Source organism: Xenopus laevis, chromosome 3L, assembly GCF_017654675.1.
Source record: "Xenopus laevis strain J_2021 chromosome 3L, Xenopus_laevis_v10.1, whole genome shotgun sequence".
NCBI classification, from domain to species: domain Eukaryota; kingdom Metazoa; phylum Chordata; class Amphibia; order Anura; family Pipidae; genus Xenopus; species Xenopus laevis.
Window position 1 is genome coordinate 115,494,956 of NC_054375.1, and position 67,180 is coordinate 115,562,135.

The window sequence follows — 67,180 nt, forward strand, 5'->3', positions numbered from 1 at the left end:
TCTATGCGAGACAATAGGAGGCTTCAGTTCAGACAAGTCCAGCCTTCAAGTTGATGTGCCACTAGTGAGATGTGCCACAGATGCCTCTGCCAAGCTCTGCACTTCTGCTAGTTCACCACAGATTGGTTGCACACTCACTGACCCCACCTGGACCCTGCAGCCTTACACTAAGAAAGCTGCACCTCTAGAAGTGCGCATGCGGGGCTGCAGCCTGCTTGAAAATGTAGGATTTACATGCAGACCAACTGCTAGCTGCAAAGGGTGAGGGCCCATTGGTCACAAGAGCAGGGTCCTTGGCTCCAACTGGGTGACATGACCTAAGGGTGGAAGCGGAGTAATGTGCACTGCAGACCCGGACTAGCAATCTGTGAGTTCTGGCAAATGCCAGAGGGGCTGCTATAAGGTGCCATAGAAAGTCATTATTTAGTGGGCTGGTGGGGGTTGTTTGGGCCTCTGTGTGGGCTAATTGGGCCTCTATGTACCTGAAATGCCAGGGCCTATTTTAATTCTCAGTCCGGACCTGGTGGGCTGTCCACTGCCTAATCACTTACTGGTGCTCTTCTGATTTTATTGGGTTCCACTGCCTGACCCTATCCAATACAATAGGGGGGTACTTTATTTAAATAAATAATTGTGTTTATATATATATATATATATATATATATATATATAATATATATATATATATATATATATATATATCTGTGGGTAGATCTTAAAGGAAAATTCAACCTGTGGGGAACCCCTCCCCCCCACACCAGGTAGACCTCCCTCTTCCCCCCAGGCTAACTACATCTGGTGAAATGCCCCATACTCCATACTTACCCCTCGCCGCAGATTCTTCCAGCGGAGTTGCACGCATCCATCGTCCGGTTCCTCTGTAAGCTGATTGAGAGATCGGTATTCCTGCGCATGCGCAGTTGGAGCAGTTTGCCGGTCTGCGACAACTGCGCATGTGTGGAATTACACGGAAATTGACGATCTCTCAATCAGCTCACCGAGGAGCCGGAAGATGAATGCGTGAAACTCCGCTGGAAGAATCTGCGCAAACAAAGTATGGGGCATTTCCCCGGGGGGGGGGGGGTCGTTAGCCTGTATTTGAAAGTTGGTGAAATACGTTTGCATTAAAATTTACAAAGACTACGTTTAACACACTGATACCTGCAGTAGTCAGTTGCTACTTTTCACTTTCAAAATTAAATAACTGTCATTTGGTAAGGGGTGCCCAAACTTTTGCTTTCAACATTTGGATTTCAGGTTCTCTGGTGGGCCTTTGGTGGTCAAGTGTGACACTGACGAAGGAGTGTTATGGGGAATGTTTTGCTACATTATGACTACACGCCGGACTCAGCACAAGAAAGTGTATATATTATATATATATATATATATATATATATATATATATATATATATATATATATATATATAATATATATATATATATATATATATATATATATATATATATATATATATATATATATATACACACACACACAAATACAAGAGGTCCTCTGCACTCCAGTAAGTTCCAAACAGGTCCGGACTGAGAATTAAAATAGGCCCTGGCATTTCAGGTATACAGAGGCCCAATCAGCCCACACAGAGGCCCAAACAGTCCCACCAGACCACTAAATACTGACTTTCTATGGCACCTTATAGCAGCCCCTCTGGCATTTGCCAGAACCCACAGATTGCCAGTCCGGGCCTGGTTCCAAATTAGAGGAACGTCATCTCCGATAGACTTAATTTTAATCAAATAATTACAATTTTTTAAAAAGTATTTCCTCTCTATCTGCAGTAAAACAGTAAACTTGTACACAATCCCGACTAAGATATAAATAATACTTATTGGAGGCAAAACATTCCTATTATGATTATTTAATGTTTAAATTGTTTTTTAATAGGCTTAAGATCTGGAGATGCAAATTACGGAAATTCCAAGTCCCAAGCATTCTGGACAACAGTTTTTCTACCTCAAAACAACCAACCAGCACTGGGATCGCTCAGCCTATGCCATACCTCCCAACATTTTGGAAGTAAAAAGAGGGACAAAAATTTTTTTTCCGCATGTAGTGCAGCAATTTTTTGACCACGCCCCTTTCTGTGGCCACACCCCCTAATTACCATGTTTGTTTTACAAAATTTGGCAGGTTATGAAATTTTGAAAATATTTCTCCTTATCTAAACTGTGTTTTTGTGTTTCAAAATTGTTACAAAGTATCTTATTTGCACCTGTTAGCTGTTCTGGGCTCTCTGCTAAAAGCCAATTAAGTGAGAAACTTTGTTTCTTTTTCTGGCTGTTCAGTGCAGAGAAAAGAGGGACTTTCCAGTACAAATGAGGGACTGTGGGTTGAGCTGTCAAAAGAGGGACTGTCCCTAAGAAAAAGGGACAGTTGGGAGGTATGCCTATGCTTTGTTTTTGGCTCTAACTGGCTTTTTAGGAAAGTTTGTCAATCTCACTATAAATCATATTTATTGCGTGTCCTTGTGTGTCAGGCTGCCACCAATCGAGACATACCCAATAGAGCAACTCCAATATACCGCGATACTTCCTCTAGTTGTACCATTTAAACGTTTAAATAGAACTAGCGGCCAATAGAGCTGTCAGCATTTAGATTGTCATCTATGTTCACCAATCAGCGTCTCGAGCGTTGAACTCTCCGTGTTTTCCTCTGCGACTGAGAGTGCGTAAGTCTTCCCCACCAGATGACCAATTAGAAGCTAGAAGTCTTCGCGCTTGGCCAATCACCGCTCCCCTTGCCACAGTGCGCGGCTGGTTTGATCGCTGTGCCTGAGAAGGAAGATGGCGGACAGTTGTATGATGGCGCTGTGACTGAATCGTATGGGCCATTACCGTCACACGCAGTTGACATGGCTCCTTCGCACAATGTTGTGCTGTTGGTGGACACTGCGGAGTCTTCTGATAAGAGCCGGCTCAGGCGGGTGTCCCTCAGGCTACTCAATTTCCTAGCTTGTCGTGCGGGCCTGGGCCAGGTCAGGTGGAGTTACCGCTTTTTAAACTCTTCGGGTGGTCGCTGTCGGCCTCCACGTCGCTCCGACTTGCGAGAACTTGGTCCCCGAGGTTGGGAAGAGTTTGAAGATGAGCTGGAGGCATGTTGGGAGCGGGCACGGAATTGCCGGCCCTCCAGTACCCAGAGCTCTAGGGCGCAGCTGCTCCAGACTGCCCTGATGGAGACATTAGCAGATTTCCAGTGGGACAGGCCCGACATTACTTCTCCTACTAAACCCACTCTACTGAGAAGTCGCAGGGGGCGAATTGTCGCGGCGGACGAACCCCTGAAAGCTGATTCTCCTGATAATCTTATTAATCCCCACAGCAGAAACAGCATATTCCTTCTGTCGTCCTGTCCTCACTCCGGCACCGAGCTTGGACAATTTGCAGCGACAAGTGGCGACTTTAGCACTCAGAAAGTAATGGACAAACTCCTTCCCAAGAGCCTGCAGAAGATTGTCAGCAGCAAGAGAGTCCGTGTGTACTGGCTGGACACCTCGGATTGGACACAGGTGATGAGTCTCATAACATTATGCCTGTAACTGTGGGCAGAGTATAAATTAGATTATCTAGGATTGATAAGTGAGCATTCCAGCACATTTTCCATGGATGTTAGTACTCTGAACTTCTCACCAGCAGCACTGAGCACTAACACTTGTCCAAAGCTTTGCTCTGCATTACAAACCTAATTGTTTGGGTTGATGCAGATCTAAAGGGCAGAGAGTGTCAGTTCCACTACTCTCAGCCTGTGTATTGTTTTTTCAGACTGAGAGAAGTGGATCTGCTCTGTGGCCCAGCTGCATTCATTTGTATAAGATCTGTTTGTGTGCAGTCACATGCAGCAAAGCAGAGGTCGGCCCCAATAAGTGAAAGTAGGCGTTTTCTGGTAGATCTCTGCTCTGCTGCATGCGATTGTACGGAAGCGGTTCAAATGAATGGAGATGGGGCACATAGTGGATCTGCTTCTCTGAGCCTTAAAAAAATACACAGGCTAAAAGTACCTGAGCCAATGCTCTGTTTGCCTGGTGCAAGTGAGGGGTACCTTGCACCAAAGTTGATCATTCCCACTTTTCAGTTGGCCATAGATGCAGAGATACGCTTGTTTGGCGATGTCGCCAAACGAGCGGATCTCTTCCCGATGTGCCCACATTGAAGTGGGCCCTAGGGCCAAACAATCGAATCATGATGCATCCGAAAAGGGCGGATTGCGGGACCACATACACGCACAGATGCCGCCGACGAGATTTATTAATCTGCACAATCGAGATCTGGCTGACTTGGCCAGATATTGATCAGGCAATCCCGACTCGGTCTGTCTGCAGCTTTTATCAGCCCGTGTATGGGGGCCTTTACACGTGTAAGTGTTCAGTTGACACTACAAGAACTGTGAATTGCGTTTTGTATCCAAGCAGTTGTATTGACAACAATAGCAGATAAACTATACACCTAAAATATACACTGGACAGGAACAGATAGTTCTGATTAGGTACTTATAATCCCTCTGAAAGGGGCACACAGAATAATTTGACATAGTAGTAACTAGAGCCCCCGTGTGGCACTAGCCTAAAGGGGTCTTGAACCCACAAACTTTTTTTTTTTTTGTATATATGTTCTTCTAACTAACTCTCCACTATGTATTAAACATTGTCATTGCTTTAAATTTAAATGCAAAAGGAAGGCAAAAGGAAGAAAAAAAATTAAGTGTTAAGAACATACCAAAAAGCAAAAAAAAATGCCCAAGGACAGGCTTCAAACAGAATCTAGATGCAATTCAATCATTGGCAAAAGAGTTTTGCTCCCCACTAAATTTAATACCATTATGCGCAGTGAGGGTGTGACCACAACATTTATACAGACCTCTGCACCCATTATCAACATATATAGGACGTTAAGATGTTTTGTGGAAACTAGGAAATGCCCTCCCCTTTAAACAAAACAGGGATTGTTTATCCATATATTGCAATTTATTTAAGCTGGCCAACTACATCAGCCATCCCTGGTCTGGCCAGTCTGTGGACTTTAGCCTGATTCATCAAGTATTGCTTCATTGTACATTTTACACAGGGACAAAGTTTAACCTGCAACTTGCTTGCTCCCAAAAGGTGGCCAAACATGGGCAGATTTAAGCTGTTGATTCTACCCCTAAAGATCGATACATCAAATAATCTTCCCGTGTATGGGGCCCTCCCAACCAGTACTGTGCCAAAAATCAGCTAGATAGTGTTTTATATGCAGAGATCTGCATTGTTTGGGTTTTAAAGGTATTTTTTGAGACTGGTGAGGCAATCTCCCATGGGTAACAAAGCTCTATGCGTGACATTACTCTTATACACAACGTCTAAAGTCACTTGTTAAAATGTATTGAAACATTGTAAGCAAATGCAAACTCTTTCTGTTTCAGTTTGGGAGTTCCTCTGATCATTCTGGTTATTGGACAATAGTGGAGTTGATGCATCTAGTGGAAGGAAGAATTTTGCCATCAGAATCTATACTAGGCTTTTCCTGTCAAAAAGCAAAGACACTTCCTTCATTCTCTGTACCACCAATCAATATCCCTTTCGAGTCTGTTTTGAATTACTTGATCTTCAGTGAACCAGATTACCAGCTATGGTTTCCTCGGCGAGATGGCATATTATTCCTCACTGGAAAGGGTAATTCTATATATTTTTATTTTTTTGACCGGCAGTTAAAATAATTATACATTTTTTTTAATCAGGTGCTAAATTGGTTTTATGAGATGTTCTTATTGTGCTTTGGTGTTAGAATAGTAATATACAGGTATGAAATCTCTTATCCGGAAACACGATATCCAGAAAGATCGAAATTATGGAAAGACTGCCATAGACTCCATTTTATCCAAATAATCCACAAATATTAAAAATGATTTCCTTTTTCTCTGTAATAATAAAACAGTACCTTGTACTTGATCCAAACTTAAGATATAATTAATCCTTAAAGAAACAGTAATATCAAAAATGAAAGTGTTTTAAAGTAATACAAATATAATAGTTTTGCCCTGCACTGGTAAAACTACTGTGTTTGCTTAAGAAACACTATTATTGTTTATATAAATAAGCGGCAGTGTAGCAATGGCAGCCATTCAAAGGAGAAAATGCTCAGTTTACACCACAGATAGCAGATAAGCTCCGAAGAACATAATGGTATTCTCTATTATCCACTATTTAACCTGTGCCATATAGCCTTTATTCAGTTTCCACCATTGCTACACAAGCAGCTTGTTTATATGAACTATAGTAGTGTTTCTTAAGCAAACACATCAGTTTTACCAGTGCAGGGCAACAGTACATAATATTTTCATTACTTAAACACTTTTTGATGTTACTGTTCCATTAACGGAAGCAAAACCAGCCAATTGGGTTTTTGTTATGTTTACATGACTTTCTAGTGGACTTAAGGTATGAAGATCGAATTTACTGAAATTATCCGGAAAACCCCAGGTGCCCAGCATTCTGGTTAACAGGTCCCATACTTGTAAAACTAAAACAGTTTTTTCAATTTTAAACAAGAAAGGTGGTCTATCCAGTTAGTTTTATTTTGCAACATTTTACAAATGAGCTGTTCCAAATAAGTAACTGGGAATTTAGTTTTTTATTCTTTCGTTTCTACAGCAAAATTAGAGTTCGGCTGAATCAAATCCGGAACCCTACAAAGTGTTTAAAACGTGCCCAGTGCACTTCTCAGCAATTTTTATGCCTCTGTTGGGGCAGGCGCATATTAATTGTTTGCTGCAGAACACCGTTTTGCAACCCTGGGTGTAAGGGGTTCTGCAGTTGAACGACTGTTGTGTGAAGTATCTGGGTTAGGCTGAATCTTAAAGTAGGGTTCTGGGCATCCCAGCTATCAGGAGTGGTTACAGGCAGACTGGGACATTTTGACCACTGCTGTTCTCTGTTGGAGGTTATCATTGGAAAGATTGTGTTAATAGTGAAATTAAAGAATTGCTTGAATTGACATATACTTTTACCATGTTATGGCTCCTTCCATTTAATACCCTGTATTATAAAATACTTGTAAAATGTGCTCAGGACACTGACAGAAAACATTTTACAGAGCTTGTTGTCTGACCTTGCACTAAATACAGAGAATAAGAAATATATACAGTAGCATCCCTATTTTATGTTTTTCAAGGGACCAGAATAAAATCAGGGAAAATGTAAAACGTTAAATCAGGGAAATGGATTATGTATAGTTGGGACCACAAAAAAACAATGCTGGAGGGAAAACTTAAAATCAGGGGATGTAAAATTGAGGTTTCACTGTATTTTCCTTATTTTCATCTTAAAGGGGTTGTTCACCTTCAAAACACTTTTTTTCAGTTGTTTTCAGCTAGTTCACCAGAAATAGACTTTTTTTAATTGCTTTCCATTTTTTTATTTTTTACATTTTTTCCAAAATCTAAGTTTATAAACGTTCCTGTCTGGTGTTTGAGTCTGGCAGCTCAGTAATTCAGGTGCAGAATCTGAGCTGTTACACTTTGCTAAATTAGTTGATACATTTCTCAGCAGCATCTGTGAAGTATTGGCAACTATTGTATCAATTCTGCCCAGCAGATACAAATATAAGAAATGTATCAACTGTATGTATATCAATGTATATAACTAAATGTATCAATTTACAACAGTTTAGAAAGTCGGCAGCCCCCCCCCCCCGAACTTGAAGGTGAAAAATGAAACTTTACACTTCAATATTAGAAAAACTGTCACACATAGAAAATAAAAAGTAATTGGAAAAATTATTTCTTTCTGTGAACTATCTGAAACCAACTGAACTGAAAAAAAGTGTTGGAAGGTGAGAACCCCCTTTAGGAATATGCAGAACCATTTTTTTAGTGGACAACCTTTGTGTATGTGTTTATGTATCTTTATATAACATAATAACAGAAGGCTGTTGCCACTTTGTATTGTTCTTGATTTGTTTTTAATTTATTGCAGATGGGACAAAACAGTTGGACTGCGCTGTTTCTTTAGAGCCTGTTTCAATGATTCAAAAACTGTCAACCAGTTTAATGACCATTGAATTAAAAGGAACGATGCAAAACTGCAACCTGCCCCTAGCAGGTTTAAGAGTGGAGACCTGGCTGCTTCATAATTCAGATTGTGTTCAGCTTCAGAAATTGACAAAGGAGCTAATGTTCAAAGAGCTACATATGGTAAAAAGTGTCTTATTGAATTGTCTTAAATAATCCAAAACTTAATTTTTATCCCACGCAAAGTTAAATTGTTGGCCTAATGTACTTTACTTACAACTGCTTTGTATGCCTCCATAAGCATTAGGATAATTTCAGTTCTTATTTCCCCACCCCTTTTAAGTACAAAGTGAGCGAATTTTTTTTTAGCAGAATTTTGTTTGGTGTATATTATGTAGATTTCATGATTTCATCCTTCTGTTAACTTTATGGCATCATCCAGTAACTGTAATATGTCATCTCATCATCAAGTATGCGTGCATCTTTATCCTAGATATCATGGTTATGCAGATGTCCGTTTATCTGGCTGAGAACAATGTTGTTTACGGTTTCCCTATTTTCCCTTAACAGATTGCAACTGTAACCTTGGAGGATGATGTGTTACCCAGGACTGGCATACTGTCTCCGCTTTCAGAAACTGCTGCAGTGCTTAATGTGATATGTAGTGAAAGAACTCTGGGACTAGATAATCTGCATGTACAAGGCTCAGTTCATGAAACTGATAAGGAAACTTTCTCTGACCTGCCAGATATTGTAATGAGTGTACTAAATCATGTATACAGCTCTGAAGATAACACATTGGCACCTGGTAAGCACCTTTATGAAAATTGTTCTTAGTTTAAAGATCCTTATTATAGTTACACGTTTTAAAAAGCAGAACCTCTTGTTTGTGATGAATATTTTTGGTTTACTATATTTTGTCTTTGTTATGCTTTGTAGGTTATATTAATGACGTGTGTATGTATACACACACGCACGTGTGTGTATGTGTATGTATGTGTGTTCTGAAAGTACCCCCACTCTTCCTCCAACAGTTTACAGTGGGTGCTCTGGTCAAATATAATGTATAGCCTTGAAAGTGGACCAGGACTCCAAAAGTTCATTTAATCAAATGATTTTATTGAAACCTCACTCGTGCATCCAACATCTCAGCCCACATTAGAGCCTTTATCAAGTTCAAGTAAATGTAAATCAACAGAGCCAGCTCAGCCCTTCCAAGGAGTCTTTTTAGGGCTTATCTTGAAAAAAGCAAGCTGTTTTTTGGGCGAACTAACTATTGTACATATTGGGATGCAATCGTGTCCTTAGTCTCCTTTGTGCCATGCTGTTTTTGTTCACCTGCTCTGTTGCTGCAACCAAAAGGGTTAATAGAACACTTGTGTGGGAACTACAGTCTATTGCTTGTGAGATCTAGGCCAGTAGTTGCAATTGGGCTAGTAGAGCATGGCTGCATTAGGACTGCATTGTACTTTCATTCTGTGCCTTGCCAAGATGACTTCCTGGGGATTGTGTCCCAGCATGCAGCCAAATGCAGCAAATGATTTGCACCTTGGTCCTACAGTCTCCGCTCAGTCTTCATAAAACAGAACTGTGCCTACTTGTGTGATTTGGCCTGATTTCAAAGCTTTCTTAATAGATCATTTATGCTTTACTCTGTACTGTTATAGCTATATAAAATGCATTTCTCTTGCCTAATTGGGGGACACAGGCACCATGGGGATGAAGATCCTGCAGCAGGAGATTGGACACTAAGTTGTTAAAAGTTGACTCCTCCTCCTGCTCTGGGTTTCATCCCCTGTCTCCTCCTAACAACCCCAGTTTCATTTAGTGTCCTCAGAAGGAGAAGACATATACCTTGTGGCTGGAGCAACTGATCAGGACTACGTGTTACGATCTTGCCACACTAAGGGGCCATTGATCCGTTCAAGAGCCCCTCCAGCTATTGACTTAGATGCCCTACAGCCTTCCCGCTCTACGGAGGTCTGCAGGCTTGCTCCTATCTCCCTGCGCTGCTTCCCGCTCTTCGGAGGACTGCAGCAGCGCTGTGCACTCCCTCTGGGTGTTGCACTGTATGCTACAAATACAGATATATGTGTTTTTCATATATATTTTTATTTGTCATCTCTTTAGGGAGATCTTACTACAGGGCATGGACCAGCTGGCATACTGCGTGAGTATGATTTTATTTACCCCCACATCTCTCTTTCTACATGGCAGCAATGTGGCCTATCTCGCGATGCAGGCTCCCCAGGCTCTCCTTACCCTTCCCTCTCTTCCGTTTAGGGCCTACTCCCTCTCCTCCGGCTCCTTCCGTCTTCTGGTTCTGGAGCGTCTTCTTGCATTCCAAGCTGGAACGCACTTCCGCTTCCGCCCAACGCTGCCTGTGTATCGCGCCTTTTCACTGCGCCGCACCTGTTCCCTTACCGGCGCCCATCTTATTCTCTCCTGCGCAACACGCCTCAGGCTCCCTACAGCAGGCACTCTAGACTCTGCCTGGTACATTCTGTGTCCTACTCAGGGTCAGCAACGGAGTTACAGCTACTCCTTTTCCCTAAGGCAAGTACCTTTTTGTTTCTGATCTTAGGCATTAGCTCTCAAGGTCTCTTACCCCATGTGCCTTTGATCTGTCTCCGCAGGTCATCCACGCCAAAGAACCCTCTCTGCCATCCACCCCACACTAGGCTGGGGGCCCCTGTCTCATAAAAAAAAAAAAAAAAAAAAAAAAAAAAAAAGATCTTTTATTTACCTTACAAGGAGCATCATGGCAGACAAAACAGAAGAGCCCAGGACCTCCAAGTCCTCAGCTCTTACTCGCTCCCATACTCAAATTTCATTTTTGGCCTGCACACAATGCAAAGCTAAATTTTCCACCGCTTCGGCTGATTCAGTGTGTTTAGCATGCAGACCACCAGACTCAGTGCCACCTCCAATGGCCAGCACTTCTGATTCTGAGTTAGTTAGGGCTTTATCTCTCTCACTTGCAGGCATCCAAAACCTGGCCCGCATTCCAGAGACCCTAGACAAGGTCCTTGAGCGCCTTTCTCACCCTCCCAGGTTCGATGAACGTCCTACTGGTGCTAAAAGGCATGCTCTTTCCCCTCCAGATTCCCCAGGTGAAAATTTCACTCCCTCCAATGAGGAAGGCCAAGTTTTATCAGAGGATGACTCTGACCAGGAGCATCTGGATCCAGACTTAGACTCTCCGAGAACACAAAAGGAGGTCGAAGGTCTCATACAAGCAGTACTTAACACACTTAACATTGAAGACTCAGTCATACTCTTTGGAGCCGAGCTTGACAAAATTATATCCCAGGCAACGGGTGGCAAGAGCACCCTACTCCCTCAGACTAGGACCAAGAGACCTCCTTTCAAACGAAGCCCCTTTTTTCGTCCCTTCAGGCAAGGCCAACGTTCCAAGACACAGACGGATAAATCCAGCTCGAATTTCCGATCACGCTATCAGGGCAAACAAAGACCCAGCTGGTCTTCCAACAAGACTACAATTAAGCCCCCCCAGGACAAGTCCAGCTCAGCATGAAGGGGTGTCCACCCCCGAAAGGATCCCACTAGGAGGCAGACTCAAATTCTTTCGGGAGGTGTGGCAAAATCATGTACGGGACCTCTGGGTCCTTCGGGTGGTTTCACAAGGACTATTGATAGACTTTACGCAATGACCACCCCGCAGATTCTTTATTTCAAGGTTGCCCAGTCTCAGACTCAACAAAGCCAGGTTTCTCTCGGTCATACACGACCTTGCCAAGGCCGGGACCATACAGCCAGTTCCAACTTCAGACAAGGGCAGAGGGTACTACTCCAACCTATTCATGGTACCCAAAAAAGATGGGTCTCTACGTCCAGTGTTAGACCTCAAAGACCTCAACCCCTTTGTTCGAAAATGTCACTTCAAGATGGAGTCAATCCAGTCAGTTTTGGCAGCTATGGAAGACGGCGAATTCATGTCAGTAATAGACATCAAGGAAGCCTACCTCCACATACCCATCCACCCGGCTCACCACCAGTTTCTCAGATTCTTCGTCGACGGTCAACACTGGCAATTTGTAGCCCTTCCCTTCGGTCTCTCATCGGCTCCTCGCACCTTCACCAAGGTCATGGCGGCAGCACTAGAGGGGTTGAGACTCAAAGGAATACCGGTCGTTCCCTATTTGGACGATCTTCTCGTAAAGGGCCCATCAGCATCCGCAGCTCATCGCCACACTACCCAGGTCCTACACACCCTGACCAACCTAGGGTGGATGATCAACTTCAACAAATCCATTCTAACTCCGACACAGACAATAGACTACTTGGGTCTGATCTTGGACTCCAGGCAGGGGAGAGCCTTCCTCCCACGGGACAAGACCTCCACCCTGCAGGACAGGATTCAGACCCATTCGGACGGCTCCCACGGTCTCCCTGCGGGTGGCCATGATGGCTCTCGGGACGATGGTAGCGTCCTTCCCAACGATTCCATACGCTCAATTCCATACCAGACCCCTTCAACATACCATTCTACTTCAACAAAGGAGGGATCGGAAGGATCTCGATCGCCGAATAGTCCTGCCGCACAATGTAAAACTCTCCCTCGACTGGTGGCTCCAACCACATCGCACAGCAGGCGGAAAACCATTTCCCCCACACCACTGGACAATTCTCACGACGGACGCCAGCCTACGGGGTTGGGGAGGCGTACTAGAGCAAACGACGGTCCAGGGCCTTTGGGATCGAGAAGAGAAAAAACTTTCCATCAATCTCCTGGAATTGAGGGCGATTCGATACTCCCTAGAGAACCTGACCCACCTACTCCGGGGTCGAGCAGTGCGGATACAATCCGACAATGTAACAGCCGTTGCATATATAAACCATCAGGGCGGCACGAGAAGCCAAGCAGCCCTCCGGGAAGCAAGCAGCATCCTGGAATGGGCGGAACACAACGTTCCTGCCCTATCGGCGGTCCACATACCGGGGGTCGACAATTGGATAGCGGACTATCTGAGCAGAGAAACGATAGATCACGGAGAGTGGTGCCTTCATCAGGAAGTTTTCCAACTCTTGGTGGAGAGATGGGGACTTCCAGACATCGACCTGATGGCGTCCCGAAGCAATCGAAAGGTTCAACGCTTCGTGGGCAAGAAGCCTGGATCCTCTGGCTTACGCAGTAGACGCTCTTGTGATCCCTTGGCAATTCTCCCTAGCGTACATTTTCCCACCCCTGGCGCTGCTACCAAAGGTCATCAAGAAGATAAAAAGAGATGGAACTCAAACGATTCTGGTGGCACCGTTCTGGCCAAGAAGAGCGTGGTTCGCAGACTTGGTACAGCTGGCGTCGGGCGAACCATTTCATCTGCCTCAGAGGGAAGATCTCCTGACTCAGGGTCCCATCGTTCACCCGAGTTCTCATCAGTGGGCTTTAACGGCGTTCTTGAGGCCCTAGTTCTCAGAAGAGCTGGAGCTCCTGCCGAGGCCCTACCCACCATGCTTCGGGCCCGAAAGCCTGTTTCAGCAAAAGCCTACCACAGAGTGTGGAAGACATTCATCATGTGGTGTGAGGACAGAGAGTTGGATCCTCAGAAGGCTAAAGAAGCGGACGTCCTCTCTTTCCTGCAGGAAGGCTTAACGAAAGGTCTGGCGGTTAGTTCACTGAAGGTTCAAGTTTCAGCACTGTCTGTCCTGCTCCAGAAGCGATTAGCACTCAGGAGTCATATCAAAACTTTCCTTCAAGGCGCTACGAGGTTGGTGCCTCCATATCGTTATCCTGTACCTCCCTGGGATCTTAACCTAGTTCTCTCTGTTCTTCAGGAGGATCCTTACGAACCCATTGACTCTTTGCCTCTCTCTACTCTGACTGAAAAGGTAGTTTTCCTCTTGGCCGTCACATCGGCTAGAAGGGTGTCGGATCTGGCGGCGCTTTCCTGCAAGCAACCATTCACCATCATACACAAGGACAAGGTAGTGCTCAGGCCTACTCCGGACTTTCTACCTAAAGTAGTTTCGGAATTCCACCTGAACCAAGATATCATTGTACCATCCTTGTGTCCGGATCCCAAGCATCCTCTTGAGTGTAAACTGCACAATTTGGACGTTGTTCGCGCTATCACTTCATACTTGCAGGCCACCAAGAGTGTTAGGAAGACTGATGCTCTCTTTATCATTCCTACGGGGACACAGGCCTTCCCTCCCTGTTCTGACACTGTTACTGACTAAAGTTATATACTTGTTATTACAGTTCGTATTTTAGTGGATGTTTTCCGATATTTTACTAAGTTTTCGGTTTTAAGGGGGTTTCCAACTTCCTCTTCTGTTTTGGGTCATTATGCTCCTTCGGTCGAAACTGAGGTTGTTAGGAGGAGACAGGGGATGAAACCCAGAGCAGGAGGAGGAGTCAACTTTTAACAACTTAGTGTCCAATCTCCTGCTGCAGGATCTTCATCCCCATGGTGCCTGTGTCCCCCAATATAGGACAAGAGAAAAAGATTTAACGGTAAGTACAAAAATCTCTCTTTTAATCATAATCTTTTTATAGTTCTGAAATTATAAATACCTGATGTGGTTCCTGTATGATCAAAAACAAATCCAAATATGACTATTAGACTGAAATAATATTTCAATAATTATATGAAGGTTGGTTTGTGTGGGTTGATTTTTAAGAAATTATGATGTGGTTTAAAGGAGAACTAAACCCTAAAAATGAAGATGGGGGAGCTACTGGGGCATCTTTGGAGACACAGATCTTTACTGCTAAAGGGCTGTGGTTACCTTGGGCTGGTACAGAAGCACAAAACATAATGTAAAAACAGTTCTAGACTATAGATACGTTTTAGTTCTCCTTTAAGGCACCACTTAACCCTTACTTGGTAGACTGCTCCTATATAAAAAGTTGTTTTAGTGGATTTTAAAGATGTTTTTTCATAAGAAGAAACTTTAATAAACTCTGAACCTTTAGATTTTCCAGTTCCAGAGTGGATTAAACAAGAACTGTCCCAAAGCAGTAGGTGGACGTCCTCTGTCACTGCAAGATGGTACCCTTTGTCTGGAGTCTCGGGTGCTAGCTGCAACCTAATGGAATCCTTCAGGTAAACTGCATTCTAACAAGCTTTTTTCCAGACTTATATCTATTCTAAAGCAAATTTGCCCAGAACCTCAAGATACTGTTGGAAATTTAAGTGAACACTTAGTGATAGAAAGAAATATTAATCTTGGGTTAAATTGTAAATAATAAGGTTTTTGGAGTGTGTAAATGTGTTAGTGCAGTGAAACCTAAGTAATAGTTAAATTCTGGATATAAAAACTATGGATGCACCGAATGCACTATTTTGGATTTGGCCGAACACCTGAATTCTTCGTAAAAGATTCGGCCTAATCCTAATTTGCATATGCAAATTAGGGGTGTTAAGGGGAAAACATTTTTTTTACTTCCTTGTTTTGTGACAAAAAGTCACACAATTTCCCTCCCCACCCCAAACTTGCAAATTCGGATTCGGCCCGGCCGGGCAGAAGGATTCAGCCGAATCTGAATCCTGCTGAAAAAGGCAGAATCCCAAACCGAATCCTGGATTCGGTGCATCCCTAATTTAAACATATACACTCATATATACTCAAGTCTAATCCGACCCGAGTATAAGCCAAGGTAATTTATTTTACCTACGAAAACTGGGAAACTTGTTGACTCGAGTATAAGCCTAGGGTGAGAAATGCAGCAGTTTTTAGCTGAAAGAGCAAGTAAATGCTCAAAAACATGGTAAAAATGTGCATTGTTTTGTGCCAAAAAGCTAAGGTAAGCACTGTGGGATATAGTTGATATAGCAGGGAAAGTTGTCAGCAGTTCAATTAAAGGTATTATATCAATGTTTCACAAGTAGAATCCTTGAACCCAGCGACAGGATGCTGGGAGTTTTGTTTCAGCAACTGTTGACATGCAGTAGGTTGGCTGTTGTATAAGTCTGTTGTGTGAGAGCAGGACTTACCTAGGAGTGCGTGCGGGGGTAAACGAGTGGAAACAAGCATGCGCTGTTCAGTGATGTCACACGTAATGTGCAGCCGGTGATATCACTCGCAATGTGCCATGGAGAACCCGGCAATCGGGGGCATGCAGCCATTCACGTTGATTAGCTAGGTATATATTTATACTGACTCGAGTATAAGCTGAGGTAGACTTTTTCAGCTCATTTTGGGTGCTGAAAAACTCGGCTTATACTCGAGTATATACGGTATAGACCTATGTTGAGTATTATAATATGCCAGAAATCCCATACACTGAAGTATGGGCTCTATTACTGTTTTTATTTGTACCCAAACAATCCTCTGCATAGTCAAATTTATCATATGAAAGGCAACTGATATTTTATTTGCATTAGCTGCAGGGTTTTATTTTTTTGCTAATGTTTTACCCCTGCACATGAATCATGTCTTTTACATATGTACATCACATACACAGATGTCACCACATTTTATTTCTTTTGTCAAAATTATCGTATCCACTAGGTTTAGTTAAAGGGGTGGTTCATCTTTAAAGGGCTCCTGTCATCGGAAAACATGTTTTTTTTTTCAAAATGCATCAGTTAATAGTGCTACTCCAGCAGAATTCTGCGCTGAAATCCATTTCTCAAAAGAGCAAACAGATTTTTTTATATTCAATTTTGAAATCTGACATGGGGCTAGACATTTCGTCAATTTCCCAGTGTTACATGGGTTTTTACTATTGAGTGTTGTTCTTAGATCTACCAGGCAGCTGTTATCTTGTGTTAGGGAGCTGTTATCTGGTTACCTTCCCATTGTTCTTTTGTTTGGCTGCTGGGGGGGGGTTATTTCGCTCCAACTTGCAGTACAGCAGTAAAGAGTGACGTTTATCAGAGCACAAGTCACATGACTTGGGGCAGCTGGGAAATTAACAAAATGTCTAGCCCCATGTCAGATTTCAAAATTGAATATAAAAGAAATCTGTTTGCTCTTTTGATAAATGGATTTCAGTGCAGAATTCTGCTGGAGCAGCACTAAAAAAAAAATTTCCCATGACAGTATCCCTTTAAGTTAACTTTTAGTATGTTATACAATGGCTAATTCTAAGCAATTTTTTTTTTTTTTTAGTTTTTGAATAATGTACCCTTCTGATGATTTCCAGCTTTCAAATGGGCGTCACTGACCCCATCTAAAAAAACAAATGCTCTGTAAGGTTACACATGAATTGTTGTTGCTACTTTTTAGTACTCATTTTCAGGCCTCTCCTATTTATATTACAGTCTCTTTTTCAAATCAATGCATGTTTGCTAGGGTAATTTGATCCCTGGCAAACAGATTACTGAAATGACAAACTGGAGAACTCCTGAATAACAAGCTTAACTCAAACCACAAATAAGAAATAATGGAAACCAATTGCAAATTGTGTCAGAATATCACTCTCTACATCATACTTAAATGTGAACAACCACTTACAATTCCTGATTTCTTAAAAGGCTGATTTATCATAGAACATCTATCTGTTCAATGGCAAGATTTTTTATATAGTCTTAATATTTTTTCTCTAATCACGCCATCGTGACTGCATGAGTATAAACTCTACCATTTTTAGTCTGTTCACAATGTGAAATTTTCAGACATTTTAACAATTGAGAAGCTATGTTCCTAACATGCAAGATGTCTTGAGAACAACAGAAAAACATTCAAATACAATTCTGAGAATTATCTGCCCTTTGTGAATACTTTAGTCTTGCATTTGTGGATGCAGCAACTAACTGTGTTCATAGACAATGGCTTTTGGAAGCATTCCTGAGCCCATGCGGTAAATTCCACTACATTTTTAATGCCCAGCCACCCAGTATTTGCTGTCAGCCTTGTCCCTTCTATACAGAGATTTCTCTGAATCTGATATTTGATATGTTATCACAGTGTAATATATTATAATATTACATACTGTAGATGATGATTGGTGTACCCCTCCCAATGTCCCTTTAAAGGAGAACTAAAGCTTAACTAAATAAGTAGGTTATATGTCTTGTACATTATATTTTTGCCTTCTGTACCAGCCCAATGGAACTAAGGCCTTTTACTAGTGAAGATCTGTGTCTCCAAAGATGCCCCGGTAGCTCCCCATCTTCTTTTCTGCTGATTCACTGCACATGCTCTGTGCTGCTGTCACTTACTGAGCTTAGGGATCCACTCACACTGTACACATATAATATCAATGTCACAATTTAAGGCTTAGTAATTAATACAGATAAATATCTCATTGCAGCACAGAAGTCAGTGCGACTAGCATGAGAATTTGTTAATCAGCCCTGTAGCATCAGGTTATATTATAGGCCAACCTTATTTTCTGCTTGATAATTTGCGACAACCCCTAAGTTTAGCTTCTCAACAGCTGCTCAGAGCATGGTGAAATGGGGACCCCCTGTGACAAATTTGAAGTTCAGGATCATTGCTGCTATTGAGAAGCTGAAACTTTAGTCTGGCGCAGTAAGTTTGGTATATAAAATATTAATGGGTTGTGTGCAGAGGACTCTTGTATTTCCATTCTTTTGTTGCCTGTCCCAACTTTTTTTAAAACATGTTGCTGGCATCAAATTCAAAATATATATTTGTGTTTTATAGAATACAATAACATTTCTACATTTGCTATGGTGTCTTTATACTATATGCTATTCAATATATTGTTTCAATGATTTGTAAATCATCCCTTTCTGCTTCATATTTTTGGAAACTGGTTCTACAAATTAACGCTTGCTTTGGCTTTCCAATATAACTTGCAGTCTGTGTACAAGCAGTTCATCCTATTTCCAGCTTTTTTTTGTACTCCCAATATTTATTTATATTTATTGCAGGTTAATAAATGCTGCATCTTCTAACTGTGATGAACATCTAAAGTTTGATCAAGAGTTGACAAATCATTTATCTGAGTTTTATCAGAAAAAGTCTGTTGATGATGCAGGACTTGGAGTACATAGAGAAAACCAAAAGAAAAGTAAGTTACCTACAGCCGTCTCCCTTGGGATTTGTACATGATTATATGGTAGACAGCATGTTGTGTTTTAGATGCCCATGAAGCATCTGACTTGTTTATATATAGTGCCTCTTTAATGTGTAAGTGATTTCTTGTTTAGCGAGAGCAGTTTTTCTTGCCAAAATGCAAGTGCAGTCCATTGCCCCAACATATGATCATTTGAGCCATCAGGTGAAATAGAAAATATGGCTTGCCACTGCCCTTTGGCAGAAATGTTTGACCTACACCTGTTTCTTCAGGCACTGTCATAGTTTGGCACCAGTTGGACAAACATTCTTGGCAGGGTCCTTTGACTATAACTTTCTGGAGGCACTCATTGATCTTTAGCGGAGTCATTCTTGGGAAGTTCCTTTGCTTGCTGGCTTGAGGCCACAGCTAGGTTGCACCTGAATTAAACATGTATTTTGAGCCTTCTAAACCTCTTTTAGTATTTGAATAATGCAACAAAAATGTTATTTTAAAAAAAACTTTCAAATCTTTATTAATTAAAAATGAACATTGGTTGTAAAGTAATTTGTAAACATAATTGCAACTAAAAGCAGCATTTGTTTCTATAATCTGAATGCCTGCTTCTGGCTCCAACTGACCAACCTGGAGGAGAATATATTTCTACTTCATTGTTTCAGAACCAAAGAACAGAAAGGGATGAAGTGGAGATTATAATTCTTGTACATTAAAAACTTGCTTAGAATCATTTTCATCTTTTTGAAGAAAAAATGTTTTTGAGTGCACCTCAAACACTGCGTAATGTTTTTGCAATAAGTAATCAAATATGTATTTTTATATGAAGGTGGTCTTCCTCGTACTCCAGTGAGACAAAAGATGAAAACCTTGCCTCGGGCCCTACAGATGCTAAATGCTGCCAGGTTAAATGTAAAGGCTCAGAAGGCAGATAGTAATTTGCCAGTACCTAATGAGAAGAATTCACAGATGAAGAGATGCTCATCAGGAAAGCAGGACAACAAACCAAAGCAGTTGAAGCCTACTGGTAGGGGTCTGTTATGCATTGCTTTTTAGTATTGAGCTAGTTACTGTTACATTTCTTTAAAGAATAACAAAACTGACAGTTTAATGCCCTCTTCCATCAAATATTTTATAGAGTTGCTAGTGTGTCTTGCTATATATGAGTAGTGCTGCCTATTTAGTCTGACTGCTGTTCAATAGATTAGGTTTGGGCAAATTGGCTAGTACAGGTCCAGTTTTGATTGTACATCAGTTATACAAATTAAATGGATCTGGCAGATGACCTTAATTTTCTGTTCCACCTGTCTGCATATATACGATGCAATGTATTTTTTGCCCAAATGAATTTATCCAGTTGCATCAAACTGGATCAATTTGCCATTTTGTAACCAGCTTGAGACTTGCAGTTGTGGTTATTTGATGTAGAATGATCTTCCTTTTGTAATCTTGCAATGGGTACTCTGTTTTCAGTTACGTGCGGTTTTTATAGGGCACTGTTTTAATATTAGATTTCTTAAATCTATCTGAATTTTTACTTTCAGAGTTTCAGTCGGAAGATGATTTGATTTCCTACATAAAAGAAAACTATGAAAAAGCTGTATCTTTAGTAGACCATTCAACGATGACATGGGCCAGGGATACATTAACAACAATAAAATCCTACTTGAAATCAATTGGCAGTGAACAGATTGAGGTGATGGAATGATTCGTTTATTTATTTTTCTCCAGAATCTGAAAGCCGTGAGTTTGACCCCCCCCACCTTGCAGTCAATAAGTGACACTTTTTTTAATTGCTTTTTTTTTTTTTTATCATGTTTTCCCTACAGACGGAAGCTATAGATAAAGTCAAACTTCTCTTCAAGACCAGCAAAGTTATCAGGCAAAATTATAGAAATAACCAGGACAAAGAAGTTAAACTGAAAGAGTATGTATTCTGCTTTGCTTTATCTTTTTTCCATGTGCACATTTTGAATAATTGCAAACATACAAACATATAACAATTCTAAAAAGTTGACAAAAGAAATGAACTGAAAATTGTAATTGTCCTTCATTGTTTCATTTAGATGCCAGTTGCAAGTATTTTTGAGATTAGAGATGTTTGTGCAGTGTCCAGTAATACAAATGGACTCTGATGAACTGGAGCTGATTGTCGAAGAGGTAAGTTTTAATCAAGAAATATAACAATACAAGTTGAAAATAAAACCCTATTTAGTCTGTACAGTGAAATACCATCAAACTACCTAGAAATAAGTAATCGCACAGCAAAATCAGCAAGAATATTCGTGTTTCGAACCCCATTTAATTCATGATATTTGTAATGATGATATACTTTCCCACCAAAATAAAGTTGCACTGTAGCAAGTACTAATACAATTTAAATGGACCTTTAGAAATAATTACCCGCAGCACAGTTTTGTATAAAAGGGAAAAAATAACGTGGGAGTAACAAATAATGCGGGCGTAACAAATAATGCCTAAATGCAAAGTTAACCGGGGAAGGAAAATCACTTTCCTAGCTGGAAACATGCCTTTGACCCATATCTGCATATGCTTTTTTTAACCCTTTTTGGAAGGCATAAAGAATAGTTCTTTACAGAGGATATTACTCAAATATATAATTACAGTTTTCCTTATACCAACAGAATTTCAAAAGCTTTTATAATTATCCATGTGCTTAGTATAGGGTTGCACGTATGCTGCCCTGGGTTTATATGAGCTTGCAGGTAGAAATCACGTCAAGTCATACACTCGAATACTGTATGTAAGTCAAATGTAGCAAAGCATATGACAAGTTTGGCTGTTCATGTTTAAGAACTAGTTTTCCCATCGGAAATGGTATGAAAGGCATAGTTCACCTTTACTACCAGTCTCTGATGCATCATCATTCAAGGAATCCATGGACGAGAAATTAGAACGTTTTCTCTGCAACGGGTGAATCCCATCACCCTATGCTGGCATTGGCGTGGGCCAGTTCAATCATGGCCCGACACACTCGTTGAGGTCATGTTCAAACTGAAGCTCCTTCAGATTGCCTTTCAAATCCAAGAAGCCAACAATTGCATCTGTGAGGCATCTCTTGATGCTGCTCAGGTTGTTAGCAGATCTTCGTCACTCTCTGTGGTGGCTCGCAGAACACTCTGGCTGAAATTATGGTCTGCTGACCTTTCATCCAAGATATACCTAACTACAGGGGTGCCCAAAAGGTAGATCAGGATCTACCAGTAGTCCTTTAGCTGGTGATCACTAGATCTCAACAAACAAAATCACTCTCCTATTTAATTATTTTTATTCAGATATTCATTAGTTACATTAGACATAGGTTTGTTAAATTTAGCTAAATACAGCGGTGTGAAAAACTATGTGCCCCCTTCCGGATTTCTTATTCTTTTGCATGTTTGTCACACAAAATGTTTCTGATCATCAAACACATTTAACTATTAGTCAAAGATAACACAAGTAAACACAAAATGCAGTTTTAAAATGAGGGTTTTTATTATTTAGGGAGAAAAGAAATCCAAACCTGTGTGAAAAAGTAATTGCCCCCTGAACCTAATAACTGGTTGGGCCACCCTTAGCAGCAATAACTGCAATCAAGCGTTTGCGATAACTTGCAACGAGTCTTTTACAGCGCTCTGGAGGAATTTTGGCCCACTCATCTTTGCAGAATTGTTGTAATTCAGCTTTATTTGATGGGTTTCTAGCATGAACCGCCTTTTTAAGGTCATGCCACAACATCTCAATAGGATTCAGGTCAGGACTTTGACTAGGCCACTCCAAAGTCTTCATTTTGTTTTTCTTCAGCCATTCAGAGGTGGATTTGCTGGTGTGTTTTGGGTCATTGTCCTGCTGCAGCACCCAAGATCGCTTCAGCTTGAGTTGACAAACAGATGGCCAGACATTCTCCTTCAGGATTTTTTGGTAGACAGTAGAATTCATGGTTCCATCTATAACAGCAAGTCTTCCAGGTCCTGAAGCAGCAAAACAACCCCAGACCATCACACTACCACCACCATATTTTACTGTTGGTATGATGTTCTTTTTCTGAAATGCTGTGTTACTTTTACGCCAGATGTAACGGGACGCGCACCTTCCAAAAAGTTCAACTTTTGTCTCGTCGGTCCACAAGGTATTTTCCCAAAAGTCTTGGCAATCATTGAGATGTTTTTTAGCAAAATTGAGACGAGCCTTAATGTTCTTTTTGCTTAAAAGTGGTTTGCGCCTTGGAAATCTGCCATGCAGGCCGTTTTTGCCCAGTCTATTTCTTATGGTGGAGTCGTGAACACTGACCTTAATTGAGGCAAGTGAGGCCTGCAGTTCTTTAGATGTTGTCCTGGGGTCTTTTGTGGCCTCTCGGATGAGTTGTCTCTGCGCTCTTGGGGTAATTTTGGTCGGCCGGCCACTCCTGGGAAGGTTCACCACTGTTCCATGTTTTTGCCATTTGTGGATAATGGCTCTCACTGTGGTTCGCTGGAGTCCCAAAGCTTTAGAAATGGCTTTATAACCTTTGAAATTGAACTCAGGTGTGATAAACCACAGTTAAGTTATTTTTTAACAAGGGGGGCAATCACTTTTTCACACAGGCCCATGTAGATTTGGAGTTTTTTTTTCTCCCTTAATAACGTAAACCTTCATTTAAAAACTGCATTTTGTGTTCAATTATGTTAACTTTGACTAATAGTTAACGGTTTTTGATGAGCAGAAACATTTAAGTGTGACAAACATGCAAAAGAATAAGAAATCAGGAAGGGGGCAAATAGTTTTTCACACCACTGTACATGTTCTCATAAATCAACATTTAAAGGACCAGTAACATCAAAACAGGTTTTTTAAAAAAAAATTGTTTGTATACTACGAAAAAAAAAAACACCAACACATATAAAACTTTAAAATCACAAAGTCTTTATTTAGAAATAACTTACTGAATCTCCGCTTGCGCTCCTCTTTAGAAAAGGCGACAGGGCGACGATCCATTGTGCAGCGCTCGATTTCTCCTCGCTGGCTATCTTCTATAAGGAAGGCAGGGAGGAGAAATCGAGTGCCGCACGATGGATCACCCGATCGCCTTTTCTGTGGAGGAACGCAAGTGAAGATTCGGTAAGTTATTTCTAAATAAAGGCTTTGCGATTTTAACGTTTAATATGTGTTGGTGGTTTTTGTTTTCGTATTATACAAATGAATTTTTTTTTTAAAATGTTTTTGATGTTACTGATCCTTTAAGTAATATTTTCCATGGAACAGCATGCAAACACTGCAGATGGGTAATGTAAAACCATTGGGCCAATAATGGCGAAACTCTGACTAGCATGCAAAGAGCATGTTATGATGGATGAAAAAAAAATCACAGGAACATGCCATAAATAAGCCCAAATGTATTTTAACCCCTGCTGAGGGTCTTCTTTGAGGCAAAATCTTGAAAACAATGCAGAAAAAGTGCAAGCAGGAACCAGAATGTATAACTTTTATAGCTACAGACTTTCTTGAAAGCAATCTTGTCGCATCAAAGGAGAAGTTGCATCAAACCAGTATGGCAGAGGACCTCCTTGTACTGAGCTAGCTGTTGTTAACTGTTGTGTTAATAATGTGATTTAATTCAACTACTATTTTTGTGCAGTAATGCTTGTAACTTGCTAAATGTTTTCCAGATTACAGATATACTACGCATTGTATCTTTAACCGAAGATCCATTGTTTCTAACAAAGTTTCTGGAAGTCGATGTCCTTACACAGTATGTTGTGGTGGTTTTGGGAGGGGGATGTAAGCTGAAAATGCTTTGTGCTTTTAAAGAATTCTATAGAATATAGAATTCTAAGCAACTTTTCAGTTGGCCTTTATTTTTTATAATTTTTTTTTTAAATATTTGCCTTCTTCTGACTTTCTAGCTTTCAAATAGGTGTCACTGACCCCATCTAAAAAACAAATGCTCTCTAAGGTTACAAATGTTTTGTTATTGTTACTTTTTATTACTCTGCTTTCTATTCAGGCCTCTCCTATTTACATTCCAGACTCTTATTCAGATCAGTGCAGGGTTGCTAGGGTAACTTGGATCCTAGCAACCAGATTGCTGAAAATGCAAACTGTAGAGCTGGTGAATAAAAAGCTAAATAACTCAAAAACTATATATATATATATATATATATATATATATATATATATATATATATATATATATATATATATATATATATATATATATATATATATATATATATATTATATATATTATATATATTATATATATTATATATATTATATATATATATATATATTATATATATATATATATATATATATATATAATTGGAGTGTTCAACTACATAAGACTTTTTTTTTTTCTTTTGCTGCAACTTGCCTTTTAGCATTTAGAACTCCAAGAAATATTATTACCTTTGAAGGAGTACAATAACAGATATATATATATATATATATATATATATATATATATATATATATATATATATATATATATATATATATATATATATATATATATATATATATATATATATATATATATATATATATATAGCTTTAAAGCGTTAAGAAAAATATAATTGTCTTAAAGACCCTCTAATCTATCAGAATGAAATGATTCCCTGATATTTTCATTTCAAAGCAGTAGTTTATTAATGTGAAATTGTTTTATGAAAATAAAATCTGAAATATGTTTACTGCATATACATAGTTTGCTCCAGATTTTTACTAATCAGATGTTGGCCTCTGAAATAGAATATAGTTCAGTGCTTTGACTGGTCTATATATATATATATATATATATATATATTTATTATTTTTTTTATTAACTGTCCCCCAAAAACTCCTACCAGAAAATCTGTAGGTATTCTCAGTAACAAATACTCATTGCAAGTTGTCATAGAATACTGAAGTGTACCGTACATTAAAAAATGTTTTACTGTTACTGCTTTACAACATAATCGTGCATAATATTAATTTACATTTGCATTTCCAGATTGCTTCTTTATAGACTGTGTAAACGCTTATTTTTAACTTGCTTGTGTCCTTTTAAATTGATAGATACATTGCATCTGTACCAAAAATCCTGGCAGACATCTACTTCAGTCTTGGGACTCAGATTCCTGAAGTACTTGCTCTGGTTCTTCCTTCTGATGGCGATGACTCCATAATGCACGAAGAGAAATCTGTAAAGTCTCAGCCATCTACCTCTAGAGTCCCAAGTGTGGCTCCAATCGGTGCAGAGACAGATCAGCTTGAAGATCTACGTACCAGATCTGCTAAGAAAAGAAGGTATGCTGTTCTTGTTGATTACCAAAACATCTTTATATGCTCTATCCACTGGTTGTCTTCGGAGGGCTACGTGTTTTGCAGCATAAAGACTTAAATAATTCCATTTTTTTTTTTAAAGGTCAACTGCTTTGGCAAGGCACAGGAGTGTAGCAGAAAGCTCTCAAAGTTTCCGGCAGATTGAAGTGCCTAAGAGGCAACCAAATAAAGTAAGTATAGGTGAAGGATCTGCTGGTGATTAAAAGCAAGTCTTATAGCATACAGTATCTTTAATATGTAATTGTGTCCTAGAAAGCTTGCTACTGTTTGGATTCTCAGAGGAAGTTTTTTTTTTTTCAAAACACATTATACCATACCATGCTATTTTTACAAGTTATCAAGGCACAGTATACACCTAAAAACACTGTTGCTAAAAACGAACATATAGCAAATACAACAGTTTTACCAGTGCAGCACAACAGTACATTATATTGTTATTATTTTAAAACACTTTCATATGTGTACTGTTCCTTTAAAGTAGAACTAAACCCCCATATAATAAAACCCACTACCCCCTACCCTACATAGTCCCTGCTCCCGCCCACACAGGTGATAACATATGTGTACAGTTCCTTTAAAGTAGAACTAAACCCCCATATAATAAAACCCACTACCCCCTACCCTACATAGTCCCTGCTCCCGCCCGCACAGGTGATAACTCCAGTAATTGCCCCTAATCCTGTAATTACCCCTCGTTGCAGAGTAAGTGCAGTGGAGCTCACAAAAGCTCACCTTATTCTCTTTGTTAATCTTCGGAAAGTAAGTGCCGTATCGGCACATGCGCAGTTCAAGCAATCTTCCGGTTCCGGACAACTGTGCATGTGCTGAAAGTGATGGAAATAGCCAAAGGGAAGGAAGAAGACCCGAATATTACCAAAGAGAAGAAGATTGAGCCTGTGAGCTCCGCTGCGCTTACTCTGCAGCGAGGGGTAATTACAGGATAGGGGGCAATTACTGGAGTTATCACCTGTGCGGGCGGCAGCATGGAGGGTGACTGTATGGTAGGGAGTAGTGTTATTTATTATATTTTATGGTTTAATTCCAATTTAATGTGTTCCACTGAAACGTCTTTATTTAACACAGTTTTTTTTTAAAATGCATTTAATATTCAATATCACTGTGAAATATAAATGAACTTTAAAACCTTTTCTAATCTTCAGGAAAATGTGCAATCTAATGCTGTCGTAGTGCTTGAGAAACTAAAGTTACCTCTTCCAGCTCAACCACAGAAAGATGCTGAAGGTATTGTTTGTTTTTGTCATACTGTGTAAGTGCGGATCAATATAGAGAAAAAAACTATCTAGAAATACATTTTTCTACATTTATTAGAAAAAAGTACACATTAGAAAATTGAGAACAAATTTGCATACAAAGCTGGAGTAAATTAAAAAAAACTTGCAACTTTGCAATATACATGCATTACACATTCCATACCTCCCAACTGTCCTTTTATTCGTGGGACTGTCCCGATTTTGACAGCTCAACCCGCAGTCCCAAATTGTTGCTGTAATATCCCGACTTTCTCTTTGATCTCCTGCACTGAACAGGCAGAAAACGATACAATGTTTCTGAAATGTAAATAAATAAGCAGAGAGCCCAGAATAGTCGGCAGCTGCACTTAGATTTGTAACAATTTAAAGAGAGAGTGACACCAGAAATTGAACTTTTTTACATCTCTCATAATATTGCCTTTGAAAGCTACTTATAATTTTGCCATAAAGTATTTGCCCAATGCTTTTACATTACCTGTCTGATGCTCCTTGTTCCTGTATGAGGGGGCTGCCATATTTGTGCAGCAGGAGTCCGTTAGCATTAGAATCTCTATCTGACTGGCTGAGATGGGATAGTCAGGTTGGCAAAACAGTCAGGCTTAAAAATTGCTTGCAAAAATAACGATCAACATGCCCCATAGGTAACTTTTAGGGGCAGATTTATCAAAGGTCGAGGTGAATTTTCGAATGAAAAAAATTAGAATTTTAAGCAATTTTTTTGTGTACTTCAACTAGGGAATAGTCCAAATTCAATTCTTATATCAAAATTTATCATGTACTGTCTCTTTAAAAATTCGACCATTTGCCATCTAAAACCTGCCGAATTGCTGTTTTAGCCTATGGGGGACCTCCTAGAACCTACTTGGAGTCAATTGGTGGACTTTGAAAAATCTAAGTTTATTTTTGGGGAAAGACTTCGAATTGAATTTGATCGAATGCGATATTCCTTCGATTCGTACGATTCGAATTCGGCCGAATACGGACCTTTTCAATCGAAAACTGACCTATTCGACCAAAAAAAAAAACGAATTAATTTGGTTGGTTTTTTCAATTCGAAATTCGACCCTTGACAAATATGCCCCTTAATGTACATATGTTCATATTTTAACAAGTAGGTTTTTTTTGTCCCTTTTTCTATTTTTCAAATGTTGGGAGGTATGAAATTCCATGGTTTTTAAGTTATTTGTATATGACATGCAATTGAAAGCAGTTTTGTCTGTCCCTTCTATTCTTCCATGGTGGCTCAGACTGTTGATACAATGTAAGACAAGGCAGCTGATTAACAGACCTGTCGTTGCTGCCAAGATTTTGCAACATTGTTTTAAAAGTAACAACCAGGAGTTAAGCAAATGCTGCTTTCAATATCAATTGTTTTTACAAATAACTAAAAGCACTGACAATTTTTGATAAATGTACATTGGAAAGTTGCATAAAATTGTTTTTTTTTTTTTTTTTTTTTTTCATTAGGCATTTTTTTATTTTTTGGATTTGAAACTAGAGTTTCTGCCAGAGAACTGAATCATTTGCTTTTGATAGAGGCGACAAACTTTTGTTTAAGCAATAACCTTAAACTGTGCAATATAAAGAGCCAAAAGCCCCTAAAAGTAGAAGAGCACCTAGGTCTGTCATAATATTATGTAATTCAGTTTTTTTTTTTTTTTTTTTTTTTAAAGTAATGGCGGAAATTGAAAAAAGGCTATATGGCACAGGTTAAGTAGTGGATAACAGATAACGCCATTATGTTCTACAGAGCTTATCTGCTGTGTAACCGGAGTCTCTTCATCTTTGAATGGCTATCCCCATTGCTACACAGCAACTTATTTATATAAACTATAGTAGTGTTTTTGAAGCAAACACAGCAGTTTTACCAGTGCAGGGCAACACTGCATTACATTTTTATTACTTTAAAACACTTTTTTATTTGATGTTACTGTTCCTTTAAGGGAGGCACAGAGTAATATTCTATCCTATTTTCTGCCTTTGGAATAGTAATAGAGTTCAGCTTAGCAGATCTTTCCTAGCTGCTGAATGTGAAAGGCTCTTCAACAAGATGTGATCGCAATTAATATTTTTTTCGTTTATCTCAATTTATCTCATTGCATTAACCCGCTGCTTATGTACCCCAAGGTCTGTCTACGTTTTTTCTAATGTGAACATTATCTGTATTTGGGTGTATGGCTACCCTATTCTGATTTGTTTACATTTTTTCCTTAACATGCAAATTGCTGCTACTTGTGAAGTTACTCTCTTGACATTAGCCTTGTATTCATACCATTGTTTAGTTTTTTTTTTGTTTTTTCTTATAAAGCAAAAGTAAGAAGAAACTTGTTTATCCAAGAGACGCGTTCACCATCAAAAAGATGCAGTAAAATGCCAAGAAGCCAGTCTGTTTCTGCAGTAGAAAGTCTGAAGCGGAAACGCAGCAAATCTCATGATGGCAGCAAAGGTAACACAACAATTGTCTCAATGTCTTGGCCTCAAAGAAGAATCCCTTCAATTTGATCTTCAGGTCACCTGTAAAGAATTTATATTATTTTCTATTGATGTATTTGCTTGGTTCTTGTTTTTATTTTAGATCACCACAAGTTATTGACAAAAAAAGTATCTGAGACCCCTGTTCACAAACAGACTGCAAACAGGCTTCTTCTAAGGCAGATCAAAGGACGGTGAGCTGTTTTACAAAATGTCACATGCAATCTCACTATAGGCATAAAGAAAAATGTATATTTACAGTAGTAATGGACCTACACTCCACATCATAATGTTGCCTTGTACTACACCCGTCTAAATTCCCGCTTTAAATTTCCCCTTACAATACAGCTGAGATTACCTTTTTGTTTTAGAAAACCCTTATTTAATAATGCCTGCACCATAAATAAGCAATGCTTGCTCCATTCTTTGTTTGAAATATGCTAGCTCAGGCAATATGACATGGATGTTTGTACTTTCAGGCCTTCTGAGTCAAACTCCAACATCAGCATTGTTGAAGAATCTCCAGAAAAAGAAATCCGAGGTAAGAGAAAAGACAGTGGAGTATAACCTCCTGGAGATCTCTCCTGATCCCTGTCCCTATGGTCATTGTTTCCCCAATGTATTATTACAAGGAAAATTGATTTACTATTACAAGGAAAATCCTATTCTTTCTTTAAGATAAGGTGCCTGTTGTTCACGGCTGCTTATTCAGTGGCAGATTGCAGTTACAATTTCTTTAAATACACCCTCATTTTCCTTTTACATTTGTCGATCAAACGGGCATCACCAATTTTTTTGATGTTTGTTTTTTACCATGTTTGATCTGCATTAAGAAAAAAAAGTTGTACACTAGTATACGGTAGTAAGAAGAAAAAGAAAAGGAGTTACTTGCTCATGGCATGACTATGTATAACTCGTAAAAAAAAATGTGGACAGTTTTGCATAAGTTCAGTAACCCATTGCAGTCATCCGTTAGCTTTAACCTATCTGCTACAAGCTGGAAACTAAAAGCAAGACTTGCTATGGATACTTGCAAAAGTAAAAGCTAGCAATTTAATAAACTGTGGGGAACCTAAAACATTGGCACCTGCAGCATTTTAACCTTTTAAGCAGGAAGACTATCAATATTATGATATATAAAATACAGAAAACAAAAAACAATACCCGCCTTTTCATTTGTAGAATCTTCATGCAAGACTAAAATAAAAGATTAGGCAAAATAATAGTACTAAGCTCTATGAGCATGAAAAACTGCAAAGGCCAACTGTTGAATACTAGCCAGTTTGGCCAAATAACGATCATCCATTTATTTGGACAGACTGACTGGTCTGTTGAAACTGATCATCCGTTACAGCTGGCATACATGCCCAAACTATCCAGCTAATTATGGATATATCTGGCCACCTTGTTTAAAAAAAAAAAAAAACTTTTGGCTGGAGTCAATACTTGTGCTGTAACACATAGTAACAATACAGTACAGTGTACTAGTCAGAATGTTTGAAAATTGATCTTTTCCTGGATATTTATATAAATATGGAATTGTTTGTTTTATACATATATTTTTCTATAATTACAGATATTGATTTACGAAGAAGCCCACGCATTAAGCAGCTATCTTTAACAAGGAGGAACTCCTCATCTTTTTATGCATCACAGCCAAAATCGCGTAATCTGGAACGGGTGAATTCTGCAACCCAGTTGCAAAAGTCTAGAGAGCGACCAGGTATTCTAATGAACTAGAAATGCTGCCACTTTTGTTCTGCTGTCACTTACTTAAGATCACATTTGAATAAAAAATACCTATATATTAAATAATGTTGAGTTTATGAAGTGCACTTTGTTTAATAGTTACCTTTAAGCTTGTAATACTTTATTGCATTGATTTGTAGGTAGCTGCTCAATTTCTGAGGTAAAAACGCCTAAAAGGCTCCTTTTTGGGGAAGTCTTGGGAATGATTAGTCCTCCTACAACCAAAAGATCTAGAAGAATTCTGGACATGGTTAACCCTGTTTATAAGGTAAATGTAATGTACACATACAATACTACAGTTTCTTCACAATTCTAGCAATAAATGCCTGAAAAACATCATTTTGTTCCCTTTTTTCTTTTCTAGACTCCAGGAAAAACTCCTAGGAAAACTCCAAGCAAAAATATTCCTAATTTCGAAGACCAGTCAGGAAATATGCTCCTTAAATCCCCTTGCACACCATACACACCACATACTCCATCCAGAACTCCCAAAAGGTTAAAAACCCCATCCAAAGGTTCAACAGAAAGGAAAAAAGCTGCTAAAAACTTAGGGAAATTATTCTCTCCATCTAAACCAGAGGAGAAATCTCCTTTGAAGCTTTGGGGAAGGAGAAGCGAGAGACTAGCACAAATGACTCCTGGAAAAGATGGGTCACCATATAAGCAATCTGTTTGTCAGACTTTAATGGAAGTAAAGACACCTCAAAAGTTACAAAGACTGGAAAGTAAGGATTTCAGAACACCTTCAAGGACTCCTACGAGAAGTAATAACACTACTCCTGCAAAGCAAAGTCTGCAGATCTCAAACACGCCGAGGAAATCCGATCTCAAACACCCCCAGGAGCATGAGTCTCGAGGACCATCAGGATATATCCTTTGGACACCACAGAAGCGTATTTTGGCTTCTGTTCCCCATACACCAATTCTTCAGACACCACAGAAACCTATTTCGGCTTCTGTTCCGAGAACGCCTGTGTGTCGGACCCCACAGAAAGCAATTTTGTCTTCTGTTCCAAGTACACCTGTCTGTCAGACACCAAACAAAGCAATTTTGACTTCTGTTTCGAGGACACCCGTGTATCAGACCCCGCAGAAAGCTATTTTGGCATCTGTTATGAGTACACCCGTGTATCAGACACCACAGAAACCTGTTTTGGCTTCTGTTCCAACTACACCTATCCTTAAAACACCACAGAGATCTGCTTTGGCTTCTGTTTCTCATACACCATCGCCAAAAAAATACATTATGAAGGAACTAACTGTTGCTATAACTCGAATGCGAGAATGCACTCCTGAAAAAGTACTTGGTTCAAATTTATCGTCATCAGCTACTCCCTCGTCTGCACTCAAGTCCTTTTGTTCAGAAAAAACATCATCTGTTTGTCAGACACCTAAGAAATCATCTATTGCATTGCTCAAACCTTGTGATTCGCTAGAGTTTTCTGGTGCACCTGAACGTCTGATGGATTCACTTTGCAGTAATAAGGACAGTACAAAAGCAGAGACTGCTTGCACTGTGCCTTCCCAGATTTCTACGCAAATGCAGAATGTAATAAATGCTGGTGAGTGTACTGATTCTCTCTCCCAGACATCTGTTTCATCGCCAAGTATTCCTTTTACAGATAAAAGCTTGTCTCCAGATCTAAAAGATGCTTTATCCGATGTTACATCATCAAAAGCTGAAGGGGTTACAATAGTAAGTGAAAAACTTGACTCGTCTTCTATGAACAGCCAGGAAGCTACAGACTCTTTTATTAATAGCTCTCAAACAGAGGAAAGTATTGATATTTCAGAAGCTCGAGTTGTGTCAACAGAAGCATCTGAGCTGAAGATGAAAGTCCTCATTACACGAAAACCTTCTGGCTCAGGAGTAAGTTATCTGCCAACCACTCCAAAGTGTCTGGGAAATGTGTGTTCCACATCAACATATGGTTTACGGTGCACTCCCGACAGAAGACAGAGAGAAGCTGCTGCACGACTCGGAACTCCCGAGATTCCTGCAAAGTTCTCTACGCCAAAGAGTCACTGCAAAATGATTCCTCAGTCAATATATGAGGTTGAGCTTGAAATGCAGGAGTCTGGTTTACCGAAACTCCGCTTCAAGCGAACAGATTCAAATTCCACAATTGATATGGATGTTAACAAAACGCCAAAGATCTCCAGGAAAAGAAAAGGAGATGAAAGCCCCTTCAATGAGAAGTGGTGTAGTAAACATGCAGTAAGGACTGAACCTGCTTGTGTTTCCCCTTCCTGTGTGCGAACTTCTCATTATACTCCGGGGAAAAGTGGAATCCAAACTTTTATTTGTCAGTCTTACACACCTAACAGGTGTCTTTCCGCTGCTGCTTCTCCGTCTCAGTCAGATGCAGGGGTTCCTTGGACACCATCTCCAAAGGAAAAACTTAGCACAGATGTCATTAATAGCTGGCCTAGGAAGAAAAAAGCATCAGCTCTGTGCACAAATCTTTTAAAATGTGATAAGATTCCAGAATATGCAGAAGAAGATGGAGGCGATTTTGAGCTTGAAGGAGTCTCTAAACTTTTGGAGAAGTCTCCAGTTATTGAACAGCAAAGTAAAGTTGATGGAGGGACTTTTGGACTTAGGTCTCGAAAACGAGTTTTCAGTCTTGTGTCCCCTACCAAAGAAACGGAAAATCCTGTCAAAAGAGTGTGCACATTTAATAGACACGAGGATAGCAACACGGCCACACACCGACACCAAACCAAGGAAGAAATGGAAATCTTCTCTTCAGACCAAAGTCGGTCCTCTTATTTAAGCTCTTCACAGCAAAGCATTTGTGATGATGTTTTTAATATGTCAGGTAATACATTTACTTTTATTAATGAATTGTCTACATGGGTATCATTTTTATAAGCATTAGCTTTTGTTGGTGCATAATTGTATTTACATTGTTTCACCAATATCCATATTCTCCTTCCTAACTTGATGCATCTCTGTTCCCCACAATTAGATTTTACCCCACCCAGCAAGGTACCGAAAAATCCTTTATCCGCCTGTGGTCTGCTGACCCTTACTCAGTCTCCTTTGTTATATAAAGGAAAAACACCGTCGTCCAAGCGAAAAGAGAAAATTCAAGGTATTGCTTTACATGGTCATTATTATGCAATAGTGTGAAAGGTACAAGGACAGGTTGAATTGGTTCTGCTCTCGAGGATTTGGATTAGTCACAATGAATGGTGCTAGATTTCCAACCATGCACGAATCCTGGCATATCACCTGCAGATAATGTGCATGGAAAGAGGTTGTATCTGCATATTAGATCTGAGGGAATCTATTCTATGCACTGAATTAATTCAGAAACTTTTCTTATCTAGTACATAGCCATAGCCATTTCCATGCCAATTGCCCTGGTAAAAGACACAAATAATATATATATATATATATATATATATATATATATATATATATATATATATATATATATATATATATATATATATATATATATATATATATATATATATATATATATATATAATCCCCTTCTGTATTATCACAGTACAGGTATAGGATCCATTATCTAGAAATCCATTATCCAGAATGCTCAAAATTACAGAAAGGCCATCTCCCATAGAATCCATTTTATCCAAATAATCCAGGATTTTCATAATTGTTTTTTTTCCCCCTCTGTAATAATAAAACAGTAGCTTGTACTTGATCCAACCTAAGAAATAATTAATCCTTATTTTAAGCAAAACCAGCCTATTGGGTTTATTTAATGTTCATATGACTTAAAGGAACAGTAACACCAAAAAAATGAAAGTGTTATAAACAAGCTGCTGTGTAGCAATGGTGAAAATTGAAAAAAGACTATATGGTACAGGTTAAATAGTGGATAACAGATAAAACCATTATGTTCTACAGAGCTTATCTGCTGTGTAACCTGAGCCTTTTCTCCTTTGAATGACTGCCCCCATTGCTACACGGCAGCTTATTTATATAAACAATAGTAGTGTTTCTGAAGCAAACAAATCCGTTATACCAGTGCAGGACAACACTGCATTATATTTTTATTACTTTAAAACAAATTATGAAGTATGAAGATCCAAATTACAGAAAGATCCATTATCTGGAAAACCCTAGGTCCCATTCTGGATAACTGGTCCCATACATGTATTATGCAATTGCACAATTTTACCAGCAGTGATCGACATAGACAGCAATTTAAAAGGTATTTTTGCTAAATGGCCTCCAGCATGGGAGACAAAAACACCTTGTGTGACCTTGCCCTTATTTGGGGTGGGGCTGATTTTGTAATTGAATCAGGGTGTACAAAACAAATCCCTTTTTTCACTTATTTGGGGTGTTGTCTGCATTCCTGGGTATAGTAGAGATGAACAAATAAGCCTGTGAGGATTCTAATTAATTTCTAATGTTGTGCAGTACAGGAGATTTCAATTACAAACCTTCAAGCCTCTAGTTTATTACACAAGGGCAAGTGACTGTCTGTTAAGGTGGCCATACATGGGCAGATTAAACGACCAGTAACATAAATTAAAAAAAAAAAAAATTTGTTTGTATAGATCGAAAATAAAAAAACGTCAACACAAATTAAACTTTAAAATCACAAAGGCTTTATTAAGAAATAACTTACCGAAACTCCGCTTGTGCTCCTCTTCAGAAAAGGCGTCACGTTGACAATCCATTTTGCGGCGCTCGATTTCTCCTCCCTCTCCTATAAGGAAGGCAGGGAGGAGAAATCGATTGCCGCACAATGGATTGCTTTCTGAAGAGGAGCGCAAGTGGAGATTCTATGTTATTTCTTAATAAAGACTATGCGATTTTAAAGTTTAATTTGTGTTGGGTGTTTTTTTTTTTTTTTCGATATATACAAACAGATTTTTTTTTTTAAATTGTTACTGGTCCTTTAAAGCTGCCGATATTGGTGTTTTAGACTGAGTCGGCATCTTATTTGCCCGTGTGTGTGAGCTTCCGATGGACCATATCAGCTAATGATCCAAGTATAGGAGAAGGAAGAGGAACTCCAGCAGTATTACTGCAAACAACTTTTTATTCCAGGCAGTGGTAAACACTGGAGATTATGGGAATTTGCCCTGGGGGGTGGGGGCAGGTAGGCTGAAGGGAGGGGGGGTCTACCGAAGGTAGGGGGAGGGGAATTTTAAACTATGGGTTGAATTCTCCTTTAAGTTCGATCAATAGGTGGTACTTTGGACACTCGTGACACCGTTTGATTTATTTCTGACCCTTTGTTCATTTCCTTTCTCTTTCATTTTCCCCTTCCACTTCCTTTTGTATATTATATCCTTTTCCATGCTAAAATATTTTCGGTATAGCTACCATAAGAGATGTTTTGTGTTTCATATTGCTACATTATAAGAAATTGGTATATGTATATTAATTGAAGAAGATTATGTAAACTCACAGTTGATAAGCAATGTCAATATGCTTGTTTGGTATATTTCAAATAATAAAAAACTTTGTTTAAAAAAAAAAAAGTTCCCAGCCATATTGTTACTGGTACAGGTATACTTAATCCAATTGTTCCAGTCATTATTCTGAGCAGGATTGAGACTCCTTTGCTGAATTGCACTGGTCTAGAAAACTGAAATCCTTATCAATTGTGTAATATTTGTATCATATGTATCAAAATCTAAGATTTCAACCAATACATTTCTCTTGTTACAGATGTGTTTTCTGATGGTGACAGTGACCATGGAACACCAACACTGAAAAGACCGACAAATCCAGCAGCTGTTTCCGATGATTCTCCCTTCCGCAAAGTCAATCCTCTGCGTTCTATCAGCAAAACTTATAGCCGCAAAAAACTCATTACATAATGTGTGAGTTTATTTGCCTCTTACAGGCTCTGCACGGAGTTTACATTTCTTACCCCTTGATGTGATGTCACTGGTGAGTCCTGCATTGAGCAACAGCATATTAAATAGCCAAAGATTTTCACAAGCAACTAGGCTTGTGTTTGTATGTTGCAATGCATAAAAGGGATTTCCATGAATTCCCCTCCAGGGTCTCTAAGGTTTTCATTATCTTTGGGCTTTTGCTGATTAAGCCTGTATTGTGTAAATGATTGTAAATATCTAAATGTTTTGTCCCATAATGTATATTTAAATTAAACTTGATTTCTTTTTATAGATATCTTTATATTTCCGTTTCTAAATTTGTATACAAAACGTTTGGAGATCCTGCAGAGAGATGCAGACGTGTGTGTATATATGATGCAAATATGAAAATATTTTATTGGAGTCATTTTGTAATAATAAACAAGTCATTTGAATAGTGGTGTTTGTGTATACACTCAATGCCCCCTACGTATGGTTAATAATGTTTACTGAATACGTGTTTCCTGCCACTCTGGAACTAACCGCGGAGATTCTAGATCATTCCCACGGAAAGGGTTAAATAGAAATTCGATGGAAGTTGCAATTGGTCCATTTCTTTCTGTTTTAACCCAAACAAATGACTGAGATTCCTTCTATATCAATTAAAACTGGTACCAAACCATTCAATTAACTGTTTGATTTGTGCGGTTTCCACTGAGCTAAAATTTCCAAGAGCAGCAGCGATGAAGTGCAAATGAGCCCCGGGGTGTTTCACACTTCTCTTGTCTCCGTTCCAAAAAAATGTGCCTTGGAATGCTGGGAAGTTTTGCATTTCATAACTAGTAGGATTCTATAATAAACATTACAAAGTTTGCCCATGTAACTCATCAGATGTTTGTTTTTAAACAGGTGGCCAGTAATCCTAGCTGCTGATTGGCTGGATTTGGTGACTAGACCTGTTGCACATTAGCCTCTTTTAGTAATGTTTTTCCCTCCCCCAAATATGATTTTGGAGAAGCCCTTAGGACAGTTTCTCAGCTAAGACTAAAGGCGATGACACGTGTGGTCTCCTAGCGCTTAATATTTAAGTTTAGTGCCCGAGGGACAGTTTGTTTAGCGACTTGCGCAAGTAGTTGGCACATGCGTTGGATACAGCAAGTATTCATTTCTCTTACGTGTCTCTTCCGTATAGGAGAGAGTAGTACAAAGCTACCTCTTTCTGCTATCCATTTCTCCTCCCTTCCATAATGCTGGCATGCTTGGGGGCTCACTGCTCTCCATATTAAAGAGGTAATTCACCTTTGTTAACTTTTAGTTTGTTATAGAGCTAATTCTAAGCAACTTGTCAATTGGTCTTTTTTTTTTTTTTTAGTTTTTTGCCTTTTTCTTCTGACTTCCTAGTTTTCAAATGGGGGTCACTGACTCCATCTAAACAACAAATGCTTTGTAAGGCTACAGATTTATTGTTTCTGCAACCTTTCAATACTCCTCAATCTATTCAGGCCTCTCTTATTTATATTCCAGTCCCTTATTTCAATCAATGCGTGGTTGCCAAGATAATTTGGGCCCTAGCAAAAAAGATTGCTGAAATGCAAACTGGAGAGCTGCGAAGTAACTCAAAAACCACAAATAATAAAAAAAAATTAAAACGAATTGCAAATTGTCTCAGAATATCTAAATCATGCTAAAAGTTAATTTAAAACAACCCTTTTAATAACACATTGATTTTGTTTGGAACTTTGATTGCATCAATATTTTATACAACATCCTAGAGAGATTGTTCATCTTTCACAATGGAGCTTACAATCTAATAATCTTCAATGCACAGTAGTGTCCATTCCATGAGGAGCCAGGTAACCTGACTATTTCCAGGAGGAAAAACCAACATGTATTTGGGGAAAACCTACAAATTCTCTGTAGACCATGCTGTGGCCAGAATCAAAGCCAGGAACCTGTCACTGCCAAGCTACCCACTGCTCCAATGTTCTGCCTACAGTAATTCAAAAATAAATCTTGTGTGGCAGCTTTCTTACATTTATAGAACGCAGGGAGCATAAACACTGTCTGTATTGTGTTATGGATTTTAGACTGTAAGCTCATTTGGGGGCAGAGCCTGATGGGAATGATAATCTCTCTATAATAATAAATTGGTGCTATTAATGGCTAGTATTGTGTATGGGTGCACTTCTTTTCCAGTTTAGTTGAATCTGTGGATGTTTCTCTTTAGGGCATGATGAGAACCAGATGATTGATGCTTATACTTATATAAAACCACGGGTTTGAAATGAAGATGTATTAGAGCTCACTCTATTAAAATCACCAGACCTCATGTCTCTCTACATGCGGAATTTGTGCAAAAGGCAGTCATTTTGTTTGTACTTTAATCGGTTATTTGAGTGAGCTCTAATACATCTACTAGGAAAGGGAGTCTCCCCTATAAGATATATTGGATCATTCATCTGACACTAGGGATGCACAAATCCAGGATTCAGCCTTTTTCAGCAGGATTCTGCATGGCTGAACCAAATCCATATCCTAATTTGCATATGCAAATTGGGGACGGGGAGGGAAATTGCGTGACTTTTTATCACAAAACAAGGAAGTACAAACTGTTTCCCCTTCCCATCCCTAATTTGCATATGCAAATTCGGTTCGGTATTCGACCAAATCTTTTGCGAAGGTTTTGCCGAATATAGTGGATTCCTTGCATCCCTATCTAACACCCAACTCCTACGTGAAGAGAGAATGAAGAGAAACAGATGCTGAGAGAGGAATAGTGAACATAAACTTTTGCAGACTATTTAATAAATTGTATTTAGAAAGTTTCCTATTTCAGTATGAGGAAGCTTATATTAAATTTTCATTTGCACGAAAGTTCCCCTTTAAATAAGGTGTTTTTATACAGTTCTAAGGCTCATTCATTGCTCTCCTGCCCACCAATCTGCCATAATTTTGTCCCGGTATTTCGGGGCCCAGTTAAGAGCTGGATTAATGTCTGTGGGTTGGACGGTGTCCATGCATCACACGTTTCTCTTTGCATACATTGAGCCTTGAGGTTGTGATTGCAAAACACGCAGACATATTTAACCAGATACACTCTGTCAAACATTCTCAATGAATACACCTTCTAAGCCATGCCAACTCCTCTCAATGGGCAGAATTATGGACATAGCTGGGGTTTCCTTCAGGAGCCAACTTACCAGCCCTTTGTAATTTCTTTTGAAAGACCATCGTGTTCATTCCCTACTAATGTGTATGTAGAAATATAATGTGACCATTACATACGTTTTGCTTAGGCTTGATGAATAGCTGCCTTGTTGCCATTTAGAAGCCGTGTTTCTGAGCCACTAGAGGGCACTGTGAGACATCAATTCAAATTCTTCCGTTGAAATTGCTATAAAACAAAAAATATTGTGATGTGAACATATCATTTGCTCTTTCAGATTCTCATTCACTGAAACTTTTATGGTTCTATAAGTCCCAACCAAGAAACCATTCATTGGAATTGACCCGCTGCCCCTTTATGTCAAATACATCTCAAAATGGCGTCTTTGAAGTGGAAGTCCTCGACATTTTTCATCGTTAAAGGCATCTTTAAAGAGCAGATTCGCCGTAAAGTTGCTTTTCATAATAACATAGATGAGAGAGGCCCAAAATATCTCTCCGGTTTAATAGTGATACAGACCTATTCCTGGTTTTAAGGAAGGTTTTTAAATCTCCCCTTTATGTTGAGGGCCAATAGATGAAAACAGCAGCCCTCTTCTAACCCCATTAATACCCCCCATTAGGTGTGATTGCAATACTTTGCTACAAATGGACCCTGCCCTGGCTTATCTCTGATGTAGAGAAAGTGTTTTAGTGAATGTGGGGTCATTTCCGCTCCTTATTCTATCGATTAGCATTTACCTGTAGTCTGAGGTGGACGCCCTGCACCTTATATTCAAGTGAATGGGAAATCTAAGTTGGGGTGATGTATTAATCACTGCCAGAAGTATCTGCAATCCATAATCAAAACAGCAGGAGGGTCTTGCCATGCAATTTAGTAATTGACTGACATGGTATGTAACCCTAGCAACCAGACAGAATTTTGATTTCCCCTTACTGTAGCGCCAGGAAACCAGTTTGGTTGATAATGGCATTTGGTGTATATTGGTCAGATCAGGATGGGTCTAGTGTGGCTAAAGCTTCCTATATATAAGCACCCACCTTGATTGGCACCCTCTAACCCGCGGTCCCTAACCTTTTTTAACTGTGAGCCACATTCAAATGTCAAAAGAGTTGGGAAGCAACACAAGCATGAAGAATGTACCAGAGGATGCCAAATATGGGCTGGAATTGGCCATCTGGTAGCCCCTATGTGGTCTGGCCTAGTGGAGGCTCTGTTTGCCATTACAGCTGGTTTTATGCAACAAAAAGTTGTCTTCAAGCCGGGAATTCAAAAATAAGCACCTGATTTGTGGCCACTGAGAGCAACATCCAAGGGGTTGGAGATACAGTGTCGGACTGGCCCACTGGGATACCAGGAAAACTCCCGGTGGGCCCAGGTGTCAGGAGGCCCTTGTGCTGCTAAAGATTTGGCCTATTTCATGGTCATTTCCTATTTCTTTGAGAACAAAGAGGCTAAATAGATGGAATAATAGATGATAGTATGTAAAGAATAAAGACTAGGAGAATAGAGGTTGAGTGAGGAGAAGAATAATAATACTGAGAGTGGGCCCCTGGTGTCCCAGTCCGACACTGTAGATATATATATATATATATATATATATATATATAATACACAAAAGCCATGAATATCCTGTAAATCATATCCTTATAAACGGTGAGTTCTGATGTCATCAGTTATAAACGGTGAGTTCTGATGTCATTTCTCTCACGACTCACTGAAACTTGTGTATTATAATAAAAAAAGTACCCCCAGTTGTAAAATATAAGGATATTAGAAGTTACCTCTGAGTTCCATGACCTGTATAAAAACACTCGGCCTTCAGCCTCATGTTTTTATATGGTCATGAAACTCCTCGGTAACTTATAATATCCTTATATTTTACAAGAGGGGTACTTTATTCACTATATATACAAACAGCCATACATGTCCTGTAAATTATAGCCTTACAACTGGTGCTTGGTGAAGTCATTCCTGTCACATTTCTCACTGGAACATGTGTATTGTATATATGAATATTATATATAATAATAATGTATGTATAATAATAATATATATGTAAAATAGGAGAATTTTAGAAGTCACCTTGGAGCTCCATGACCTGTTTAGAAGTATATATATTTACCCGAGTATAAGCCGAGTTTTTCAGCATCCAAAATGTGCTGAAAAAGTCTACCTCGGGTCGGCGGTACCCAACCCGAGTAGCTGAAATTGCAGTCACTTTTAATCATTCCTATACCAACAGTTCACTTGGGGAGAGACTGCAATATCCCACAATGCCCTCTGTTGGTTATATGAAAGAATAACAGTGACTGCAATATCACACAGTGCCCTCTGTTGGTTATATGGAAGAATAACAGTGACTGCAATATCACACAGTGCCCTCTGTTGGTTATATGAAAGAATAACAGTGACTGCAATATCACACAGCGCCCTCTGTTGGTTATATGAAAGAATAACAATGACTGTAATATCACACACCACCCTCTGTTGGTTGTATGAAAGAATAACAGTGCGCCCTCTGTTGGTTATATGAAAGAATAACAGTGACTGCAATATCACACAGTGCCCTCTGTTGGTTATATGAAAGAATAACAGTGACTGCAATATCACACAGCGCCATCTGTTGGTTATATGAAAGAATAACAGTGACTGCAATATCACACAGTGCCCTCTGTTGGTTATATGAAAGATTAACAGTGACTGCAATATCACACAGCGCCCTCTGTTGGTTATATGAAAGATTAACAGTGACTGCAATATCACACAGCACCCTCTGTTGGTTATATTAAAGAATAACAGTGACTGCAATATCACACAGCGCCCTCTGTTGTTTATACGAAAGATTAACAGTGATGGCAATATCAAACAGCACCCTCTGCACATGGTAGTGGGACAGTGGGACAATGCACACAGTAATCCGTTTGGCAATTCTCTGTCACCATCAACTTTGCAAAGAAGTCTGGTTGATCGCTGGGGGGTCGCTTTGGCAGAATGTGCGCTGCTGGGAGACAGGGCTGTAGTTGTGTCTAGGCTTATACTAGAGTCAATAAGTTTTCCCAGTTTTCGTAGGTAAAATTAGGTACCTCGGCTTATATTCGGGTCGGCTTATACTCGAGTATATACGGTATATCTTATTCCTCTACACCAATGATAGATGAGTATACACTTATTAGAGAAAACAAATGAGAGATGGTGGCAGTAATAAGGCACAGATTTCTGGCAAGTATGAGCTGGGGTAGTAACAAGTCTGCCTTTAATTCTCAATGAAGCCTCAGTGAATCCTCCTTATGAATCAAGTACAGAGCTACCCGAGCTGCTGCTACTTTTTTTTTAGTAAAAGTATTTTGAAATGAAAGTGGAAAAAGGTTGAGCTCCTCCAAGAGTATATGCGGTTTGGCACAGGATTGGGAGTCTGGCACAATATACATTCCCTCCGCGGGCGGACGTATTGCCACAAATTTGCGCATGGCAAATAAATTCGCCCATCACTACTGCCAAACACAGGCATTCATGTACATTTTGTCACACGCGTGGGAGACAATTTTGCACTGTCAGCAATACGTCCCATTTGTTCTTTCCATAATAATTAAATGTTTTACAGCAGAGATGGCCTTCCTGTACAGGAATATACACAATGATATCACAGTGAGCTAAACAGGCCCAGAGCCAGGCAGTATCTATAAACTGATTCTACTTTTGTATTCTGCACAACAACTGACATTAACCTGTAAGTGGCAGTGAGAGGCTGCTGTCAGGGAGCTGATCCTACAGACTGAAAAACCTTTTTCGAGCCGGCACTCAATGAAGGCAAACTTCCACCAGGCAAATAATTCAAAGTGAAGAAAGAATAATTCAAAGTGAAATCACAGGCTAGGCTATGATTAAGGGGCAGATTTATCAAAGGTCGAAGTGAATTTTCGAAATTTCTAATTTTTGGTGTACTTCGACTAGGGGAATAGTCCAACTTCGATTCGAAGTTGAAAAAAACTTTGAAATTTGAATATTGAAATTTATCATATACTGTCTCTTTAAAACATTCAACTTCGACCATTCACCACCTAAAAGCTGCCAAAGTGCTGTTTTAGCCTATGGGGGACCTCCTAGAACCTATATGGAGGCAATTGGTGGAGTTTTAGAGAGAGAAGTTTTTTGGGGGAAAACTTCAAATCGAAGGCGATATTCCTTCGATCGTACGATTCGAATACGGACCACTTCGACACCCAAAAACCTTCGACCTCTATTCGGTTGGTCTTTTTGAATTCGAAGTTTTTTTTAACTTCCACCCTTGATAAATCTGCCCCATAAAGGAAAACTATACCCCCCAAGCAATGTAGGTCTCTATAAAAAGATATTGCATAAAACAGCTCATATGTAAAATCCTGCTTCATGTAAATAAACCATTTTCATAATAATATACTTTTCTAGTAGTGTGTGCCATTGGGTAATCATAAATAGAAAATTGCTATTTTAAAAAATAAGGGCCGCCCCCTGGGATCGTAGGATTCACTGTACTCACAAACATACCAACAAGCCATACATGTTAGGTCACATGAGCCAATTAACAGACAGAGTTGTGTCTTTTGCTTCCACACTTCTTCCTGTTACAGTTAGAGTTGTAGTATTTCTGGTCAGGTGATCTCTAAGGCAGCACACAGACCATCACAAAATGGTGGCTCAAGGCAAGAGATGTAAAAGGGCAAGATTTACTTAAATATATATTCCAGTTTGGTAAGATTCTTTAATATGTCTCTTAATATGATATGAACTGTTGCTTAAGTGTTCATTTTGGGGGTATAGTTTTCCTTTAATAAGTGTTTATGACATGACACGCGTAAGGCTGTGGACACAGGGTCGGACTTGCCCGACGGGAAACCGGGAAAAAACCCGGTGGGCCCCGACCCGTCATGGGCCCCCGCCGGGCCAGACCCCAATCGTGTTATGTAAAATAAAAAAAAAGCCGGAGCGCCAGCACCGCACCGTCTGCGCATGCGCACCGCACAGAAGGAAGGGAGCGCACTGCACGGTAAGGTGCGGCGCAGCAAGGGGGGCCCTGGACAGAAGTCCCGGTGGGCCCCGGGCCCCCCAGTCCGACACTGTGTGGACACAATAAACTTTCTTCACTTTGAATTATTTGCCTGCTGGAAGTTTGCCTTCATTGAGTACCGGCTCCAAAAAGGTTTTTCGGTTTGTCCGCTCCTAGGGCTGAGGGCTGAGGGTGGGGCATCCTGGGCCTCTTCCTTCTTGTGGTGAGTGATCACTTTATACTCAGCGACCCTAATATCTCAGATTTATTATGGATCATACCGACCGCCCAACTTTAGAACTGATACCTCCTGATGTCACATTGTAATAAACCTGTCAGCACAACCTAAATCCCCCGTTATGTACATGTGTCTGTAACGCATCATATGTCCTGCTGAGCTCATGCCAGTGATGTCACTGTGTCCCTTTGGCCAATAAGGTCACACCCCTCTTCACTTCTTGCAATGGAATTAGGAACATGAAAGTGTTATCTGATTAGGAACATAATAGGGGCAGGGCGGGAATTGGTAAGAAGCTTGTGACCCCCACAGATACACTGGACCTTTACCTAAGGACCCTCTAGGGATTTTCTTGTTGTGACTACAATGTGGGACCTCAACCAGGACAATCCCTGTCTAGTGTTTCATAGCCAGTTCATAACACAGAATGAAAGGGTTAACTGTGTATAAACTGCAAGACAGATGTGCCCTGATGCTGCCAGTATTTAGCTCTGCATAGGTCTAGCTCTTGTATGCAAACTGTATGGCAGCTCCAACCCATATAACAAAGTACAATAGTGTGTTGCCTCTGGCTGCAGCTAAATGAGAAATCCCATATTCAGCATATTAAGGGGCAGATTGATCAAAGGTCAAAGTGAAAATATCGAATTTAAAAAATTAGAATTTTGAGCTCATTTTTGTGTACTTCGACTAGGAAATAGTCCAAATTTCGAAATTCATCATGTCCTGTCTCTTTAAAAATTCGACTTCAACCATTCGCCATCTAAAACCTGCCGAATTGCTGTTTTAGCCTATGGGGGATTTCCTAGAACCTATTTGGAGTCAATTTGTGGACTTTGAAAAATCAAAGGTTTTTTTGGGAAAAACGTTGAATCGAATTCAATCGAATGCGCTATTCCTTAGATTCGTACGATTCAAATTCGGCTAATTACGGACCTATTCGATTGAAAACGGACCTATTCGACCAAAAAAAACCTTTTTGAATTCGAATTTCACAGTTTTTCAAATTCGAAATTTGACCTTTGATAAATCTGCCCCTAAGTGTCAATCCCCATTGTTCCAAGCTGCACTTATTTTCTATTGAGTGTGTGTGTGTGAGCCCAGATCCACATGCTTGGGATTTATTCATGCATTTGAGCAGCACTGATGGAACGGTTGCCAATAAAATAAAACTCAGCAAATGAAAGTCTTTCTGGGTTTCACACCCTATTTATAAGAAAACTAAATGCAGATAACCCTTTGGGTCAGAAGCAGCAGATGCAACGTGCTCACAAATGGAGAAAAAATCCAGTACAAACAGCGCTCTCCCTTTCCATAGCACTTAGTGTCCCTACATTGACTGGATATTAAGCAGCAGTTAATACAACATATAAGCTTATTCTCGTCGCTATGTAGATGCTATGGTACCTGCTGATTGGTTGCTACTGGATACTGGACAAACAGCAAATGTAAGACTATTTGTTACATTATCCCTTAAGTCTCTTTTATATTCAATACTATGTCCATTCTGCAGTGGACACAAATACGTTGGAATTCTGAAAAATAATGTTTCATAATAGGAGAAAAAAAGCAAATTGATATGCACTTATTTAGCTAATGGCACCTTATGGCAGCATGGGACTGGGCCCCACCATCGCCCACCGTGTCTGCCACCTTAAGGGTCCGTTAACCTCACTATCCCCCAAAAAAATTCTGTTGTGAATTTCTTACCTCTCACTCTCTCTGTCTCTCTCCTCCTGAAAAAGTGCAGCTGTTCTACCAAGCGGCCACAAGTTTTTCTCCTGGTTTTCTGACGGCCAATTCTGACCCTGCCTCGGATGCACCAAATCCACTATTTTAGGATCCGTGAAAGATTTGCCGGAATACCAAACCCTAATTTGCATATGTAAATTAGGGAAACAAGAGTTAAAGAGAATGGCAAGCACAGCACTCCTAACCCTGCTGGAAAAGGCTGAATCCCGAACCGAATCCTGGATTCTGTGCATTCCTAAAATAAACAAGTGTGTTTGGGGGAGGGGCGCACCCAAAATAGCTTTTTTACCTTAGGTCGGTGGACGTCTTCTTTAAAAAATTAACCTTTCTATTCTTCCGATATCCTTAGGGATGACATATTGTTTGGTTGCTAAGACTTAATTACCAAGCAACCAGGCAGACATTTGGTAGGCAGAGTGTTTACTAAACTACGAGGGCCTGTAAAGACAGATACTGTAAGCAATTATTACTTTCAATAAAATTGAACCCTCACAGTTGCAGCATTACAGTTACAAGTTAGGAACTGGCAGAATAGGAAGGCTAACCATTCAATAACCATATCAAATACATCATAGTGACCTGTGCATCACACATCAGCTCTCCTGCAGCCTGCAGCCAAGACTCCAGTTCCCACAATGCTTTGCATTCTTATGTTATACTTTTTCTCAGGTGTGTTAACATGCAAGGCATTGTGGGAACTGGAGTCTTGGCTGCAGGAGAGCTGAGTAGTGGGGAAAGGGGAGGAGGCACTTAACAGCAATTACATTCACGAATAACTTTAAAAACATTGAACTGATATATATGTGAAAGTTGCTTAGAATTCAATTTTCCTCTTTAGTTGTTTTTTTTTATCACCTTTGAAATATGGTTGGGTTGTGTAACACAGTAGTTTTGTGTCCCCTGTTTATCGCAGTTCCTTTATGCTCTAAATGCCCTTTATACAAGTCAGCACTGCTATGAAATTCCATCATTCTTCAACTCTTTTCATAACTTGGTGATATTTCTTCTTATGCAACCTGTACAACAGTCTTGGCTATGGGTTAAAGTGGAAGCCTGGCGAGCTATAGACCCGCTTTAATGCTCACGTGTACCTTGGGTAACAGTTTGGCTTACACTCCCTACAGAGGATGAGAGAAATCTGGGAACAACAGGGGCCTTGTGCCAAGAGATCTGCATTCACATGCTTGTAAGGAGCTTGTATCTGTTGTGCAAGATCTGCTCAATAGGAAGGGAGTCAGTGTGTTCTTTATGTCTCCCTCCTCATATAGGTTCAGCTAAAGAAAGAGCTTGATATATTTAATGTTTGCCCTTGAACTGTGCTTAAAGGGGGGCTATCATGAAAATGAAATATAAGCTTCATCATACTGAAATACCAAACTTCATAAATATTTTCAATTAAAAATGATTTACTGTTTCTGAAATAATCAAGTTACTCTTCACTCTCCCCCTCTCAGCATCTGTCTCACTTCATTCTCCCCTCGTGCAGGAGTTGGGTGTCAGATTTTGATTGACAGATCAAATAAAGCCTTTGGGGGACTCCCTTTCCTAGAATGTATTAGAGCTCACTCAAATAACATATTCCAGCACAAAAAACAAAATCTAACAAAATAACTGACTCCAGCACAACTCCTGCATGTGGAGAGACAAGATTTCTGGCGATTTTAAAAGAGTAAGCTCTTCTAGGCAAAAGGAGCGCCCCCAAGGCTCTATTAGACCCAACTGTCAATCAAAATCAGACTCCGGCTCCTGCATCAAGAACTAAGAGAGACAGATGCCGAATGGGGATAGTGAAGAGTAACTTGATTATTTCAGTAGTAGTTCCTCTTTAATAGTGTGTTCTCCACCATACCTACATGAATTAGCAGTGTGAGTAGAGTACAGTGTCAAGGCAGGACACTTTGCAAATCATTAATTGTCTTATAAGATTTCCTTTAACCACAAAATGAAATGCGTCTTAAAGGGGTGGTTCACCTTCAAACATCTAGTTGTTTTCAGATAGATCGCCAGCAATAACAACTTTTTCCAATGACTTTCTATTTTTTATGTGTGACCGTTTTTCTAATATTGAAGTGTAAATGTCATTTTTAACCTTCTGGGAGGGGGGTCGCTTTCCCTCTAACCTGTTCTAAATCGATACATTTAGTTGATACATTTCTTATCTGTGTCCCTGCTGAGCAGAATCTCTGGCTTTCATTACAGGCAGCTGTTAGAATTGATACAATAGTTGTGAATACTCCAGAGATGCTGCTGAGAAATGTATCAACTAAATGTTGCAAAATTGTAACAGTTTAGCGTCTGCCCCTGAATTACTGAGCTGCCAGACTCAAACACCAGAGACAGGGACATTCAACTTTAAACTTAGATTTTGAAAAAAACAGTAAAAAAAATAAATAATGGAAAGTAATTGAAAAAAAGTCTTTATTTCTGGAGAACAATCTAAAAACAACTGAACTAAAAAAAAAGTGTTTGGAAGGTGAACAACTAGGGTTGCCACCTGGCTGGTATTTTACCGGCCTGGCTGGTAAAAATGATGGTTGATCCCAAAGTTATTGATAGGGAAAAAAGATAAATATATAGGAAGGCCGGTATTTTTTTCAGGAAAAGGTGGCAACCCTATGAACAAGCCTTTTAATCTGACATATAGAGAATCCTACGTGTAGCACAAATAGGGTTAAAGTGTCCCATCAGTAGCACTGACCAAACCACAGACCATGTCTAATACATCCGATTTCTATTCTGAGAGCCACGCAAAGCAAATGGCCCAATTACAACATGTCTCAGAGGTGAGATCTAAGCCTCTTGTCCATTCTCCTTTCATAATTGTGCAGGACAAACAATGGAGTTTTAATACATCAGAATTTCAAGGCTTGTTTGTGAATGACCCTTGTGAACTTCAAAACAAAAGAGCCAGTCATGTCCTAAAAACCCGGCATTACAGACTGGCCAAGCTGGGGGCACAATGCCAGCTTTGTTCCACTTAGTGAGTAGAGGAAACATGGCACAGGGATGTAACCAAGGTTATTGTAACCCCAAAATACCTAGACAGGCTGCATTACATTGCATAGCTCCCCCAGAATAAACCATGAACATGTCAGCTGTAACATTTCATCTCAGCGTTTCCTCTGCCATACAATGATTGTCATTTTAATTCAAGCTAATTCTAGCAGTAGCACTTATACAATTTAGGGCACAGAAAGCTTTTTATAACCAAGCGTGTTTGCACACACATATATAGATATATATCTGTATCACAGGCTGGCTGATAGAAATATGGCTTTCTATGCTTCATGGTAGGGTGAAATCACAATGTGTGCCAGCGCCCTTAAAGTAGAACGTTCATTATAATATTTTTGAAAAAAAAAATATTATTTTAGAATGATTCTATGTTTCACTTATGAGTACTTCCTATTCTTAATAGTTTTCCCTGCTGCAAACAACTCACTCATGCTGTAAGTTACAGACTGATTCCATAGGTCTAATAAGCAGATGGTGACCTGACTCCATGATATGTGATGTCACTAACACTCAAACAGCAGGGCTAAGGGGCAGATTCACTAAAGGGCGAAGTGGCAAATGATGGCGACAATTCGCCAGTGTTACCGCCCGCAGGGACATCGTGATTTACTAACGGGCGCAGGTGCCAATTCGCTGGTGAAAGAGATGCATGAAGGTGCTCATGAGTGAACGGCACCACGCGCATACGCTGTTTGGTGCCGAAAATAAAAAAATATTTTTGTCGAGAAGGGTCTTCGGGAGAAGAGGTCAGTCCAACACTGTTGCCAGGCGACAATTTGCTCTGGTGAATGGATATTACTCCACAAATCACTAAAATGTGGATTTTACTGAACGTTACCTCTTTAGCCAGACTTGCCTTCGCCAGCTCAGACCAGGGGAAATGCCATGGAGTGTATAGATCTTCCTCAATCTTTTGGAAAAACCATCAAAGTTCAAAAATGCTGGCGTCTTTTCCTTTTTTCAGAGTGATAGCCTGCAAAAGTTCTAAAAATTTTTTTTTGGGTAACAGGTTTCCCCCATACATTTTCTAACATATGGAACATTAACTATACAGTGGGCTCATGTGTAGGGCATTATATTAACTCTAATGTTGTTATTAAGGTTCCCTGGACATGTGTGATTAACAGTGGAAATGTAAAGTATTGCTACAACATATAACATAAAGACGTCCATTCAACTTTAGATTTTCTGCTGTATGCAAATGACCCTGATCGCAAGACCTCTAGCGAATTCGCGCTAGACAGAAATGAACGGTAGCGCATCTTCGATTTGAATTGCTCGCATTGCCGACGTGACGCTAGCAGAAAGTCGCTAGCAGAATTTTTGCCTGCCGATGTGTAGTGATGGGTGCGAAATGGTCGCTGGCGACTTTTCGGTGGTTAGTAAATCTGTCCCTAAGTTGCTTGCTGCAGGACAAAAGCTGTATGGGTACCATATACCCCATGTAACTGGATTCTACCAGCATTACTAATGTAAAATTTGTCGCATGCTCTAGTTGCTCGCATTGTAACCATCTACCAACAAAGAAAGGCATAGAAAAAACACATTTGCTGGGTGGCAGCCATACTTATAACTTTTTCCAGTTTATTTGAAGCAGGTCCCAGCACCACCAGTTTACTTATTGCTTAAATTAAAGCACTGCTGTCCATGTGTTTCCATACAGTGGGCCAGTTATTCATTACACTAACATGTTGGGGGGCTGGGTAATAATAAAACAGTGATGTCATCCAAAGAGGTCAATGGAGAGGCCTGAAAAAATTCTTTGAGCTCTGCATCAAATACTTCACTGGCCTTGGACACATAATATGTTGCTCTATTGGGCAGATTTACTAATCATTGAATTGGGGATCCAACTGACTGACCAATTTTCATTAAAGTTTAATAAACTCATTTATCAAACATTTGCTACTTTTATTAATGTGTCAGCTCATTAGAATGTGTTTTTATACTCCACCAAAACCCCAAGAAACTAACACTGTGTTCAAATGATAACAATATGGTACAACCAAATTATATTCCATGTTACTATCAATCATTGGCAAATCAGCCTTGCTTGTTTTATATATAATAATATATATAATAATTTAATGCACCACGGGTATGGGATCTGTTATCCAGAATGCTTGGGACCTGGGTGTTTTCTAGATAACGGATCTTTACATAATTTGGATCCTTATCATTTAAGTCTACTAGATAATCATGTAAACATTAAATAAACCCAATAGACTGGTTTTGCTTCCAATAAGGATTAATTATATCTGAGTTTGGATCAAGTACATGCTACTGTTTTATTATTACAGAGAAAAAGGAAATCATTTTTTAAAATTTAGGTTATGGGGATAAAATGAAGTCTATGGGAGACAGCCTTTCTGTAATTCAGAGATTTCTGCATAATGGATTTTCAGATTAACAGATCCCATACCTTTATGATCTACAATCTGCCCCTATTTGTATGAAATATACGTCATTTTGGCAATCCCATTGTGACATCTTATAAAACAGGAGGAGGAGGTCAGAGAAGGATTTTCTAAGCTTAGCACCGAAGGAATGCAAGAGAAAAGCAATGTACAAGAGGCAAGCAATGCTGTCTATTATACTGCATGTAGCATTCTCAGTGGAGAATTTAAAATACACGTGCAGGTAGGGGATCTTTTATCCTAAACCTGATATTCAAAAAGCTCCAAATCTCCTATAGAGTCCATCTGGAAAACTCCAGGTCCCAAGCATTCTACATAATAGTTATCATAGCTCTACTAGCTGGGTAAGGAGCCTTGTACTGGTAGCTTTAGGGTTTTACTTACTAAACTATCTTGCATAGTAGTCAATAATGGTAAAGAATCTATTATGCAGAATGCTTGGGTTTTTCTGGATAAGGGAGTGCTGTGTAATGGCAGAGACACGCTCAGATTCGGGGAGATTTAGTCGCCCAGCAATAAATCGCCATTTCTTCGGGGCGATTAATCTCACTGAACTGCCTCCCGCCGGCTAGAATCTAACTCAGCGGGATGGCACTCGGAACACTTCGTTTACTGAAGTCGCCCAAAGGCAACTTCAGGCGACTTTGGAAAATGAAGCGCACTGATTGCCATCCCGCCTGTGATTTACATTCTAGCGGCGGGACGCAGTTCGGGAAGATTAGTCGCCCCGCAGAAGAGGAGATTAGTCGCTGAATCTGAGCGTATGTCTCTGCCCTAATATTGATCACCACACCATAAAAAAATTTAACATTGAATAAAACCTTATAAGATTGATTTTCCACCAATCTAGATTCATGCTGCTTAGTAACCATCAAGTACACAGTACTGTTTTATTATCACAGAGAAAAAGGAAATCAGTCAAAGATTCATTTTTTTTTTTTTTTGAAAGAGGACTCTATGGGAAACGGCATTCACGTTTTTCGTGAAGTTTTTGCCAGATAACAGATCCCATACCTGTATAAAGTAGACAAAACAAATCAGCACTTGCTTCAATGGTTTCATTCCCCTCAAAGTTCCCCATGTAAACAAACCCCGGTGCAGATCCCCCAATCTGAAGGAAATCAGCCCTGCCCTGTATCTAACTGAATGCATTTACGTATGTATTTATCCGGATTGTGATGTACCATGTAGACATCTTCTGTATGGTTGTGCAAGAGACATTGTTTAAACAAAGATTTGTGATGTGATGGGCCTAAAGCAGAAAAGCAGATATGGATTGCTATAAATTCTCTGTGAAGCAGAACATGATCATGAATGTCGTTCAGCTGGGAACATAACTTTATGTGCTGCTCTGCATTGTTCCATACTGTGGGAATGATGTCAGTAAATCTGTTATTCATTGTCGTGCAACTTCACATTTACACGCTCTAAAGAGTCTTTTTACATGAGTAAAGATGTACAAAAGCCAGGCAGTTTCTGGGGTAATTATTGGAGTCATTTTGTTGCCAAATTGTTTGTCCTGTGATATACAGGGTCAATCCCAGTCTGTAATACAGAATCACATGCACATAAATGGTTCTAGAGTAGATCCAAACCTCCAGCCAGTGATTTAGCTGAGAACAGTAACCCCGAGAAATACAATTTCCCAGGAGAAAGGAATCTGTGCGCATTTCATACAATATGATGCCTTTGCTCATTATTAAATAAAGCAACAACATAAAGACTGGTTGTTTTCCAATTCTGTTTATTTTCCTATTCTAGTTTTCCTATTATTATAGAGAAGAAGGGAATTATTTTTTAAAATTTGGATTATGTAGATAAACTGGAGTCTATGGGAGACAGCCTTTCTGAGATTCAGAGCTTTCTGCATAATGGGTTTCCGGATAACAGATCCCATACCTGTATCTACAATCTGTACCTATTTGTATGAAATATACATCTTTTTGGCAATCCCATCGTGACATCTTATAAAACAGGAGAGGTCAGAGAAGGATTTTCTAAGCTTAGCACCAAAGGAATGAAGAAAAAAGCAATGTACAAGAAGCAAGCAATGCTGTCTATTATACTGCGTTCTTAGTGGAGAATTTAAAAATGCACATACAGGTACTGTAATAATAAAACAATTAAACAGTACCTTGTAATTGATCTTATCCACCTGCCGTGTGTTTTGTTTTTGTGCAGTGAATAAAAACACCCACTCAATCCAATACATTTATTGCAAAATAAAAAAATGACTTTAATGCATTTGGTGGAAGAAAAAACTCCCACTGACTTCAATTCATTTGGAACAAAATAGTTTAAAAAAATGCAGATAAAAAAAAACGACTTTAATATATTTGGTGGAAGAAAAAAACTCACACCAACTTAAATGCACTTGGTGGGAGAAAAAACACGGCATAAAAAAAAGTCTGTTGACGCCAATGTCAGATTTCAGAAATATTTTATCATTTTGCAAATTTTCAGCATTTTGCAAAGTGAAATGAGGCAGTTTCACTCTTCATGTCAGAATGTATTCAGTTTAGTGTCTTAAGCAATTACATAACAACAGCTATTAGATACACTCCACATTGACTTGTATAGACATTTTCTCAAATTATTTTTCAAAAACATCCAATCTCAGATTTGAATAAATAGGCCCCTGGGTGTAGGATAGTCAGCATGGGAACAAAGGCTCTCAGAAAGCCCAGATCACAATTTCCCTATGTCACAACTCACTATGACCCTTGAGAAGCTGGTTCTGAAGATTAGGACATTAACAACGAATGTCGTCTATCAGTCAACCAATATTTAAAATAAGAAAAAGCAGAATTTACAGGAATGAAATATATGTTCTTAGGACTTTAGAGACTGAGACTCCATTGGTCAGTGAGCAGTGAGATAATGAACTGACCCCAAAAAATAAAAATCCTGCTACAAAACTTTAAACTTTAGCATTTTATTGAAAAAATAATGTTCTACATTTTTATAGCAGCCCTGGTTTAGATACCTATCTTCCCAGATGAAGTGCTCTGCCTCTACTTGTCTTGAATGGCCTGATTCACATGACTTACATTCCTATGCTCTTATAGGCACACTCATCTGCACAATGCTTTTTCAAAACATACACTCAGCCATGAACAATAAGCCATGAACAATAAGAAGCTTTCAATAGAATCCTGGGACAGTGTTGAGAAGAGGCTTATTTCAGGACATGGAGTCCCCTGCACAGGATAGCAGTTCTCTGCATATTGCAGTATTGCCCTGTATTTCACAACACATAGGATATGACAGGGATCTCCAACTTTTTATTTACCCGTGAGCCACCTTCAAATGTAAAAATAGTTAGGGAGCAATACATTATATAAAAAGTACCTGGGGATGCCAAAAAGGGATGTAATTGGCCATTTGATAGCCTCTATGTGAACTGGCAGCCTACAGGAGACTATTTTATGCAACCAAAACTTGCCTCCATGCCAGGAATTAAAAAATAAGCACCTACTTTGATGCAGCTGAGAGCAAATTCCAAAGGGTTGGGGAGCAACATGTTATTTGCAAACAACTGGTTGGGGATCACTGAGATAGGAAATGAGGATGGGGAGCATGGTCCTTTGCTTATAAGAAGATCTGGGGTATGCAGGGCTGTTTTCAACCACTTTTCAGGTGTAGGTGAAACCTGTATAGGAGGGTCAGGTAAATGAGGCTTATGAGATATGTATTGTATATAACAGTGATCCCCAACCAGTGAGCAACAACCCCTTGGATGTTGCTCCCAGTGGCCTCCAAGCAGGTGCTTATTTTTGAATTCCTGGCTTAAGGGCAAGCTTTAGTTTCATAAAAACATGTATACTGCCTAACAGAGCCTTCTGTTGGCTGCAAGTCTAATCACAGCCCTTATTTGGAATCCCTGGGAACTTTTTGCATGCTTGTGTTGCTCTCCAACATTATTTTATACTTGAGTGTGGCTCATGGGTAAAAAAGGTTGGGGGCCCCTGGTATATAAAGTGCTAATGAATCACAGTGCATTCTTGTACTGTGGTTGGCTCAAATCAGGATTCGGGAAGGTAAGAGATGCTTTTGACTTATTGTGTAGTATGAAGAATGGTAAGAGAGTGAAGCTAAACAAGCGCAGGCTTCTCTTAGTAAATGTGTTTTAAGAGATTCTTTGAAGGCTTAAAGATAGGGGGAAAGTCTGACGGAATGTAGAAGGGAATTCCAGAGAAGTGGTGAATCTCTACCCATATCTGAATGCACGTTTGGGAGGCAGTAATGAGTGAGGAATGGAGGAGATGATTTGGTCAATACTTGAGGTGACTTGGGCAGTACTTGAATATTTATTCTAAGGCAAAGGGTGGGGTAAAGTTGGCAACTACTTAAAACATCAGTATCCTTAGTTTAAATGTATTCTGAATGGTAGAATTGTTAGAATGAAGTGTCTGAATGGTGAAATGAGGAGTTGTGGCTGAAGTACATGAGACTGGCAGAGGCTTCATTGTGGACTAATGTAGGACAATTTCTGTTTTTGACAAAAGGGTAACAAACAAGAGGAAGCCTGATATCTGGGTTGAACTTCGGAGAGCAGAGAGAGAAATCTGAATATCATTCATATGAATTTATTATTTACCCAAGGAAGGAAGTATACAAGGAAAAAATTACTGGCCAATGATAGAAATTTGAAGTGTACGACTATAAAGGTTAATTCTTTTTCATTTTGTCTCTGCAAATGTTAATTTAAAAAAAAACACCAAATAAATCTCCCCACGAAACATTAGAAAGAAAGATGAGATGTGTATGTGTATGTGTGTGTGATGTGGGTAGGTACAGTAGGTTGCCATATTTTATAGGCACTACATTTGCAGCTTCCAAGAGAGTCCTGTAATAGGTTGGTTTGCCTTTAAGTAAAGTTCCCTTTGGCTGGTCAGCTGCTGCATTCTCTTCTGCATCTGAGCCCTTTCAGCCTGACTCTCACGTGATATTGACACAACGTCCCACCGAGCTTAACGGAATGTGTGTTTTGACTGTCACTTACATTCTGTTAGCTTTATGGGCTCAGGTGCAGGCTTTAGTGAGCAGATGGATAAGTGAATTTTATATTGCATATAAAAGTGGGATCTTTCCAATGATGTAAACATTATGCCCAGGAGAAAAGGACAAGGCAGTCGTGTGTATGAGCAAGAAGTTAAACAGTCCTTCAGAGCTCATAAAATCTTTTTGCATTAGGTTTAAAGCAGCCTGAATGCAAACACAGCTTGTAAATATCAGAAAGCAAACCAAAGCCTTGATCAAAGCATCCAAAGCCCACAAAATGAAATGGCATGCTCTGAAACAATCCTGCAACGTATGGAGAATGAAAAATAGCAGCTAAAATGTGTTTGTTAAGAGGCAGTTTTTCCCCTTTAAAATCACAAGTCTTCCCTTGTTATTTGTTGACTTTAAACATGGGCCAAAAATCTTGTTCCCTGTACAGTTTTGGTATGTGCATTATTATCATATAACATGGATCCTTCAGCATTTACAGTGATCTGCTGATCAGGACAAGATCCCTGTTGCTTGGGACTGTAGTTCTAAGAAAGCAATGAAGGAGAGTTTCACAATAACTGTAATCATTGTATTTGTAGAATCATTAATATTAAGGCCCATGCGGGGTGCTCAGACTATAGTGAGGTGATTGATGGTAATTTGCTTAGCAGAACCTTATTATTAAACAAGACTCCAAGACAAGGTTCTTCAGAATAAGAGTTTATAAAACAAAACATTGGAATCTTGGGAAGCTTGGCAAGTATGACACAGAGAGCTTCAAATGTCACCCCTATTTGTTCAAGATTTTATACTTTTAACATGGCATTTACTGTAAGGAAAGGGGGTACATAGATTTGCCATAAAAGAGGGTCAAGACATCTGAGCAGCATTTCTGGAAAACATGTTGCTCAAGATAACGGTTTCCTGTGCCCAACTGTTGTAAGTCTATTGCTACTAAATGTAGACAGGGAGTATGTGCAGTTCTGTAGCTACAATTCTATCTCGTGTCCCTAACTAATGTTAACCGTTTAGCCTTGGGCAGCAGGGCCTTGATATTATACGAGGACAGTTTTATATGGCTTTATAGGGCCACTATTAACACCCTCCATTCAACACCCATCTGGCTTAGGTCAGCCTTTCCTTTGGGGGTGCCATTACTATTTTATATTATTTGATTAGTCCCTTTATACAGACTATTTCCCATCATAGATCGGCGTTCTCTCTTATTATTTATTATTATTTCATCATGACCCCAACATGTTGCTCCCCAACCCCTTGGATATTGCTCCCAGGGCCTCAAATCAGGAGGCATGTTTTGGTTGTGTAAAAAACAGCTGTACTGCCAAACAGAGCCTCAATATAGGCTGTCAGTTCACATAGGGGCTACCACATGGGCAATCACAGCCCTTATTTGGTACCCCTAGGGTTGCCACCTGGCTGGTATTTTACCGGCCTTGTCAGTAAAAATGATGATTGATCCCAATGTTATTAATAGGGAAAAAAGATAAATATATAGGAAGGCCGGTATTTTTTTCCACAAAAAGTGGCAACCCTAGGTACCCCCCAGGAATATTTTTTATATTAGTGTTGTGCCCCAACTATTTTTACATCTGAATGTTGCTCATGAGTAAAAAAGGTTGCAGACCCTTGCACTAGTGGATGAAGTTAACACTTTAGAGGATCTAACCAAAGGGTCGGCAGTGCTTAGCAAAGCTCTCTCTTGATTTCATGGGATTAATCAGAGGGTTACTTTCCCTGCCCCCACGTCATTTCTCTGCCGACCAGTAACTTTTCTCCTCCTTTCTTGTGGCACTTAATGGCATGGAGTGTTTTGTGCTGATTTAATTAATAAGCCTGACTGAGTAATGCCTTGTGACGGATAATCCTAACCCGATGACTATAGAAAGCTTTGGCTGCTTTTTCTCTCGACAGCACAGATCTTGGGTACGTTCTGCCCATCCGTCCTGCTTTATTAACACCTTGACTTGCTTTTGGTAGCTGAAGCCAAACCAGCACTTGTGCCACTCTTTTGCGGTGAGTACTGGGCATGGGGTAAGGCTTAACTGGGCTTGAAACTGCTGTTTTAGCTCTTTTACCAGCTCCTTTAGCTAGATAAGAGATTTCCCTTCTTCTGACATCACTAGTGAGTGAGAAAGAATGTGAAAAGATGATTATTCCCAGTAAAGGAAACAGATGTTTTCCATTTAATGATACTACGGGTTTATTAAGCTGAATTAGTACCAGCATAAACAGAACAGAAGGAAGAGTGTTTCCCAAAGTCCCAGACACAATGGGGTTTTCTGTCTGAGCATCGCTGGCTCCACTTGTTACACATTGCTCGAATGTTAATGGCCAGATTACCATCCCAATGTTTGATGCTCTCCAAGTATCCTAGAATTCCCTTTGCCTCATCTCGAGACCCAAAGGAAATCATAAAATGTTTTCCTAATGTGCCACCTGTTTTCTAAATTAAAATTCTTTTCAGTGAGACTGGGGGGAAAAAAAGTGAAATCGCTCTTAAATGTAATGCTTACTAATGTTTCAGTTTAGTTACCATGGAACTAAATAATCTTGCAAATCATATTCTGTCAGTCTGTTAGCGGCACCGCCACTAATATTTTTATTCAGACAGTGGGACCTGCCCAGATCCAGGTGGAAAATACCATATTTTTGGCTTAATGCATTGTATATAAAGTTACAATTATGGCCTACAAGTTATCGTCATTTTTTCCTGCATTAATTTATAGGCAATAGCTTAAACTAAGTGACACTCATTCCCACAGAACAGGTAAAGGATCTGTTTTCCAGAATGCTTGGGACCTGGGGTTTCTGTGATTTAAGTCTTCATACCTTAAGTCTTCTACAAAATCATTTAACATTAAATAAACCCAATAGGCTGGTTCCAATAAGGATTAATTCTTATATATCTTAGTTTGGATCAAGTACAATGTACTGTTTTATTATTATCATTTTTAAAGATTATTATTTGGATAAAATGGAGTCCATTATGGGAGAAGGCCATCCCGTAATTCGGAGCTTCCTAGATCATCAGATCACTGATCAGATCACTGATGGGAAGGGTCTGGCAGAATCCTCATTTGTTACATACCAATAATGCAAAATGTGCACACCTTTGTGTATATAGTCATAGAGAAGAGGGTGCCCTGGGCCCAGAAGAAAGAATGCAATATGATCTATGATCGTGCATGTAACAGAATAGTGGGAGACTGGATTTAGAAAGGGCAGGGTTTGCTGTATATAAATGGACTAAAATATTGTTTAAACAAACCAAATGGTTTCTCACACTTCATCTTATTGTAAATATTTTCCCAGCTCCTTGCGTGAAGACAGAAGAAGTCAAATGTCAGAGATAGTAAGTATTCTCCTGATGTTAGAGACTAGCAATACAATCTCCCCTGGGCATATGTGGCTTTACCGCTTTACTGCTTGGCTCCTTTTTTTTCCTTTGCGTACTACTGTTAATGGGGCTAAATGTAGGGGAATATACACCTATGTTCAGTGTAAGTTCAATTAAAAATAGTTTTTTTTTTGCTCTTTGCTTATTTAAGAATTATCTGTATCTCTTGTGTTATTCCTGGAAATTAACACCGGAGAGCAGTGACAATGAAACTACTTTCATTTTACCAACACAACAGTTACAATGAACTCCAATCCAGGGCAAGATGCAGAGTGTCCCCCATAAGGGGGTTCAACAACACCTACCCATAGCAACCCTACTGCTTTCTTCATTTAACGAAGTCTGAAAATCATCAGTTTATCCATGTGCTGCTTTAGCCGAATAAGAAGGAAAAAATAATAATATTGGCAAAAAGAAAGCAAAAGCTGTTGGTAAACTAAGATAAGGCATGATAAATATGTTTCAGTTAGAAAAGGTATTTCTGTTTTTGGCTACAGACTGGAACCTATCGCATTGTCTCTGAGGAGGAACAGTCTCTCAGGGCCAAGCTTGAGCGGCTCACTACTAAAGACCATGGCTCAGTCTTTGGTAAATGTGGGAAGCTACCAGAGTACACCGTGCAGAAGGTAAGGACAAAGCAAGTTGGCTTTCTGGGTACATTGAGTATAGAAGGGATATTGTTGGCCCTGGCTTAATATATAACACATTTTATGTTATTAAAATTTAAGCTGCAATTTGCCCTCAATTTTGTAATCATTCTCTTACTTCAGTCTGTTCTCTGCTTCCTATTTACAAGATGTTACTCTAGAAAGTGCTCTTGCTATAGATCTATAAAGATGTTTCATGGGGGTTTTCACACATGTATTTGGGTTTGCTTCAACAAGATCCTTAAAGTGAGGAGGAACAAATGGTACTATTCTCTAAAAGACAAAGCATATGACCCATGGCAGTGTTACCCAGCATTCCAAAAACTTTGCATGTGGAGGAACTTATTTAGGATTCTACAAAGGAGCAAAACTTTTTCAGCATTTGGTGGTGCCCATTTTCGGCTCTGTGCCGCTGTGGATGACCCCTGGCCAGAGGGCTGTGCCTGTACAGTAAGGCAGGAGCAACCGGTATGGCACATGTATAAAGTATAGAAAGATGCAATGACTTTACTGAATGGCATTTTGACTGGCACAATTGTGCAGCACTATTTGGACCTGGCACTGTGTTTTGTCACTGTTAATGAGCCGTTGGGGTAGACCTGTATGCTATACAGTGGATAATGCACCCCTATAAAGAAATTAGATGCCATTGAGGAGTGCTTTTGTACAGGTCATGTAACTCTCAGGTGATTACTAATATTGTTTTACGTTTTAGTAGGAGGTACTTTATTAATTATTATCTACAGTCACTGGACCTGTTGTGTGTGTCTTCAGGGAGCTCCCACCTTCCCCTAGGGTTGCCACCTGTCGAATTTTTAGAAGGACTGTCTCAGAACTGCCTGTCTGGGGTTACATGGCCTACATGGCCAAAGATTCAACCTGCTATCATACCGCATCATAACTTTGCCCCTATCATTGCCATTGGTCCTCCCCAAATGTCATTGACTCTGCCCCCTGCCTGGATTGTCTCCAGGTAAAAGATGACAACTATCCCCTCTGTTGTCTTCCTCCTTTCCACTGTATCCTTGCCCTGTGGTTCTTCTCACCTCTGTTCCTTTCACCTGGATCGGGTCACCTACAGCTGGTGTCATCCACGGCCATAATAAATCTGGGGACAGGTGAAAGGGAAAAGAGTAGCAGGGGTAGTGGCTGAACTGATGGATAGACTGGTTTGGAAGCAGTGCAGGAGTGGAGGACCCAACAAGTGGGGGTGCAGACAGCAGGAGAGTCAGTACTGGGTGTTCAGTGAGGGGGCTGGAGTTGCTGGGAGAGATTGCGGGACAGTGCACATGATGTCCGTATTTCTTTAAGTCATAAATTGCCATTTAAAAGGATATAATTTACAATGTAGGGCATTGTAAATACTGTAGATAAATACTAGATAATATAGTGAATAATGTACCCCTTTTGTAAAATAAAAGGATATTATGAGCCAGGAATTCCATCATGATCATATAAAAGTACAAGTCCTAAGGTTTAGTGCTTTTATACTCATGGAAATCCAGGTTTCCATTAACCTTACAAGAACAGCACCATCCAGGGGTTAATACAGTGTACTTCTCAGCTGAATTATATTAAAACATGCTTTTGACAAGCCAAACAACATGGAAGCCCTACGTAACGTAATCCCTTAGCTGCCAGGGCAATTTGATCTTGCCATGTAAATATGTGGTGCAAAAAAGGTTGAAGAATAATTCCAAAACATAAAAAATTCTAGTGGTTTGAAGGACCTGAGACATCTATAGCCCCTGCACCTGTATTCCCCTGCCTTAGTAAAAAACATACATTTACATAGCTACACGCAGGCACAGATGTACCATTGCCCTTTGGATATATGCCCATGATTTGCTCAAATGATCATTTGCACAGTATTTGGGATAATGAGACTTTCTACAGACACATTGTTTAGTGCCTTAATGATTCTTTTTTTCATATTTTTCAGGCCAAAGATGAATTAAATGAGACAGAAGAGAATAGAGAATCGGCTGTGAAAGACCTTCTGGCACTGGTTCAGGAGAAGGCCAAGGCAGGGGATGAGCTGTGCAAAGCAGTGGCCGAGAAAGTCAAAGACAAGGAAAATAATTTCTTCCTGAGGTTCATTCGGGCCCGGAAATTTGATGTGAGCCGAGCCTATGAACTCCTGAAAGGTAGGATCATTCTTCAAAACAATGATGGTGACTTCAGGTCAATGGAGCCAATGATAAATACACCAGTGTATAGAATTTACGCCTACTGTTGTTCCTGTAGCGAACATAATTATCCATGCATCTCACTGGATTTTCACTACTTTGACCAGCTGAATCATTTTATAAAATGGACCCTTATTATAAAACCCCAGACATATAGAAAGCCATGAGTCAGAGCTGACGTTTTAATGGGCAGAAGTCCATTGATTCCAGGTTAAGCACAGAGGTTCTCATCTCTTCTCATACTCTCAGTACAATATAACAGGAGCCTCAAACATTTGTGACTGTGTAACAAAGTTAAAATAGCGAAATGAACAAAATTAACAAAATTAAGGGCAGAAACACACGCTCAGATTCGGGGAGATTAGTCGCCCAGCGACAAATTTCCTCTTCTTCAGGGCGACTAATCTCCCCGAATGTAAATCACCCGCCGGATGGCAATGCTTGGGCTTCGTTTTCCAAAGTCGCCCAAGTTGGCTTAAGAGGAAACTTCGAGCGACTTCGGAAAATGAAGCACTCCAAGTGCCGTTCCACCAGCGATTTCGATTCTAGCCAGCAGGAGGAAGTAAGGGGAGAATCTGAGCGTGTGTCTCTACACTAAAGGAAAAGTAAACCCACAAAATTCTTTCATTTGCCAATCTTTTTCGCAGTTCCTCCACTGGATTACCAAATCAAGATAAAATTATAAATCAGCGTCACAGTCTATGGAAGAAAACAAATAACAGAACCTAGTGCGATATTGTTAATATTCAGTGTAGTCACCAGGGTGTTGCAACACAAATCTGTGTGTGCCATGAACCATAGAAAGTCTAGGTACAGATTTTTCTTATGTGTTCTAAAGTGCTTAAAGTGCTATCTCCAAAAATAAAATTCTAATTTTAATAAGTAAAACAAGGTGCTTATAGTGCTTACTTCAAAAGGTAGAATGAATTCAACAAAGGTGCAATAATGTTTTCTTCAAACAATAAAACTCAGCATGTGGCTTCTCCACTCTCTGGTGGTATTAGCAGCTTACAAGGTTTCTGATTTCAAAACAGCATGTCAGTATCAACTCCAGGGTATTCCTTTTTCTGTAAAGACATTAAAGGTGGTGGCAGACGGGGAGATTAATCGCCCAGAGACAAATCTCCTCTACTGTGGGCGACTAATCTCCTCACACTGCCTCCCGCCGGCAAGAATAAGAATCATCGGCGATTCGTATTCTTGCTGGTGGGAAGGCAGTGTGGGGAGATTAGTTGCCACTGTAGTCCCCGTCTGCCACCACCCTAAAAACTAGGGACAGTGCCTATAGTGTAATTTGTCTGTATTTTTTAAAATGGTTTTAAAACACTTACTTATAGGAGAAGGAAAGTCGTTAACCACTTGGGGGTGCCAAACTTTAGGCACCCCCAAGTGAATGTATTTACTTACCTGAAACCCCGTGTCTGTGTCTAACATTTGGCACCCCCAAGTGGTTAACGACTTTCCTTCTCCTATAAGTCACATTTCATATCAGTCACTTTCTCCAGTATTATGGTGCAGATTATGGAGGGGATCGTTTGCAATAGAAAGAGATGAGTTTTGCCGGCGTCTCCCTCTCCCGTGTGTTCTTCTTCAGAGGAACTCTGCTTTAATTCACTCTACCTTTTGAAGAAAGCACCTTGTTTCACTTAATTATAATTTTATTTTGGAAATAGCACTCTGTAAAAATCACTATAGCACTAGGTTCCATTATTTGTTCTTTTCCATAACCTGTGGCGCTGATCTATAATTTTATCTTGATTTGTGACTGTGTACATGGATCTGTCTCATCAACCAGTTGAATATGTCAACTAATGTCATTTTAGGGTAGTGGCAGACGGGGAGATTAGTTGCCCAGCGACAAATCTCCCCTACTTCGGACAACTAATCTCCCCAAATGCCTACCCGCCGGCAAGAATACGAATGGCTGGCGGGATGGCATACATTTCTGAAGTCGCCTGAAGTTGCCTCAAGAGGAAACTTCGGGCGACTTCGGAAATCCGAATCGATTCTTTTGCCATCCTGCCGGCAATTCGTTTTCTTGCAGGCGGTAAGGCATTTCGGGGGGAGATAATTCACCCGAAGAAGAGAAGATTTGTCTCTGGGCGACTAATCTCCCCGTCTGCCACTACCCTCATGGTTCACGAATTGTATCTGACCCACAAGGTTTGCTAGCTGACCCATAGGGTAATTGGTCTCTTGTCAAGAAATCCAACAATTTCCCTGGGGATATAATTTATCCCATTTAATTTGTACAGATGACCTTTTGCCATAGATAACAATAGGGATTGCATTTCTGTTTTGCACATTACATAATCACATTGTGGACTGTAGATTAGATTACCAGGTACAAACTGAAGCGCTTAGTGTTATCTAATGGAGCTGACGTAAAGGACATTTGATCTTGCCTAAAAGATCTGCTTTCTTTAAACCAACGGTAATATGATAAAGTGACTTTACACATAATACAAGCATTAATACACAGAATTAAAAGAGAACAAACACATTACACCATGTTCCTGACTTTTCTGTGTCTAATTAAATTAACACAATGATTTATAACTGCCTAGTATTCTGTTTTCCACAGCTCCTTGCCAATTGTACATTATATATCAGTAAAGAAAACAGATTTGAGATTTGTATTTCATATATTAGACAAGTGGAATTCCTGACAGGCAGATGGGTAAGAAATTTGTTTTCAGCTTGAGAAAACAATATAATAAGCTCCTTGCTACCAGCAGGTGGCGATGGT

General features: G+C 39.6%; 2 protein-coding genes and 1 long non-coding RNA gene across 3 annotated transcripts in view; 2 read left to right on the top strand and 1 right to left on the bottom strand.

The window, feature by feature from the left end:
- Nucleotides 1–2,796: 2,796 nt before the first annotated feature.
- On the top strand, nucleotides 2,797–37,568 carry ticrr.L (TOPBP1-interacting checkpoint and replication regulator L homeolog). The gene is given in 22 exon segments (NM_001172306.1): nucleotides 2,797–3,528; nucleotides 5,418–5,667; nucleotides 7,969–8,186; nucleotides 8,574–8,811; nucleotides 14,944–15,073; nucleotides 18,815–18,954; nucleotides 19,784–19,981; nucleotides 20,499–20,650; nucleotides 20,784–20,881; nucleotides 21,021–21,114; nucleotides 24,600–24,682; nucleotides 25,990–26,220; nucleotides 26,339–26,426; nucleotides 27,417–27,498; nucleotides 29,836–29,973; nucleotides 30,103–30,193; nucleotides 30,479–30,540; nucleotides 31,576–31,722; nucleotides 31,889–32,016; nucleotides 32,113–34,570; nucleotides 34,721–34,846; nucleotides 37,417–37,568. Coding segments are annotated over 22 exon segments (5,958 nt in total). The 5' UTR covers nucleotides 2,797–2,874.
- LOC121401563 lies at nucleotides 29,920–47,816 on the bottom strand. The gene is made up of 3 exons (XR_005966359.1): nucleotides 47,709–47,816; nucleotides 40,854–40,962; nucleotides 29,920–30,041 (listed from the first exon to the last, which is right to left on the bottom strand). It is a non-coding gene; the product is annotated as an uncharacterized LOC121401563 (long non-coding RNA).
- A 12,291-nt stretch (nucleotides 47,817–60,107) lies between these two features.
- Nucleotides 60,108–67,180, top strand: part of rlbp1.L (retinaldehyde binding protein 1 L homeolog) — a 15,080-nt gene continuing 8,007 nt past the window's right edge. The window contains 4 exon segments of the mRNA NM_001086917.2: nucleotides 60,108–60,211; nucleotides 61,511–61,550; nucleotides 62,093–62,221; nucleotides 64,185–64,389. Of these exon segments, the coding sequence (NP_001080386.1) occupies nucleotides 61,539–61,550; nucleotides 62,093–62,221; nucleotides 64,185–64,389 (346 nt within the window). The 5' untranslated portion in view covers nucleotides 60,108–60,211; nucleotides 61,511–61,538.